The 63613-nt window shown below is 43.2% G+C and overlaps 1 protein-coding gene across 1 annotated transcript; it reads right to left on the bottom strand.

Annotated features, from left to right (window-relative positions):
• Positions 1-7666: 7666 nt before the first annotated feature.
• asph (aspartate beta-hydroxylase) lies at positions 7667-42628 on the bottom strand. The gene is made up of 11 exons (XM_056293102.1): positions 42432-42628; positions 40699-40860; positions 36762-36830; positions 20871-20957; positions 19272-19352; positions 18354-18451; positions 18063-18179; positions 16483-17290; positions 15165-15212; positions 14484-14528; positions 7667-11328 (listed from the first exon to the last, which is right to left on the bottom strand). The coding sequence occupies exons 1-11, from the start codon at positions 42514-42516 to the stop codon at positions 11321-11323; spliced, it is 1608 nt and encodes a 535-aa protein (XP_056149077.1). The 5' UTR covers positions 42517-42628; the 3' UTR covers positions 7667-11320.
• Between the last annotated feature and the right edge of the window lie 20985 nt (positions 42629-63613).

The raw sequence follows: 63613 nt of genomic DNA, 5'->3' as shown, positions 1-63613 counted from the left end.
GAGACAATCCATAGAGAGAAGAGGTGAGGGGCGGCAAATTAGAGAAGAGATGTGAAGTGAGGAGGAGGAGGAAGGGCGGTGAGAAAAGGAGGGGGAGGGGTTCAATTCCCTGTATATTACTGTGGACAGAGGCAAAGGCAGCAATACTACCAAAGTGAGAGATTCGATTTCTGTTGGAGCCAACCCCAAAAAAACAAAAACACTTAAAGGAGAAATCCGTGATTTCCCTGCTCCGTCCCTCCCTCTGTCAGCCCAGCAGCAAATAGTTGTATGACAAACGACATCGAACTACACGGGAACACTGTTGTACTGTAATATGGATTGTAGAACTGGTAGATTAACTGCCCAACAGAAGCATCACCACGTTTCCTTGTCCTTGTTTCAGTAGGAAGGTGTTTGCTGCTGCACCAGTGTTCGTCCTACCCGCGTGATTTTTTTCGTACCCGTTTTCCGGGAACTCTGCCTCTGATTGGCTAGTACTCGTTGCCTCCGTTGATTAGGTTGGTTAGGGTGGGGTTAGGGATAGGGTTAGCCAATCAGAGATAGAGTAGGGGCGGGTCTTCCCGGAATCCAGGTGAACGCTCTCTCAACGAGTACTAGCCAATCAGAGGCAGAGTTCCCGGAAAACGGGTACGAAAAAAAATCACGCGTCCTACCCGGTCAAACGTTTCCACAGCGGTGTATGGAGAGTGTCTCCAACCATGGTGAAAGCGCATGTTAGCATTATGTCACCTGACTCCACGGTCCAGACGCATGAAATAACTAATCCCGAATGTCACCTTTAAGGTAGTGTGAGGGTAGCTAAAAAGTGACGTTACATCATTTCACGAATCCTTCTGTTTTCTATAAAATCTAATATCGTACGAGCAGCCGCGACGTTTCTGCTCCATCTCGTAGCACGCCTTGTGTGAGACCCCTGAGGCTGCCTCGTGCGCCGCAGATCTGGTCCAGGGTAAGACCGACAGAACCCGGTGTCGGAGCGGCCTTTACTCGCACACTTGATTCATGAAGGAGCAAGGCCGGTCGTTTGTTGAGCTAACTGGTGGACGTTTTTTACGAATGAGCAGAAAGTCCGGGGTCAGAAATTGTGATTCTCCCCCCCCCCCTCCCCACATTGCGGAGAGATAAGCAACCGAGGCCGCAGGAGGTCAGCAGGGTGAGGAGTTGACAGCTTGTAGACTTCAGACTCTGGACTGGTGCTGCACAGGCCGTCTGTCTGCTCTGCAGCTTTTGTTTCCTATGAAGGGAACAGTTGTTTGATGATCTCACCATGGCTACAGTCTGCCTTTGTCTCTTTCCCTGTGCCGTAACTTTACACTCCTGTGTGTGTGTGTGTGTGTGTGTGTGTGTGTGTGTGTGTGTGTGTGTGTGTGTGTGTGTGTGTGTGTGTGTGTGTGTGTGTGTGTGTGTGTGTGTGTGTCCGTTACTGTAGACGTGTATATGTGTGAGTTCCCTTGGGCCACGTGATAATCACTCAGTTATGAAACGTGCTGACTGATGACTCTGACCAATAACAGAGAGAGAGAGAGAGAGAGAGAGAGAGAGAGAGAGAGAGAGAGAGAGAGAGAGAGAGAGGAGGGGAAAGAGATAGAGAGAGGGGGGGAGGCGGAGCGAGAAAGAGAGGGGGGAAGAGAGAGAGCGCGAGAGAGGGTGTATGGGGGTGCAGGTGCATCAAAGGTTAGTCGGTTTGGTACCCTGGATGATGTTGTTTTGGCATCAGCGTGTTACGGTTGGGGTTTCAGGTAGACCCATAGTGGTGCTGTAATGCTGATGTAACCTATTTCTATTCATAGTTGCTGTGCCTTACTTGTTAATTAATCCCACATGATGGCTGACTCTCACCCCTTCCGAAAAGGTTTCCACGTATCGTTAGGGACTGATGGAGAATCGCGTCTCCCTCCAGCACGACCCATTCCAAGCGTATTTGATTCTTTGAAACACCAGTTAGCCAATAAACTATCATTAGTAAGGCTGGAGGGAAAGATGGATTTATGGCGATTTTAACGTTACAGCGTCTCCCCCTGAATTGTAATCCACAATAAGCAGATGCTGTGAAGGGGTTTGATGTGACGATTTCTATATGTCTGACTGTTTGAAGGTTTACCACGAGCTGCATACGCCTTTTTTAAGCGTTTGCAACACACCTTTTTTTTGTTGCTTTATACTACAGTTTTCACATTTTACTTCAGGTAAGAGGGTGGAGTCTTAAAAAAATCTTAGTATTGAATCGCAACATTTATAATATCATGACACCTGAGAAATCACAATATGTATAAAAACAGCGCCAAAACGCTGTAATATTGAATCAGTGAGTGTCTGGCTGATTCCCAGCCCTAATAACTGGCATACTGGCAGTTTATAACGATCCATCCAATAATCCAATTAGGATGGATGAAATTTGGGCAAACAAAATTGGATACAGACGTGAAGTAGGACTGTAATCGGAATTCATCATTTTAATGAAACGCACGTTCAGCGCGGGGCGCTCCGTGCCAAGCTGAGAATGAGGCAGTGTTACACTGACACCTAGTGACGGTATTGGGAAGTGCATATAAGAGCGCGCGTCACGAGGAGCGCTGGTCCATTTCCGTTCATCACCTTTACATCTTAAAACGCTTTAACTTCTATTGTTTCATTAACCGTCAACTTCTGATACCTGCTAACATTTAAAAATGACCCGTTCAGTTTGTCAAAGTATGTGTGTTTTTTTTAAATGTGTCACTTTTTTTTTCTTTTTTAAAGATGATCTGAAATCCCAGTTCATGTGGGGCTTTATTGTTGCTATATTGTTTAGAAGTCTCACTTGAAAACCTACAGAAAGACGATTTTATTATTTTTAAAAAAAAATTATTATTCTTTTAGTTGGAATGCCCTAATATAATTTTCCAAGCTCCTTCTCTTCGAATTGTCAAACTTAATTAAATTGCACAGCAACTGCTCCAATATAGTATATAAAAACCAAAACGGAGCAAAAAAAAAAAAAAAGAAAGGAAAAAAAGGTGAAATTATCAGTCTCTGAAATGTAAATGTAAATCTAAACGGTTGCCATTCACATCATTTGCAATCTTCACTTCCCTTTGCGACCACCTGGGCATCTCCAGACGTCACATGGAGACCCAGGTTTTCACATTTTCTAAAAGGAAATGCTATTTGATTTATTTTCCCTTATATTCTAAACACCCCCCGCCCCTTTGTATCTGTATTTGGGTGGGGGACAACTCAATAACATGTCAATGAGCCCCCTGACCGTTTGCAAGATTGGCCATCAAACTCCAAATATACACAGGGCTCATTTGACAACGCTGAATGTGAGCAACAGGAGCCGTTTTTGCACTGTTATTTTACAGGTTTATATAACCACCCTCGCTGCGGGGGGAGAGATAAGAGCGCAAACAGTTCACAACAGCCACCGCCACACGTTCCCTCTTTGTGCTGCCTTCTAAAGGATGATACAATCATGAAATTAAGTCTTTCTTCATGCTGTCAGCGCTCCACGGGGCCACCTCATAATACAGACTCCACTTTGGCACTCATGAAAACCCAATGAATTATGCAGCAGGGCAAATTAATCAGTCTATTAGCCCTGCTGATCCCAGCCTTCAGGACTCATAACAAAGGATATGGAATACAAAAACAACCTGTGTGAATACTTGGGGATGTAAGCGCCGTCTGATCAGAACACGGCCAATTACTCACAGCGATGGTAATTAAGAGCAACGAGTCCATTAATCTGCATTTGCTCTCTCTCCCTCTCTCCTTTGTCCCCCCCTTGCTCACATTACCCTCGCTCTTATCTTTCTAGATGGCTAAAGATAGCCCAGCCTGGGATTTCCCTCTCTCTTTCTCTGATGGGCCCACTGACGGATTCGGGGGGGGGCGGCACTGGTACCCCCATGTTCAAAAAATGGCTGCAAAAGTGCCCTCTTGGATGACACTATGGTGGATAAAACATGATAAAGTGCCCGCTAGGGTACACCAATGTGCAAGACAACGTGATATAGTGTCCTCTAGGGGTGCCCTTCCAGTGGGAAAAACGTGATAAAGCGCCTTCTAGGGTGCCCTTCCAGTGAAGAAAACGCGATAAAGTGTCCTCTAGGGGGCCACTCCAGTGGACAAACTGTGATATAGCGCCCTTTAGGGTGCCATTCTTGTGGAATTGCCCTAGACTGCCCTTCCAGTGGAGAAAACACTGTAAAATGCCCTGTAGGCTAAACTCAAGGTGTTCTACTCATCCTATGCTCTTCAAACCAACAATGTGCAAGCTATGCTAGGGTTAAAGTCAACGATGTGGCCATGGTTTCCCCCTACCCTGATCAAGCTCCTCAAAATTTATATATGCCACATTGCCAGTGACAACTGCTTCAGTAGAGCGGTCATTTTCTAAACTGAAACTGATCAATACCCAGCTCAGGGACAGATGTGGGGGAGGCAGGCTCTCAGATCCTCTGCTGCTATCCATTGAGAGGGACACCCCAGTTGACCCAAATGGGGGTCATTGATATATACAAACACATGGCCAAGAGAAGATTTCTACCCTGATTCCACCCCCCCTGACTATCCCCCTACCCTGGCTAAGCTCCTCAATATACAGCCCATTCTCACTGACATCATCACGTGTGTGTCTTGGTGAAATAAATGGTTAAATAGTGAATGTTCCCCATGGGTTTTACATAATAAAACAAGCTTAATCTTAACCAGGGTTTGTAGCTGTTTCACCATCACGACTTTGTGCGCGCTGGTGGCCCACCGCATACAACTGGTGCCCTTTTTATTTGTTTCGCCCCTGGCCCTCAAACAGCCTAGGTCCGCCACTGCAACTCACCCATTCTGTACCTGTCCTACAGTGTCTCTTCTTCTTTCTCTCTCCATCCCTTCCTCCCTATCTGTCTGTCCGTTAAAACTGTGGTGATAAAAACCCTTTTTACCTTTCATGAGTATCTTGCCAACGGAAAAGGTTAAACTGGCAGTTTGCTTATAACCTCCTAAACAGATGTCGCTGTGGTGCACAGAAAATTACTCACACCGTTACCATGCTGAGGGGCTGAGCAGCAGCTTTTATTTCAAAAACACCGAGTGGACTCTTGCAGCATGCCTACTTGCTAACGTCACCTGCAGGTATAGTAACAAAATTACCTGTTTAAAGATCAAACTATTTGTGAAAATAAATCAAGTTTGGAGGAGGTGGATATAAAATGATGTTTCGGAGAGCGCAGCAGAGGTGTGCACGCGCTCTTTTCTCTATCAAATAATCTCCTTTGACGTGGGAGATAAAGGCTTGGGCTAAGATCCTTTTTTTAACCCCCCCCCTTTTCTCGCCAATTGTATCCAGCCAATTACCCCACTTTTCCGAGCCGTCCTGTTCGCTGCTCCACCCCCTCTGCCGATCCGGGGAGGACTGTAGACTACCACGTGCCTCCTCCGACACATGTGGAGTCTCCAGCCGCTTCTTCTCACCTGACAGTGAGGAGTTTCACCAGGGGGACGTAGCGCGTGGGAGGATCACGCTATTCCCTCCAGTTCCCCCCTCGAACAGGTGCCCTGACCGACTAGAGGAGGCGCTAGTGCAGTGACCAGGACACATACCCACATCCGGCTTCCCACCCGCAGACACGGCCAATTGTGTCTGCAGGGACGCCCAACCAAGCTGGAGGTAACACGGGGATTCGAACCGGCGATCCCCGTGTTGGCAGGCAACGGAATAGACCGGACGCCCCCTGGACTAAGACTCTTGTGCAATGATCACTACTTACTAAAGACCCTTCAATGCCTAAGGACCCATACAGAAATGCCTGCAAAGCCCCTGATGAGCTTTAGAGATGAGAAGACTAACAGACTCTCAGTACTGAACAATGGACGATACTGCTAAAGTCTACAATGATGCCATCGTCACAAAATTGGCGCAGCTTATAGCCATACTTAACTCTGTTTTAACAATTTTTCATTTTCATATCAATAAAACATGAGTGCAGTGCATATGCCCTGTCGACCCTAGACATTATCATGTCTGCAGGCGCTACTGTGAAGGCCTGCTGTGCATACAGCCAGTAGTTTGAGAAAGAAAACAAAAAACAAGGTTTGAGTGATTTCTGAGAAAAGCATGTACAAAACACATGTTGTCAGAAGCGTGGAGGAGACATGGGAGGTCTGTATGGAGGAGAGAAAATGTTATTCTGAGTGTCTTCTCACACAACTACCAGTTTGTAACACAATCTCCTATGAACCACTGTAGTTCCTAACAGTTCATGCAGAACTGTTCATAGTAGAAACGTTGTGAACTTCTACTCGTCGTCACTGATGAAGTTTGATCAATTTTAAAAACTTAATTGTACATGGTTTAGAATGATCAATTCGCTCAGAGACCGGGACACAAATCAGAGCTTATCCCCCCCCCCTCAATTGTACTTGGCCAAATTGACCCACTCCTCCGAGGCGGCCCGGTCGCTGCTCCACCCCCTCTGCCGAGCCGGCCCGGGGAGGGCTGCAGACTACCACATGCCTCCTCCGATACACGTGGAGTCGCCAGCCGCTTCTTTTCACCTGACAGTGAGAGTTTCACCAGGGGGACGTAGCGCGTGGGAGGATCACGCCATTCCCCGAGCCCCCCCCCGAACAGGTGCCCTGACCGACCAGAGGAGGCACTGGTGCAATGACCAGGACGCATACCCACATCCGGCTTCCCACCCGCAGACACGGCCAGTTGTGTCTGTAGGGACGCCCGACCAAGCCGGAGGTAACACGGGGATTCGAACCGGCGATCCCCGTGTTGGCAGAAATCGGAGCTTATGATTTGAGGTTAAATCCGTGCTCGTGGAGCAGTGGAGAGATGGAGCAGGCAGGGTGGTCAGCCTCTCCAAACTGTGCTGGTTGGACGAGGAGTTTGTCTCTTGGCCCTTCGGTTCACATCTTTCTCTCTCACGGGATTTCAATCAATCAATCAAGTTGCATTTCATATGGCGCTTTTCTAGCTGATTTAACAGAAAAACAAACAACACTAAAACTAAAAGCACAGGTTTACTGTGGTCCTCTCAGAAAACAGCCCGAGTCATGGCGGTGTTGTTCCAAACCTTTATTGCAGCTCCCAGAACAGAACATTTACGGAGAACTGTGACGGTCCACATGTCCTCTACAGAGTCCATTTCATCATCATCATCCTCATTTCACAATAATTTAATCACTCGTCCGTTTCTACAGGATTACTTGGTCTGTAGACTTGGTTTCACGATACGTTGTCACTATTTTGAGGCAATGGTGATGGACAGCTTAAGACGTTTCTCATGATCAACAGCATTTTCGTTTTCCTACTTGATACCCACCAGTTTCTGCCTAATTAGACTTTGTTCCAATTAGTGCCGGATTTCGGATCTTACCCGCCATCACTTCCTTTGCCTGGAAATAACAACGTTGCACGTGTATGACAAACCCATTACAGCATGTAAACGTCTTCCGTTCAACGATGAACCTCGGTAATAAAAAAAAAAAAAATAAAATAAAAAAGGAAAACCTGTTTCGTCAGTTTGTTGTACTGTGGTTGTTCGAAATCCATTGCTTTTCCTGAATTTGCCCCTCACCCACTAAAACCCTGCCCATCAAGCACAGCATATGGCTTTATTAAACATCAGCTGTTTTCAGATTTAAAAAAAATTAACCCCCCCCCGCCCGCCACACACACACACACACACACACACGCACGCACGCACACAATTCTTTCTAAAAATCCAAAGATCTCTTGGTAAAGGTCATCTGTAGAATCAACGAAAGCCCTCAAAGTTCACATTGAATGACAAAAGTGGGAGTAGAAAAGACGTGTTAAGTGTTTTAGAAAAATACAGACATCCTTCTGATACTGCACATCACCGGAACGTGTCGACGCCGCGACGGCCAGCTGCTGGACCGAGACCGAGGTCAGTTCTCGTTAGTGGTTTGCCTTCGCTTCGGCCATTTGCATCCCGGAAGGAAGTCCCGCCTTCTGCCTCCCTCGGGAGGGACGCAAAATGGCCGCGGTAGCTGGGGGGAGAGGGGGGGGGGCTACGCCGCCGAGCGAAGGTGAAGGAACGGGGGAGGTTTTGGATTCTCCGCAGCATTCAAAAACTGACCGACCCTCGTTTTCGATAAAGGTTTACAGCATCCGAAAATACAGGGAGATCGCCGAGAATCCGCTACGTCCATCCTGAGCTAACTGCATTTCAACCAACACTAAATGCTAAATTAAACTGCAGGCGAATTGCTGTGTTTTGTGTCCCCTTAAAAATACCCTTGTGTTGCAATTGACCCCTGCAGTATCGCGTCTATCTTGTAGTCAACGGAGCTACGCTATACAGGGAGGAACATCCACTTTCCCCAAAAAACCATCTTGGTGCCAAGATCATCTTCTTTTTTTTTGCCTCATGCAAACGAAAGCACATGAACCGTCTTTAAAGCCGCTAGAGAAATCTGCAGCACAATCGTTTTCCTATGGGACAGCTTTCTTATACACGTGGCTTAGGGGGGGGGGGGTGATATTATCGATACTTAACATCGTATTGATAATATCGATACGACATTATCACGATACTTAAGTCACGATGCAATCCCCCCCAATGCAATAGGCTGAGTGTTGCAATACATATTGTTGCGATTTATTTCCTTTTTTCATCTGCAAATTATGCCCCTCAAAAGAAAACTTTGTTAACATCTAGTTTATCCAATAAGTTTTCAGTCTGTTCATCTCACTTCAATCTGTTTTATTGCAGCAAAATGGGATTGTCAAGACAGACAGACTGACCAACACTGTCATAAAAACCTGTCATATTATTCATATAATAAAAGGTCTGCGTATCAATACAATATTGCCAGGCAAATTATCATGATACTATGCTTTATTGATTTCCCCCCTCCTCTAATGTGGCTGTGCATGTGAGGGAAAACCTATTCTGGCAGCCACATCCTGTAGAAACATTCTGTAGTTTGCACCAACAGAAATCCAGGTCAAGATGATGTTTTGCACCAACATGTTTGCTTGGGGGGATGCAGGTGTTCTGCTACCATAGAGAGGTTAAAAACAAAAAATACACACATACATAACAGATAAAGTATCTCCACAGAGAGGAAACACAGACTAAAGCGTTTCCTTCAGAGAGAGAAAAAAACACGCCCATGTCTCTCTTATTTTGCAGAGGGGGCAAGGTGGGACAGCTACGCCTCTGACAATAAAACAAAAAACATCAACACTAAAAGAGTCAAAGTGAAAAGTCAGTTCAAGATGTAGTTGTGATTTTTGTTTAAAAAAAAAGAAAGTTATTATTGCGGTTCCCTTTTGTTCAGGCAGCTAAAGGGACAGCTGGTTATGGTGGGACTTCCACCGAAACACAACATCTGATCTGTTTAAACCCAGTGTGACCCACAGACTGCTGGGTCCGCCATCTTAGAACCAGGACAATATAAGATCACATGCGGTTCACACGGGGTTGAAGAGCGGATTAACTGCTCATATAAAACATTCGCCTTCGATCGGAAGGCGTCCGCCAGCCGGTTGGGGCTTGCTTTTTACTGACAAGAAGTATTGCTGCTAAGGTTGAAAGGTGGGCTTTAAAAACTAGTTGGAAAAGTAGTGCCCCGTCAGTGTAGTCTCATTTACATCACAGTACAAGTTTAGAAAAATTACACGACTTCCAAAAGCTCAAGTAAAATGTGTAGAGGTGAAACTTGACAATAGAAACTTTGAATGAGCTCCATCTTATGTAGTTTTACGTGGTCCCGATCAGCGTTATTAGAAATATAAACAAGGAAAAAAAATTATAATGGAAAATCTAGTTTTCTACACAACACGCAAATAGAGGTTTCTGGAAAAGAACAGAGAGGTTCTATAGAACTATGTCAGATGAGAGAGAGATAGAGAGAGGTATTAGTTTGAAATAACACATTCAAGAAAAAGATAAACAGGTTGTGTTTCCAAAGGTTCAAAAACTGACTTCTACCACTCACAGTGGGGATTGTTTAGCAGGAGAGATATGTCAACGTACAAACACACTCTTCTCTGGGTACATACAGATTAAAACAAACAAATGACATATGCCATGTTTAAGAACACACATGCACACATGCACGCGCGCACACGCACACACATGCACACACACACACACACACACACACACACACACACACACACACACACACACACACACACACACACACACACGCATACATTGCATTCACATGCTAGCATATGGCTCATCCTGGTGTTACTGAGTGGTAAATAGCTGTATGAGCGAGGGGGTGGAGAGAAGTAGACACAACTCTGATTAACATCCTCGACACTCGGACCAGAACCCAGCAGAACAGGGCAAGGGGTTGTGAGCGCATCTCACCACCTTATCAGTGTGTTGTCTGTATTCAACACAGCAGTTGTGGTCTGACAATTTCTCTTGTATGATGACTTCATACTTAGAGCCTATATCTCATCTCATAACTTGCCACAAAAAAGTTATTTCATCGTCTAGTCGATTTTGAAAACCTCAGCAGTGGGTGGAACCATTTCTTGAGTTCTGTCAATTTCTGCTTTTGTAATCAAAGCCCAAGTCAAGTTCTGATTCTAGGTCCATACTTGACATAATGTTATGTCAACCTGCAAAGTAACATTATAGACCAGGGTGGACAAAGACGGAACAAATTAATCTCTTTGTATCTCAAAGAACTGTTACTGAACTACCCAATAACTTTTCCATGTATAGACATATAGCATGGCAACAAAATAAATTTCCATTCTGTAAGCAACCAATGACGTCGCTTACCGGAGGCTTTAAAAAAGAAGAGATTCCCAGAACTGCCTCATTTTGAATCTCTTTCAGATAAAAGATTCTGAAATTGACCATAGTAGTACGGCACCTAGAATAGCCATGGCCTGTATATCGGTTTACAGACAAAAAAGAAGTAGACCACCAAAACAAAATGCACAGGAAAAGAATGCGAATGAATATTAATTTTCAAAACAACTAAAAAGAAATCAAATAAAAAAGAGCTAACAAATAATGGACAATCTAAAAGTGTTGAGAGGGGAAAAAAGGGTATATCATTAGTCAAAAAGCAGATTTAAGCTAACAGAGTAAAAGAAGCTATTTTACAGACAGAGCAAGTGGGAACACGGACAGAGAGGGAGGGAGAGAGAGAGAAAGAGAGAGACCGAGAGAGAGAGAGAGGGAGAGAGAGAGAGAGGGAGAGAGATGAGTCATCACAATGACTCCATCGTTTCTCTGGAGGTGAAGAGATGCGTTGCTCTGTGCACGCTGAGAGGGCAATGATGCAACGCCAGCGGGTCCTTGCTCCGTCGCCGCATGGACCGCAGACTCTACGTTTCTGTGCAAAAAGACAAGAAACAGGACACTGATTACACCGGTACATCATCCACAGATCAGGCTTTATGTAAAGGATACCAAAAAGGGCATACATTTTACGTGGGCATTTCCTTTTGGGGTTCAGGTGATTCATGGTCCAAGTCCTTGAAAATAGAGCCCCAGTAAAGTCCCCCCCCCCCTAAATAACTTTTCCATCTAGTAGAGACATGCAGTCTGGCAATACAATTAATTTTGCAGTCAATAACAGTAATTATCAATTATTAATGCTATTGGATATTTCATTGAGAGGGATAGATCAGAGTTAGAGGGAAATTAATATTGTTTTTGGGCTTCACGACAGATAGTCATCACTGAACAGTGTGATCAGGTTACATAACCCCAACTGGCGGAGGCCTTTCATTTTTAGTGACAGCCATTTTATGAGTTTTGCTTTCTAAATGAACCACTAGAGGGCGCTGACCAACCCTCCATTACATTCAGGATGAGCTTGTGTTTGTAAACCGTTCACCCATACGCTGGCATTTCCATGGATTTTATAGAGCCGATCGTAGGGTGGGCCACGGCCGGAACACCAGGAAGGCACATGTACCAAAAGCAATGAAAGGAGGCTCAATCGTATTTTCGACAGGGGACATGCCTCTAAAGCGTGACGTAAACTTCAAACCCATGTAAGGGATTCCGGATTAAATCCCGTTTCAGTCCCATGTAAACTTCCATGGTAGCGTAAAATAATTGCTTTCAACTACGTCTGGTACTAAAAAAGACTCTTCGTTTTTGAGGATTGTCGTCGTGTGCATTTATTATTATTTATAGACTGGATGAGGTAGCTTTTTTTTTTTTTAATCGGTTCCGAGGCCGCATAAAGTAGTCGCTAGCATCAAAGCGCGTTCGACCCTACCCCCCCCCCGACCATACTTCCGGTGACGCAACATCCGCTCCTTGGTTAATAAAATGATTCTTCAAAATTAATTGACTTTAAAATGTGTAATAACATATTCATGCCATTTCTACTTATATTGCGCGATATAATTTCACGGCAGAATTTCTGGCAAACAGAATTAAAAAAAAAAGTCATATACGCCATGAATGAAAATGAAAGGGGACTGGATATAATCTAGGAGCCCCGACAGCAGCCTTTTCGAGGTCCATTTAAAAATAGCGGCGAAAACAAAAGTCTACATTTACACTGCAACCTCAAATGAGTTGTTTTTACCCACTCGTGCATTTTATTCAGCTAATCAGAACCTTTCGTTGTCTGTCAAATTAAGCCTAAAATCGAAAAGGCCAGAAAAACATCCAGAACTGTATCTAGACAGTTGATTTTGGCTTTCACGACTACCCACAATGCGTACATTGCCCTGACCAAACTATGTCAGAGGTTTTGGTACTACTTTTAATGTTGGGAAGTACTATCATGAAGAGAAAAAAAAAAACAAAAAAAAAAAACAAAAAACAGCACTCGGTAGGAATTCTGACTGCTAGAAAACCCCACACAATAAAATAACATCTTTACATGAAGTTTTATCCCGCTCTACCAGTGGGATGGGGTAACAGACAAACGAACTCAGCCATTTGTGCTTTGCTCTGTATTATTGAAGGCACACTTGACTTATGCCACATCCTTTAGCCCACACATTACAAACCAAACGACTTCAAGAATACCCTTTTTGTTTTTTCAAGCAGGACACAAATATTTTTCTCATTTTTATCTTAGTGTATGATAGTATGTAATAATGGTCCACCAGGTATAAATATAGATGTTGTGTGGTAGGAACGTGTTAAGATAGTCAAGAGGTCAGGCAGCTGCCAGCAGTTTCAAAGGTTTGTACGCCTCGTAAGAGGCGGCTGTTATGGCTGACGGCATGTTGGAAAGAATATAGCTGAATTCACTAGGGAACTGAAACGTATTTGCCACAGATCCCAAGATATTATGGTTGCATAAATTTTTACAAACACAAGCAAATTGCCCCTGTTTATACAGACTTAACGAGACTGAATGGATGAAAACAAGAAGCTGTTACTCTGTTGCTGTGTAAATGTCAAAGTGCTGCTTACAAAAAGTGCCATATTGAGTTAGCTATGGGACAATGCAAAATGCTGTACTGTAGTGATGAAATATTATGTAATATATATGGCAAATGCAGCTTTTTTCAAGAAGTTGGAAGTCAAAGGAGGTTCATCGTATGATTTATACTGGCTCAGATAAACAGTACGACTTTGAATGCCAACATTTCACAAAAGACTAGTAACGGCATTGTCGGTGTATATGCTTAACAGGATCGTGTGCGGTGAGATATCTTGAATTAAAACAGAAGGCCAGCTGTCTTAACTTTGTAATAGTCCAGGTGACATGTGAAAATGATGTTCACTTTTTCATAAAAGCATGAAACTTGGTACACTTGCACAGTTTGGGGCCCTGAACATTTTCAGAAATGGAGCCATCACAAAAACACCTTGTGGTGGCCATTTTACTTTCCGCCATAACCAAATTATGTATTTTGCATCTTATCTCCTGAACGAAACATGGTAACACAGAAAAGGTGACGTCTACACCGTTGATGGTCAATAATTACAATGATACTGTATACAACATCATAAACAGTTCAGGTGAATAGTTAATGGTGAATTCTGTGACGTTGTGAGAAGGAACTCAGTATCCGAGAACCTAGGCTGGACTTATTATTATCATATCTGTTGCATGCATGTTGTGTAGAGTTTTAAAAGCTTAATAATTTTGTTCATTAACCCTGACAATACAGTGACTGTAAGGAGTAGTACAATATGCAATATGACCTTAGCAACTTAGCTTAAAAAGAATGGGTCAGACACAAAGATTTACTTCAAAATGATGTTGTCTCTCCCAGGTTTCCAAGCTGGAACAATGGTATAAATCCAGCTTCCTGCTAAGCAATGCTAGAAAAACGAAGGAGCTTTTTCTAAACCATGCAGACCCACCCCCACTGCTTACACGTTGTGACCAATCTGTGGAAATTGTCAGTATCTAGGAACACACATGGAGGACAAATTGAGTTTCACGGGCCCCAAACTGTACAAGTGTAACAAGTTTAATGCTTTCATGAAAAAGTGAACATGTCATCTCAAATATGGCACATATCACCTGGACTATAAGCCATTATTAACACTGAAAATGCTTACCTGTGGGCTCATCCTGAATCTGTTCCTCTGCCTCGTCAAATTCTGCTGTCGACAACGACACGTACACAGAAATAAAATAAACACAATCAGCATAAAAACCCAATATTTTCAATGAATTCCATCACAACCCTATTACTATATTAAACTTGAAACGAAAGACACAATTAGAGAGATTAGAAATTAATTACAGTTATATACCAGGCCGATTTGGTTTAGTTTACCCTATGAACCGAGGAACTGTAAGGATGAACTGAGAACGTAGTTGAACCTTCAGACAGTGTGAGTGAAATCAGTCTCATCCTGAACTCGGATCATTAAAACATTTGTCATGTGGGGACCTTATCCTGCACTCTACTTAGTAACCAACCATTGGGTAGTTTAGTGGAGGCCTCAGGAGTGTGAAAATAGTGAGTTTGTATCGGATTTTCTTAAAATGTGTTTAGCAAATTAGGTCCTTATGATAAAAAAAAAACCCAAAATGTTGATTTGGATTAGATTTAACCAAATCTGGTGCAGGCTTATCTTGTTACTGGTGAACAAAAACACCCAAAATGTGTGTTTATGAATGTCTATGTAAACATGTGTGTGTGTGTGTGTGTGTGTGTGTGTGTGTGTGTGTGTGTGTGTGTGTGTGTGTGTGTGTGTGTGTGTGTGTGTGTGTGTGTGTGTGTGTGTACCCACCTGCTTCTGATGCTGCCTCTACCTCTGTGGCTACTTCTTCCGTCTCCACTATGAATTTAGGAAAAACAAACCACAGGTCAGTTGGAACAGCTGGCGTGTTGCGGTGCACACAGACTGATGGACATAAACACAGCCAGTCCATCCAGAGACGCGGTCTGCTGGGATGAATACTAAATTAAACCCTGTGCCATGTATGTCTCAAACATCACTATTTTTTTTTTTGGATAATATTCATCACTCACTCAATCTTAGTTTTCCCCTTATAATAAAAATCATAACACTTTACAAGCAGCCATGAACAGTGATTATTAAAAGAGCAGTACGGCATTAATAAGCTGATAAAACGCACTTGTTAACATTAGCAGAGGGCTTTAAATTATTGATAACCACCTTATCAATATGACTTGGGATGTTGCATCTACTGTCTTCTTCCTTTTTTAAAGAAAAGCTAAACTTAACCTCTTCCTGGTAACAGTCGCTATTTGCCCTCTCCTCAAATATTTAGGACTTTGTGCCTAAATTTAACCACCTGGTTCAGAAATGTCAGGGTTGAATTCTCATTTGATTCTGTTTTTAAGTATTCTGGTGTTTTTCTTAAAATTTTATTAAAAATTATTAAAAATAAGTTATTCATATTTTAAGCCACCTGCTAATGTTAGTGTAAGCGCTTATAATTTTGCTATTACTCATTTATTAAGCACTATTTACTACTTATAAAGCACAACAGTAGTAGTAGTAATAATGGTAATCACTTGTTTTTTGCATTTATTGATGCTAGTTCCTCTGTAACGGAAAAACTGACAGTTTTTGAATGTGATACAAACTGTTTTTCCTACCATGAACTTTACCCAGGTGCTGTGTATCTATCAGTGCTGTGTTATGAGAGGCTTGTAAAGTCCTTCTTACCCACTCTGAGAAACTATATCTAGCAATGAAACGATTAGATAAGAGCAAAAGCTGACCTGTTTTGAGAAGATTTATTTTATTTTGAGATACTTTATTGATCCCTGTGGGGAAATTACGCTCTGCATTTAACCCATCCTAGCTGTGTAGCTAGGAGCAGTGGGCAGCCACCGTGCACCAACTCCAGTTCGTCTTGCCATGCCTCGGTCAGGGGCACAGGCAGGAGTACTAACCCTAACATGCATGTCTTTTTTGAAGAACTAAAGAAAATGACTTCTTAGCAAATATTTTTTCAGCATCTTGGCAACTGTAGTGACATATTTATCTGTTCTCATCCTAAACACTAGAAAGAGGAGTTTACAACTTAAAGGCAAGATTGGTGTCTTCTTTTACCAAGTCCCTTTTTACTCCTTACCCTCTGTTGCTGACTCAGCTTCCTCCTCCACATCCTCTTCTAAAGGAGCATACTCCTCAACAACCTCCTCCTCTGTCGTGGGCTCCTCAAATGCCTCCTCTACTACCTCTTCAAATGGCTCTTCAACAGCCTCCTCCTCTGCAGGCAGTTCCTCCTCTGCAGGCAATTCCTCCTCTACAGGCTCCTCTACAATCTCCTCCTCTGTCACAGTCTGCTCAGCCTCCTCCTCTGCTACTGGTTCCTCCACAGCCTCCTCCTCTGCTACCGGTTCCTCCACAGCCTCCTCCTCTGCTACCGGTTCCTCCACAGCCTCCTCCTCTGCTACCGGTTCCTCCACAGCCTCTTCCTCTGCTACCGGCTCCTCCACAGCCTCTTCCTCTGCTACCGGCTCCTCCACAGCCTCTTCCTCTGCTACCGGCTCCTCCACAGCCTCTTCCTCTACTACCGGCTCCTCCACAGCCTCTTCCTCAGCTACCGGCTCCTCCACAGTCTCCTCTACTGCAGCTGGCTCCTCCACAATCTCCTCCACTGCTACCGGCTCTTCCATGGCCTCCTCCACCGCAGCTGGCTCCTCTACTGCAGCCAGCTCCTCCATGTCCTCTTCTACGGCTACTGGCTCCTCCATCGCTACCGGCTCCTCCATGGCCTCCTCCTCTGCTACCGGCTCCTCGACAGCCTCCTCCTCTGCTACTGGCTCTTCTACAGCCCACTCCTCTGATACTGGCTCCTCCACAACCTCCTCTTCTAATACTGGCTCCTCCACAGCCTCCTCGACCTCTTCTTCTGCTACTGGCTCCTCCTTAAGGGCCTGAAACAATCAATGTTGGAGGCACCAAGTTCATGAGAGAAGATATGGCCACTGCACACTTCCTTTGCCATTAAAGCTGCCATGGACAGGTTTACCTTATTGTGTAAAAGTGATTATAACTTAATGTTCCAGGTAAGTATTTTTTATCATTCTCAGGAGAGTCCCTTCTCACATCAACCACTTAAATTAGCAACTACAAAAATACTGTTAATGGTGTGTTTATTCACAGATAAGATTATAGCCTTAAATACCAAAAAGATGCAAATACACTTGAGTATTGTGATACTACCTTTCACAATATTGTATCTGCTTTCAAAACACTGCATTGATTCTTTAGATGACACACAAGTCGTGGCAACTAAGTTGTTGTTGCTGCACTACCTCACCATGTAGTTTACATCTCTGACCACTAGGTGGCATGTGAAGTATTGCACCAGGGCTGAACAGAACCAAAACAGCCACAGACGTGCCACACTAGCTATGACTCTGATTTTATGCATACTTAGTCATTTTCTTTGACAATTCTCTAAAATTTTGACACAGTATTGTAATATATCGCAGTGATTATAGTTGAATAATATATTGAATCATGACACTTGTGATGTAATATGAATCGTATTGCCAAAACGTACATTAGTTTGCAAGTAAATCTTCAGGGCTGTAACTTTGAAATGATAAACATTAAATGCTAAAAACAAACTACAAAAACAGGTGAGGACAGTGAAGAAATAATAAGAAGCCATGTAACTGCAAAATACCCAGAACCACACACCTCTTCAATGGCGTCTACCTCAGCAGGAACCTCAGACTCGACTTCTTCCTCCTCTGCAACAGGGGCCGTCTCCTCCTCTAGCACCTCTGGCTCTTCCTCAAACACCTCGTCATACTCCTGAAGAGGTTAGAAATAAATATGAGAAGGGGAGGGAGCTCTTTCACCTTTGACCTCATGTCCAGTATTGAGTGGCTTTTCTTTCTAATCTGGTCATTTCATAGCTGTGATGTTGAATTAGAAGTCTTGAATGTGAACATATTAGTTCTTGAAGCATAAATCAAGTCTCTTCACCTCCTCTGGTTCAGGTTCTGGCTCAGGCTCAGGTTCTGGCTCAGCCTTGGTTTCGGCCTCAACTGCGACCTCTTCAGGCTCCAATTCTGGTTCGGGTTCTAGAGAGATACAGAGTTAGACACCAACTCCAAGTCTACATTGGTTATGTTGTGGTTGCATGTCTATGTAGGTAGATTTAGCAGCACACCTGTATGCACAAAATTACAATACATGAACAGATACTAGCCAACATGGCGATACACATTTTTTTCATATGAAATACTAATGTCCCTTAAAATAATGACCAGACTGCGAGGACCTAGCAACTGTATGTCTACAGACATGTCTGCTATCCTCGTGACAACTCTATCATATTTAGTCATAATGAAATATATTGATGAAAATTCACTGTGTATATCCTATTGAATACAGATTTTACAGTACATATTGGGAGGAAACTGAAAAAATGCTGCCATACCAGTTGTTTGAAAGCCTATGTAATGACATTCAGCTATGCCTGTATATGTACGTATCAAAAAACAGTTTTGAAATGTAAGACGATATTTTAGTGGTGCATGAGATGTAGCTGAGATGCATTGATTAGAATGAAAGCATTTCTGTTTTAAGACTGACAGCTGAAAGACTTAAAAGCAGCTTGATACAGGGGTAACATGAAACTTAGACCTACAAGACGCCGCTTGTGTCTTGTGTGTGTTGGATCAGTTGTTTAAAATTTGACACGAGAGCCAGGTCTTAACATGGCATTCAGTGAACAACTGGAGGATGCAACTTGACTAGGTTTTGACCTGCAATAAATATCCAAGTCTGTTGACATTTTGGACACCATAAGGCTTTTTCCAGACCTTGATGAGATCACGAGTCCCACTGTACAAAGACAAATACAAACACAGATGAACTTTAACACACAGACACACTTACCAGGTGGGGGTGCAGCAGCCTCCTCTGCTAGAGTGGCTTCAATCACTTCCTCAACAACCACTGGGTCAGGCTCAATAATAGCTAAAGAGAGGGGGACAGGAAGTGGTTTGATAAAATGATGAATTATTATGACCCCTAGTTTTACTGTGGTGTGAAGGAGGCTTTATATCCATGATTATGCAGATGCATGTGTACGCTGTTTGCATCTAAAATCAAGACAAAAATGTTTCCATCTAATGGCCACAATGAGTAATGGATCCTAAAGTTACGAGCCAACCAAGTTGGCTTGAAGCGCAAAAGTGCTCCCCAATACTGGCTTCTAGCCCAACTGTAGTAGAGACCGCAATCTTAAAAGGAGCCACAGAAAACGAGCTAATAGGTCTCCCAATATTTGTCTAGTGACTGATATCTCCCGGTGTGCATAATGTGTGTTATTAGGCTATGTGGTTACCCCACATCAATCACATTTCATGGTGAAACATGTCACGGTGAATTCTTACACCAGCAGATATGCATTCTTCACGGAAAATTACTTGAGATCGTCCAAGTCCTCAAGGAAAACTAGTATTCATACAATACCGGGTGTGTCATACACTCTAAATAGGATGTTATCTTTGAAACTGATTTGTACTTAATTGCTCTTCTTGGTATATTTGGGGGAAAAAATCATTTATTCTGCACATATGTATGTATGACCTTCTGCAAATGGGTGAATAGAGGACTAACAATGTTGACATGTACTGATCGTGGTTCTCTGTGTAGACGACATTGCACAGGAGTAATGATATACATTTTACACGTCCCATATAAATGCAGTCAAAATTTTATCTTATCCAAACATTTTGACCTATGTGTCAAATAATGTACATTTCCATACTTATTTTGCATTTGTGATATATTTTCAAGGCATACACTATATTTTCCATCTTCATTTTTGTCTTTCACAGGTATCCTGCAAACACACCCCTTTTGTATGTGCTTTTAGGAATCCCCCCCATTTATACATATAATTCCACTTAAAAATGCTCTAGTGTTTGATTCTTTATGTTTAATACCCAGCATCCTCTCTTCTTACGACACCCCTTTGCTGTATGCCATTTCCCACTGCTGCAGTGAACCTATTTTATCACAGGATTAGGTTTAGCTAGTTATCCGATTCAAAAATAAAAGCAGCTAGTATGATACTGCAGCGTAGGAGGACTGGGAAGCCATTCTTTGCATGCACCTCTTCGGAGACTTGTGGTTCGCTGGCAAAAAATAATGAAAATAATAATGCAGGAAAACAGGAAATCGCTGGTGTGTGCTATCGTTACTTTAAAGCTGATCATAGGAGGTGTAGCTGGCATACAGCTGATGGCGAAGATACTGAGGTACATCTTGAGGCCCCAACAGTCCCACCATACATCTGTGATCTATGAGTGTGTGGGTAAACCTCATTACAGTAAACTAATTCCTATTGCATCACTGGGGAGGGCCTAAAGGCTATGTGAGTATTATGTTTATTTTTGGTGTGTCTGTGTGTGTGTGTGTGTGTGTGTGTGTGTGTGTGTGTGTGTGTGTGTGTGTGTGTGTGTGTGTGTGTGTGTGTGTGTGTGTTACCTTCTTCTACAGGGCCGGGAGCTTCCAGGGGTGTGGCGGCCTCTTCCTCTTTGGTGAGGGGGACAACTGTCAATTTCTCTTTCAGTCCTACATGGGACGCGCACATGTTTGTTGTAATGACATTGTAGAATAACAAAGAAACAATAACACTACCTCGGTGTGAACAAAGCACCATGGGACCGAACCTTGGGACCATTATGCTGGCTAGTAAACACACAGCGTATAGAACTACCCATCAATACGTATACTGTGTATACTGTTCTATACTAGTACTGCACTATCATTAGTATTATATTAGTATCATCCCCCCCCCTTTTCTCCCCAACTGTATCCGGCCAATTACCCCACTCCTCTGAGCTGTCCCGGTCACTGCTCCATCTTCTCCGTCAATCCAGGGAGGGCTGCAGACTACCACGTGCCTCCTCTGATACATGTGGAGTTGCCAGCCACTTCTTTTCACCTGACAGTGAGGAGTTTCACCAGGGGGACGTAGCACGTGGGAGGATCACGCTATTCCCTCCAGTTCCCCCTCTCCCTGAGCAGGTGTCCCGACCTACCAGAGGAGGCGCTAGTGCAGCGACCAGGACACATACCCACATCTGGCTTCCCATCTGCAGACACGGCCAATTGTGTCTGTTGGGACACCCGACCAAGCCAGACGTAACACGGGGATTCGAACCAGAGATCCCCGTGTTGGTGGGCAACGGAATAGATTGTCACGCCACCCGGATGCCCATTATATTAATGTCTTAATCTGTATAGCTTATTTTTGTACTGTATGCCCTACAATGCATAACCCCACCGTTGCTTTGCATGTGTGCTTTTTAATTTTTTTTGCCTGCATTGTGTCATTTGCTAATTGTACTACTGCACATGCCTTTGCAATTGCCCCTCGGGGACAAATAAAGTGATTTGAATTGAACTAAACAGAATTAAGCGACACACTTTGGCAATACTAGCAAACTCCTGTATACATAACACAAGCTAAAGTTTAAGGAGCTGTAGTATTCTGAGCAGGTGGAGTGTTGATGAGAAACTGAAACAGAGGAGTTTTGGGAGTGCTGTGTGCAACAGGAACGTGACCATGAAGGTGTGTGAAAACTCAGCGTTTCAAATTTGACTATCTTCATCACATATGTAAACACATTTTCACATTGATGACAAAAGACCTAAACAAACAACTACAAAACAAAAGAAAAAAAGCCTTGGGTTTCCTTTTGCTGCTGACTCTTCCAGGCATTTTGGTTTCATATCATTGAATTAAAAATGGTTTTGAAAATGGACAAAAAACCTGAAGTTTTAAACCTTTTGTTTAATCCTCGTTTTTTTTTGACGCCCCAGTGATGTGTTGCACAGTCTGTGACAGGACAGACAAACAGTATAGAGACGAGGAATGAAGGACAGACTGGTGGGGTAGACAACTGAATGGAGAACAGATACCAGTTTGATTTTCTTTTAATAACCGCCCCCCCCCAAAAAAATCCCTTTCTGTCTGTTTGAGCTGCATGTGGTGTGGATATTTACATGCATATTGCAGGAGGGCACTGGTTCATGTAAAGTCACACACAGAGAAGGTTAAGAGTATTTATTTGACCTGACAAAGATCTGCGTAGGATCAAAACGTTGTCTGCGTAATAACCTAAATGAACTGCATGTGGTGACACACTTATCAGGACAAATGGGTTTGAATGCAAATGTCCCGCACAATATGGAAATATAAAACCAAGCTCACATATTAATAACAGTCCCAGAGACAGGTACTACCTCACACACTGAAATGGGGAGCCTACACGGATATAGAAACTTTATTGATAAAGAAGAAAACAACACACAACTTACGATGCTGAACCCAGTTTGTTTGGTTTCCCCACAGACATAATGTGAATGCCATCTGTCCTAAATGTCAGGACAGATCTACTTAAAACCACCAAGTCTGGGTGAAGCATTAATAAGAGCTGTGGGGCAACTGACTATAACCTTGCCAAGTCTGATTACCGATATCAAAAATTCATAAAATCTGAAATAAACCAACCTTTATCCCCTCTCTAACCCCTCTTCCTGCTCCTTCTTTTTTCTCTTCAACCCTGGCCTCTCCTCTCCTCCAGTCGCTCCCTTCCATGTTGAACATTTTTAGAGGACAAATTCAGTTAACTCTTAGCTAACTAGTTAACTCTTAGCTAACTCTTACTTTTATTCATTTTATTTTATTACTTTATCCCTGTGGGGAAATTCGTCCTCTGCATTTAACCCATCCTAGCTGTGTAGCTAGGAGCTTAGCTAACTAGTTAACTTTTAGCTAACTCTTAGCTAACTAAGTTAACTCTTAGCTAACTAAGTTAACTCTTGGCTAACTAAGTTAACTCTTGGCTAACTAAGTTAACTCTTAGCCAACCTGGGTACATTTACATTTGTTTCAAATGTTGATTAATGTACATTGCCCCTTCCCAAATAAATGTTTAAATGTAAATGTAAAAAGTTTTGTGTGAAAGCAGAGGATGGCCACAGTGCTAAGGGATTTTTATACATTAGCTGAATGTGGCCATCTCTTTTAGAGTATGTCCACGTTAACACATGAATTTGAAAATGCATCTTTTTCTCTCCGTTCTGGCCTTCCATCCACACTAAGCCGGTGTTTATCGACCACCAAAAATAAATGTATCTGAAATTTATCCATGGTGAATAAATGTGAAAATGCCATTAGTGTACATGGCAGAAACAGGGCTTAAAAAAACTGATGGATGAGGGTCATATGATCAGCACATACCCAATAGAAGAGACCTCGGCAGTTTTTCTATCGTTGCGGCATTTCGATGTGGATGGTGAACTAGTCGAAAACAATCAGAAAAACAATACTGTGGATGGAAAACCTTACCAGTTTTCATCATGAAAACGTTTTCAAATTTCTCCACCTTAGCATGGACGTACTCTCAGTCTCTATTAGAAAGGCTTTCCAGCTCATAGCTTGGTGTGGTTCACTACACACCTCTCTTTAAAGAGGACTCCTATCTGATCTTTTATTTCACTGGTTTGACCCTGTGACCTCATTTCCTTCCCGCTTTGCCTTTTTTACCCCTTTCTTTGGTTGATTCTTTCTCTTTCCCTTTCCCCTCTTCCTCCGCTTTCTTTCCCTCCCCCTCTTTCTCTTTCTTCTCTTCTTTCCCTCCCTCTTTCTTTGACTTCTTCCCTCCCCCCTCCCTCTCATCCTCCTTCTCCTCTTCCCTTTTCTCGTCTCGTTTGTCCTTCTCCCGGCTCGGTTGCCCCAGGGCTTTCTCCATCTCCTCTCTCTCTATTTTCTCCTCTTCCCCCTTCAGCCTGGCGGAGACTCTCTCCCTGGCTCTGGCTGCCAGCTCCTCCTTCCTCAGGCCCAACAACATCTCCTCCTCCTCCTTGGCAATGATCTGCCTGACCTCAGCCAGTGCCAGCTTGGCTATCTTCTTGGCCTCCACGCGTTCATGGATGATGGCCAGCTGCTGCTTCAGAGCTTCCCGCAGCTTCCAGCCCACATCTTTGGTCAGAGGGTTTTCTGGGTTGGACGTACGATAACACCGCTTGGTTTTAGACTAGTTTTAAACTGGCAGAGTTAAGTAGTAAACAGCAAGAGGGCCATGCTGAATTCGAAAAGCAAGTCTGTTACTGTTGTCAGTGGCTTATTAAACTGTAGTCCAAATATTTTCATTGGCACATCTGTAGAGCAGTTCAGCACTGCATTATCAAGTTTGAAATCAGATGAAGGGCCGTGCTATTCTGGGCTTTAACCAGAGCACAGCCTTGGTACACAGCCGAGATGGTTGATGTTAAGTTAGACAGGTAAGACAGGTCTAGACAGGCCATTCACAGACCAGCCTAAGCCAGTTAGGAACAAGTTGTTTGGACCAGTTTCTATAGCGGTGAGTCATGCTACTATGGGCATCGAGCTGCAATTGAAGGTAAACTATAGCAGCTCACCACAACAACCACAACAGGGGCAGTACAGACTGAATTACCCCCCCCCCCATTAAGGAAAGCTAACCTCTTAATTAGGGCTGTGCGATATGCCGACATATCGTATGATGGTAGAAAAATGTATTGGTTCATATTATGCGCTATCGTTTATTTCATTATGTCACAGATCACACTCTTTATGGCAAAAATTTCCGTCATTTGGAGTCCGTCCATCTTTTGCGCAGATTACATCAATAAATGACTCGTTGGCTTTTTACTCGCAAAGCTTTTATTGCACTTACAGTAACGTAACTAGTGTAGGTGTCAACTCTCCAACTCTGTCCGTCTCTCCTCCGCTCTGCTTAGCTCCGTGTGTGGCGGCCTGAGTCCCGCCCGCGGTGAAACATGGAGCAGAGGAGAGGACACGAGACAGCAAAACGCAATAGAGACTATGTTGATTGTTATTTGCCTAATTTATGTGCACTCGTTTCATTTCAGCTCAGTGCAAGTTTCTACTGCGTTTTGCTATCATTTAGGGTCGCGCTACTCCCCTCTGCTCTCTGTGGCTCAGCGAGGGCGGTGCTCCCCCCATCCCCCCACACACAGTGTGTGAGCATGTTGTTTTGGGGGGGGGGGGGGATTGACCAGAAACTATCTATTCATTGAATTTACAGAAAATGTGCTATGTCGGGATATAAAATTTTAGTCATATCGCACAGCCCTACTCTGAATATACACACACGCACACGCCTTAAAAGGGAAACGATCACAATTTTCAACACTATCTCCGTCTCTGTGTAGCTGTTGTGGGGATAACCATCCATTAGAAGCCATTGGTTATCTGTGTGCCTTTGAAATGCAGCCAAAATTGTGTGGAAAAGCGTCAATCCATTAATGTGAAAATGTCTTCCTGGTTTGATGATGGCTGCATTGTATAAGAAGAATATCAACACTACATGCAGCGGTATAAGAAAATATGAACAACAATGTGACAAACAGATATATTATGGAGTTATTCAGTTTCTCATAAAATGTAGCCCATCGGCAAACAGGAAGTAAGCTTTCTTGTTTATGTGAGAGAGAGAGAGACAGACAGATAATATTGAAAATCATGATCGTTTTCCATTAATAGATGCACGAGAAGCAGTAAAGCAGTACCAAAGCAGGGAAGACGTGCTTGTACTCCTGTTCTGGAAAAGCTGTTTAATAAGACCAAAATGATTAGCCCTATGGTACCCAACCATATGCCATGGAAAACCATATGAATACAAGTTCTTTACGTCCAAAGACTACACCATCGAGTTTCACTAATAAGTACATCTTCAACCAGACAGGGCAGATGTTATTAGGGAAATAAGATGGTGTTCTAATAATTATAATAATAAGATAGGAATGAAAACCAATATAAACATGGCTCCCCATGGCACATGAGGGAGTACCACTGACTTGGCTCTAAAAGGAGAATGTATGTTATAAAAAGCAGCCGTCTTCAACCACGTGCCATTGTGGTCAAGTTAATACACGTTCTCTTTTCCACCAAATACAACTGATTTCACCAATTACCATACTTTTAATGAGGTTTGGGGAACTAATGAGAGACGTCAGCAGGTGAAGTGATGGATTGACAACCTGTTTGAGGATGTCTGACTTGACCGCACATTCAACCAACTGATGGTATATATAGCTATTGCGGGAAGACATTTCTCGGTCTATGAGGACGCAGCCTTTTCAGACAAGGTGAATAAGCATGCAAACCATGTTTCAGTCCACAGTCTCCGCTTCCCCTGCATCTCTCAATAGACAGATTGCAGGGTTACGTGGGTGCAGGTGTGCCTTGGTCTTGCTGGGCTCTCACCACCATCTCTCAATCACCGGTCCTCTGGCTACACGTCTGCGTTAGGTGCCGTCACATACACAGCCATGGTTATTCAAATGGACAGTACACTTAACAAAAGATCACGCAAACCAAACCCAGTTCCCGCGTTCCATGCTATTAGGATGCATACGATAAAAGGCACAACAGATCCAAAAAGCATGACTTACTGCCAAGCATTTTATCCTCTCTTCAAACCAGTCTCATTCAGGGTATTAATAACCCAGTCCCATTAGTTTGCACAACACAGTAAACCACTAAAAATCACAACGGGTCTATCTAACCGACATGGATTAACTCGCCATACATGAAAACTTTTTCAAGTATTCGCTGGTCAGGTTTGATCCATGTCAGTTAGATAAAGCTCTTCGATCACATCACGCTCAGGTTAAATTCTACGAGTCGAGTCCACAGTGTAGCACAGCAGCGCTCCATGCGTTACGCTGGGAGGACGATACCTTTCTTAGCTCCTCTCCTGGTCACATCTGGTTTCTCATCTGATATCACAGACAAAACAAAACACAGTTACAACACTGGGATTGGAATGGCAAAAGTGGTATTGCCATGCTACTGCGCTTAGTATCCATCCATCCATTTATACATTTGTGTAGCTATCATCATCCGTTCCAATAAGAGTCCACGGGGTCATTACACCTGATGCACAGGGCAAAGCTGCTGAAGCAGCTTAATACACTACTTATCCCATCTGAGTAAGACCCACGAAGCTAGCTCCAGCCTGAAGCCAAAAGGACAACCATCAAAGCTGCTTGCAAAACTGACCACAACTCCACAAGAAATCTCTGTGCAAGCTTGAACACGGATGTCCATAGTTTAGTAATTGTTGTGTCCGGAGTAAGATTAAATTCAGCAATGGATAGTTTCTCTGAATTTGAAGCTTTTGCTCAGCTTTTTTTTTTCTTCTGTGTTGATCACCGCAGAAGAAATGTTTTGTCTGCTAAATCTCTCCTCCAGCCAAGACATGCGAAGCAACTTCTCGTAATGTTAAAAATAGCTCCAAATACAGACAAACTGTAGGACAGCAAAAATTGAGCTTCCCCCCTACCCCCCAACAAATGCATGGCTATTTTGAAGTAGCTGATTTGTTCTCTGTCAGGTAAACATTTGATTTAATTCATTTAGGGATGCAAAATGGCACAAGGTAAAGCCACTTAGAGCTCACAGCTAACACAGCAAAGCCAGCAGCCCACCTAGACCAAGACATGCTGCTCTCATCTCTGCCAGGTACCTGGTACCTCTGGTCCCCATCTTCTGTCTCTCTCTCCTCCTGAATCTAGGGACCGGGCGCTCTGAGTGGACTATGCATACATACAACAGTATACTGAACAGTCAGTGTCAGCCATCTTATCTTGAAAAAAAAAGTAATTAATTTGAGGATTTATCCAGAGTTGTAATGTGAAATGGCTGATTTAAGGTGATGAGAAGCTTTTCTTGGGGATGCAAAATCAATTTCCAGCACGACAAGTCACATAACCTCACTAGCCTTGCTAAAAGAAAAAGCAGGGCTACCTTGAAAGGTGCTTTGGTTTCACATAGGAATTCAACCGAATTTCAATCAGTTGCATCAAACTATGTCCACCATTAATGACTTTTAAATAGAAAAAACCCCACCATCAATGGAACAGTACCTAATATTAGCTGGCTTTCCCTCAAAAGAGAGATCACTGAACCCAACTTTTATCAAGAATGGACCTTTTCCTGTCCATCTATGCCGCTGCAAATTAACCTGATACAGGCACATTTAGACCTGGATACAACCATAGATTTTGACTGGAATGTCGGGTTTCAATCCAGATACAGTTTAGAAACTGAGAAGCGGCAGCAATAAACGTCCAATGCTCTCCACTCCCCCAATAGCTGCTATTGCTGAGGTATGCAGGGCATTCAGCACAACCACGTGTAAGCTAGATTAGCATGACATTCATTACCCCAGTATGAAAGAAAGAAAGAAAAACATTTTATTTTGTCATTGTACAGGTTACAATGAAATTTGTTCTCTGCATTTAACCCATCCTATTGTATAGGAGCAGTGGGCAGCTGCAGCGCCCAGGGACCAACTCCAGTTCTTCTTTCCATTGCCTTGCTCAGGGGCACAGGCAGGAGTATTAACCCTAACATGCATGTCTTTTTGATGGTGGGAGGAAACTGGGGCACCCGGAGGAAACCCACGCAGACACGGGGAGAACATGCAAACTCCACACAGAAAGGACCTGGGACGGCCTGGGGTTCGAACCCAGGACCTTCTTGCCGTGAGGCAACAGTGCTAACCACTGGGCCACTGTGCCCCCCCTATCTTATACTTTCTTCATGCTGTACAACCTGTTCATCTGATGCTTGTATCACACATACACCCCCCCCCCCCACCACACACGCATGCACCAAAAGGCATACTGGGTTGAAGACATGAGATGGAAATGGTTGGTGGACCAAAAAAAAAAAAAAAAAAAAAAACTAGTGCCATGTTTCGCTTTTAATTTTAGCTCATATTATTTTCATCTTTTTTTTCCATTTGCCTTTTTTTGCTGCATTTCTATTGTAACACAGCGTTCTAGTTTATTTGAATCCATAATTGCAAACGTCGAGACCCAACTCGATTTTAAAGTCATTATTGAAGTTATCAGTTTCAGAATGACTATCAAACATGCATCTAGCTAATTAATGACAAACCCTCTGACAATAAGTCTTCTGCTGTCCACCTGACCTCCCTAGCATCTACGATTCGAAAGGATCTTATACTTGATGCGTGTGTGTGTGTATGACCTTATAGAAAGGAATAGAAAGCAACAGAAACCCCTCTGCCTAAAAATTACACTTTATGGATTATGGCTCTATACTGGGACAGACAAGATCAGACATATCCCGAGCGGTTTCATCTCTACTAACCGTGAGAAGATCATATCAGAGTCACCAAGTGTTAAAAATCGGCTCATTTGAGCGTGTGTAAACACAACTGCACGTTCAGTGGCCAATACAGATGATGTACCGTGCTTGATAGAACGCTATACTGGAGGCTCAGTGACTTAAAACAGACATCTGTTCATTTCACAATGACCTGGGAGAGAGTGAAGGTGAAAAACAGAGAGACAGAGTGGTCTCACCAGTCTAACCAGTCCACCTGCGACAGATTCCAGTCAGTATTGAGCACTTTTACCCCCGCCGATATTCCCACTTGGGATAGATTAAAAGCCAAAGTGAAATTGGAATTTGCTCCACCTTAAAAGCAGGCCCAACCAGTTCGTAGTGTCAGTTATGTGCGGTCCTTGTCTCCATCTAAAGCCATTAAACTCAATTTTCTGCTCAAACAACCCGAGCACGATCACACACACGCACACAAAGACACCATGAACACACTTTCTCAAGTCCTGTTGTACGCCAGCTGACTTACACACAGCTCCTTTTCTAAACTAGTGGAGACTCTCCTCAATTCATCTTCTCTGCCGTGATCTGGTTTCTGTCTGGCACTGGTACAAATTACTGTCCAGTCTAAGTGTTTTATATCAGGATCAGTATGATAGGTGTCCCGCTCTGGGCAGCTTAGATTTGAATGCAGTCCCTCCAAGGGCTCCCTGGCACTGAGCCAACCTACACAGGGGAACTGTTAGGGTGCCGTCTCAGCAGTCTGGGGCATTTCATAGCCCTATGATCATTCACTCGATGATCAATGGCACAACCCCCCCCCTTCCCCCCAGTTGTACTTGGCCAATTACTCCACTCTTCCAGCCCATCCCGGTCGCTGCTCCACCCCCTCTGCCGATCCGGGGAGGGCTGCAGACTACCACATGCCTCCTCCGACACATGTGGAGTCGCCAGCCACTTCTGCCAGGTGAGGAGTTTCACCAGGGGGGATGTAGCGCGTGGGAGGATCACACTATTCCCCCCAGTTCTCTCTCCCCCCTGAACAGGCGCCCTGACCGACCAGAAGAGGCGCTAGGCAGCGACCAGGACACATACCCACATCCAGCTTCCCACCTGCAGACATGGCCAATTGTGTCTATAGGGACGCCTGACCAAGCTGGAGGTAACAGGTATTCAAACCGGCGATCCCCGTGTTGGTAGGCAACAGAATAGACCGCTGCATTACCCGGACAGCCCAGAGCTTCATTGTCTTGTTTCAGGACACCTCTGAAAGGGACGGACCAAGCCCTCAGATTTATTAAACAGTTGCCTGTAATAATTCTGACAATAACCACAAAGAAATCGATTTTTTTTTTGTGTTGTTGTCATTAGTAGTCAGCTACGACTGGAAATTGTTTGTGGCAGATCTAGCACCCAATCAAGTTACAGCCTGTGTATCTAAGACATCATTAGAGAATAAGAGATTAATTCGTTATGGTTGACGACTGGGTAAGAGATGGTCAATTTTATTCTGTTTCAAGGCTGGGTGAAGAGGGTGGAGAAATTACGATAGAATAAAAAGTAAAACGTTCAGCTGAGGAAAAGTATATAAAAAAAACAACTGGAAGTACAGAATTCTGGTTTTCCATCTTAAGATAGAATGAACCAACTCATTAAAATAAAACCAAAGTACATCTTAACTATGACTAAAGAGCATCTGAAGGTATGTTAATGTTAATTCAACTATGAATTAAAGATGAACTCAAGAGGCATCAGCTTGACAGTTTGAAAAAAAAAGTACAAGTGCACGTTGCCAATGCTTCTCGCTTAAGGTGTAAATATGTTCTCTAGCTTGCAGCAAAAGAAGAAAACGGAGAGGAGGGAAAACTGGTCCAGTGGTCTTTGCATGACATCGTTCATTGTGTCGTCGGCTCCAGCCAACAGCTTTGTGCAGAGAAAAATCTATTATTCAAATCTAGAAGAGAAGTACTCCTGAGTTAAATGTCCCCATTTTATCAAAGCGAAAGAATATTTCCAAAACCCCTTCAAGATTTGGTTGATTTCGCCTGAGGATTGGGGATTCCACTTCCTGTTTCCTTACTCAAGAAGGAATCATGTTTTGTTTTTGTTTTTTTTAGCATGCTAGGCTATGGAACAATAAGAAGTGACGCTGTGTTAATTTGCTCCTGGCTAATATCTCCATTAACAGTGTTTTTCAAGCACTATGATGCATCCCAAAAGGGGGATACGGGACCTATAAAATGGCTCCATAATTTCTGAAAAGGAGAGGGGAAAAAAAACCATTCAAATCTAATAGCTAGGTCATATGCAAAACCCTGGTTACATGCCAGGAAACTGAGTAAACATGGTAGGCACTAGCCAACCAGAGGTGGCATTAAAATATTAAGGTTTGTTAAAGTTGCCTGCACATTAGCTTAAGGTATTGATATACGTTCTTATTTTTTTAAAAGTGGGTTCTTGTAAAAAAGTTGAAAAACCAGTGCATTAGTGGATTATTGGGCTGTTGCATTGGACAGACACTAGCAGACTGGAGTCTATTGGTTATGGAGCCCTACAATGACAATCCTTTGCCCCTGAGTTCCATCATCTTTTTCTCTTCTCCTCCTGACTCCCTCTTCCTCATCCTCATCCTCCTCCTCCCGCTCCTTGATGGCTCCTGAAGTACTGTGCTCCTCCTCCAGGGGCTCCAGTGGGTTAATTAGACCATACAGGAAAGTGAAGAAGCCGTTTAGCCAATCAGAGCTGCCCTCCTCCACCTCCGCTAACCAATCCAGAACCTCGGATTCACCCTGACCACCGCCCTCACTGGTCAGGCCTACGCAAGCAAGAGGGAGGGATGGAGCATGAATGGAGAAGAGGGGAGGAGAATATATGCTAACAAAAATAAAAAGGGGGGGCGTAATGAGGAACCAGGTCATGGGAGAAAGAAGGAATGATAAATCAAAGAGAAACGTTTGATGAAGGATTGAAAAGGTGGTAAAGAGCAGAGGGGAGGGGAAAAAAGGGAAAGAAACGAGAGGAAAAGGTAGAGAAGTTTTAAACGAAGGTTAAGAGGCAAGGGAACTACTAAAGTTCTAGACCAAGCAGTTAAGAGTTAAAGGCAGGCAGAGATAGTGAGAGTAAGACAATAAAAAGAGAGAAGACAGAGAGTCGTAGTTCAATCCAGATGTTTAGCAAGTTTACAGCAAACTTTTGAAAGTTGTTTCCATTGAATGGTTTTAGTTATTAGGCACGCTTCCTGAGTGCAGTTCAACATTCATGAGAAAGTCAGGACTGAGAAGAATTTGAGAATTTTGAAAAGTCTATTCCCACCGTGAAAGATGATCTGCATAATTTTTGGCCACTAGTAGCGCTACTGAGCAGAGTAGGCTCCTGTTGCACAACCAACACACTACTTCTCTCCCAGCCACTGCAGCGAAATCTGGATGTAAACACTGGAGCCTTCTAAATCTCAAAAATAAAGAACTTCTGAACATCTTTGAAAATAACGACTTAACATAGTCAAGATGATCTTTTTTTTGTTGTTGTTTTGAATCCCCCCCCTTTTTTTTCTCCCCATATGTATCTGGCCAATTACCCCAATCTTCCGAGCCACCCCAGTCGCTGCTCCACCCCCTCCGCTGATCCGGGGAGGGCTGCAGACTACCACATAACTCCTCCGATACATGTGGAGTCGCCAGCCGCTTCTTTTCACCTGACAGTGAAGAGTTTCACCAGGGGGACTTAGCAAGTGGGAGGATTACACCATTACCCCTAGTTCCCCTACCTGCTGAACAGACGCCCCGATCGACCAGACGAGGCGCTAGTGCAGCGACCAGGACACATACCCACACCTGGCTTCCCACCCACAGACACGGCCAATTGTGCCTATAGGGACTCCCAACCAAGCCTGAGGTAACACGGAGATTCGAACTGACGATCCCCATGTTGGTAGGCAACGGAATAGACCGCCATGCTACCCGGACGCCCAAGTCAAGGGGCTCTAACAACATACCGCGTGTCTGCATGAGTGAAATTAGGAATGGAAACAAACCTGTGTTTGTTTGAAAAAGTCCACAGTTTAGCTTTAATGGAATTATCCAGTTATCACATTAACTTTTCCACCTTAAGCGAGCACATTTCATTGGCAGGAGTCTTTCTTTTTTCTTTCAAATTTGGTACTTCCACTAGCTTTTCTAATTTGCAACTTCAAAATTTGCATAAACAGTCTGATGGAAGCCTAGTTAGATGCAAGAGAGGGAAAAGCACAGAGCTGCAGACCAACAGACAAGAGATGAAAATGACAGAATCAGAAAGACGGAGTGTGGAAGTGACAGATAACAGCCTCGACAAGAAACATGCACAGGGAGACTCACTAAGGGAGTGCAGAGCTCAGAATGAGCCGTACTATCAGTTCCCAAACAGCAAATTAACATTTCAATTTCATCAAGTCAAACTTCTGTCATGTTGAAAACACAGCAGGGAAACAAGGAGGCAGGGGTAGGTTGTCTCAAAGACACAGACAGAAGACTGACAGATGAATATAGATGGAAAGACAGACAGGCTGAAAGATGACTACACCTCTTGAGAGAGAGAGAGAGAGAGAGAGAGAGAGAGAAGCCTCAGTTTAAGACTGAATTTCCCTTTGTTTAGTTTTGGTGGAGCCTGGATTAACTGGGGCACTGCAGCACAACATTACTATTTTGGAAGAAGAAACTGAGTAAAAAGGCCGACTAGAAACAGTTTGATGTAAAATTTGTTTTCAATTTGCATTTGCCATCAAGAGAATAACCTTGACTGAAAAGAACTGGACCAAAATAGGCTTTTGGTTTAGGACCTTACACCATGTCAACACTGTCACACCAGTAAAAGACCATCTTAAAATGTGTGTTTCATGGTTGAGAGCTATTAAAGGCAGAGAACTCTTTCCATTTCCAAAATACAAATTGGCTCATCTCAGATTATTCCAAGTGATGTGCAAAACCTCTGGCAACTCAGTTCTCCAAAACTCGGGTCCCTCTGTTGGCACTTAGCCATTTGCACCGTACGGCTGAGATAAAAGTCAAATGTACCACTCATGTGACACAACCAACCTCGGACAAAGACTAAAAAAACAAAAGAAGAAGAAGAAGAAGAAAGATCCTGATCATGTATCCGAACCATGCAACATGCAAAACACCTCACAAAAGGACAACGGGTGCTGGGAAATTTACAGCCTCCGAGAGGGAAAACCCCACCTCTTAAGGTCGGAAAGTTCCCGTTTGTTGCAAATACTTTACGAGAAACACAGAGAGAGATGCCCCAAAAACTCTACAGTTGAAAAATAATACATCAGTGATATGACTGAACACACACACACACACACACACACACACACGCGCAACATACACCCATTAGAGCAGAGCATGGTAGTAACCGCAAAAAAAGACCTACGACCCCAGTTACCTGCATTGGGAACACAAGTTGTTTTGGGGTGAATGAAGTAGATTCTGAGTTTGCAGGCATAAAATACACACACTTCTCTTTTAATATGTAATATTAATATGTCCATGCATTTTCAATAACGATTTATAATTTTCCACACAATTTAATGTGTGCAGGTTAAGAGCACTTGATTTAAATCTCAAGATTGATTTTAGCCAATGTCAGTAACCTGATTTGAGTCATATAGTTTATTTGGCCTGATATTTAGCTGAATACAGTATTATGCAATTAAATCAGGCCTTTTGCTAAACCTTGTTGGTTTTCCCTCTTTTTCTCCCCAATTGTATCTGGCCACCCCCTCTGCTGACCCGGGGAGAGCTGCAGACTACCACATGTCTCCTCCGACATATGTTAAATCGCCAGCCACTTCGTTTCACCTGACAGTGAGGAGTTTCGTCAGGAGGACGTAGCGCGTGGGAGGATCACGATATTCCCCCCAGTTCCCCCTCCCCCCCAAACAGGTGCCCCAACCGACCAGAGGAGGTGCTAGTGCACTGCACTACTGTGACCAGGACACATACCCACATCTGGCTTTCCACCCAAAGACACGGCCAGTTGTGTCTGTAAGGACGCCCGACCAAGCCGGAGGTAACGTGAGGATTCAAACCATGCTAACTAAACCTTGTTTACTTCAGTCTGAGGACATCAAGAAACTGCCAACTCGCGATATAAGCCATCGCTGTTGGCAAGAAACCAAGTTAAGGATATCCAGAGTCATTATTATTATTATCATTAGAGTATATCATGATCATAAATGTGAAAATATATTGACTTCAGCAATGTTATTGACTTTGCATCTGTCCATCATCTGCAATGAGATGTATTGGTTTAAAATTTAGAGCAGGTGAAAAAGGCACTTTGCTTTCAGGCTTCAAATGAAACTCGAGTTGCAAGATTTACATGGTGTGAACAAATATTTATAAAACATGTCCGCAAACTGACATTATCGGAACAAAGTACAATAACACCACAAGACACCAACTACATGGCTACATAAATTAAGAGACTAATCAAATATAGCAGTCAAAATGAGGTTGAGTGCAATCTGCCTTCTGACTGACATCATGATAAATGATCCCGCCTCTGGCCCTAAAGCCCCCGTTACCACAAAAAACAAAAACAAACAAAAAAAACAAAACATTCCCATCCTTGAATAATAGTTTTGTTCACATACCCAATAGGTTTTAACAGCATTACTGCAAAGATATTTTAACTTGTTTGTGGGTAAAGACCCAAATTGGGTTTCTCACTCTGGGGCACATTTAATGTACAACAACACTTTTATCTCATGGGGACCGTGAAAAACAACTGACACCATCAGCGAGCAACGCAAACCAATGAAGTCTGTCATGTTCTGAGGTTTTTGGGGAGCTCAACTCTGCTTTGTTCATTTTGCAGCGAGTTGAAATTATAATTTCTCTCTGGCTGATGTCAGCAATACAAGAGTCAGTCATGCAAAAGAAACCCAAATTAAAGCTTTTTTGTTTTTTAATAAACACACAGGAGACACATAGTGTATCAGTGGCCGGCAGAATCCAACAAATTCGGGTGTTTTAGTTTTTCGATCTTATTGCTCACATGACCAAAGTGTTTCATGACACTGGGGGAAAACCACATTGCAGACTCTGCAACACAGGAAATATCGTTTTTTAAGCAAAATTTTTTTTTCATTTTTAATTCCGACTAGTAAATTTCTCTTCCTTCTGTAGGCCACTGACAAAAGAAGAGACATTATTAGTGGTAAAAATTGGATAACTTGCCTAGCAGGACTTTAGCATCTTCAACATCAAAATCGCCATCGCCATCTGTGTCGTATGCCACCAGTTTACCTACGGCAGGGTAACAGGTACAGATAAATAGAGTTTTAACAATGACCACTTCAAATGACTTTTAAAATACTGTAGTCTCACTAATGCAAAACTTTAGTTTTGTGGTTTCAAGGAACACTCAAAGGCTTGGCGTGATGGGGCATACAGACAGACTCTGTGGGATGAGATGGGAAATGACAGTGTTGTAAGGCTCCAGTAAAGTACTCATGAACAATACAGTTTATGTACTATAACAAGTGTCACTAAAGGGGGCATTAGGATACCTTGACATACTGAATTTTTAGTCAGTTGATCTGAATTTGGCACAACAACGGCAATATAACCCAAGCGTGTGCATTTAGGGGAAGGAAGACTGATCAACATTGTCATCCGACATGGGGATATTGAGCAACCTAATTAAATGTTAGATAATTTTCATCTTTGTATTTTTAAATTTATTTCTTTTCATTCCACATTCTACACGCCAAGTTCCTCCTTCATCTTCTGCTCTTCTTTTTGTGGCAGACGAAGCATTTCCTGTGCGGGTGCCATTACCATTGAATAGCTGGCTGCAAGCACCGATGAAAACAAGGAACGATTACAGAACGCCAATACATCGAATGGCTGTGGCTATGACGATGCCAGTGGAAAACATATCAAATACGGCATTTTTAAATGTGAAAAAATTACGGATAACCAAGTTTAATTAAGTACAGGGAGAATTTTGTTTCCTGTTCTCAATGATTTGCAAGGGGGGGGACCAAAATTCAAAATGTTAAGATATCCCATTGATGAGTATCTAGTGGATGGAGCTGGTTTGTTATCCTTGTATCCAAGGATGTGAAATGGCTGTCGGACAAATGTTTATCTTAAGGGTACCAGGCACACTGACCATTAAGTGACACTATGGGACAAGGCTATAGCTGGTGAACTACTCTTCTCCGTGTTCCCGTCACAACACTGCATCTGCATTAAGTCTGGTCGTTATTTGTCTTTATAGACAGGCCTACATAATAGCTTTTACATTGCTGCTCTATATAATGCAAAATAATTGACAGCTTGTTGGCACTGACAGCACTCCTAAACTAATTTTCTCAGTTACAGTTGGTTCTGCAGCTAATTTACAATGCCGTTTTCAGTGTAATTCATATCTCATATCAATAACATTCACCACTGCTGTCACGTGTGCCTGGCCAAAACTGGCTAAAACTCAAAATGTATAAAGACATGTTTGACATAGGGTCATATGGGAGTGTAATGACAGGTAACCTGAAGAAATCAGGGACAGTAAGACTTTTTAAATGTGGTTGATAACAAAAGTTCAGAGGAGAATGCAAAACAGTGTTGTGAAATGGGATAAACATCTCTGAATAACAGCGTGGTGCCGGAAGATAAAACACACTTCTTAGTAAGGACGGATGAGGAAGAAGGGATATTCTCACTCGCTTTTATGTCAAGAGAAAATACTCATACTTTTTATCCCCATTAATCTTCTGCTTGTATACGCTTAAAAATACATTTGGGATCATTTAGACAAGCTATAAAACATTTCATATGGTCCTGGTGAGAATAAATGGATTCTATCACTGTTTGAGTCAACACTTTCCATATGTACGGTGTTCTCATTTAGCTTTTGTTTTTGCCAGTAAAGTGGAAAAACATGTGACGCTCCCATATCTAGCTTAGGGGGGCTGTTTAGTGTAGTATATTGGCTTTTTTTTGAGGGGGTGGGTGGGGAATGTCACCAGGGGGATGTAGCGCGTAGGATGATCATGCTATTCCCCCCAGTTCCCCCGACCGACCAGAGGAGGCACTAGTGCAGTGTCCAGGACACATACCCACATCCGGCCCCCCATCCGCAGACACGGCCAATTGTGTTTGTAGGGACGCCCTACCAAGCCGGAGGAAACACGGGGATTCGAACTGGCGATCCCCGTGTTGGTAGGTAACGAACTAGACCGCTACGCTATCCGGACACTTGCAGTATGCTGGTTTCTGACTAGCATCACCCTCTTTGCTAGGCTAAACTACATAAGATTTACTTTCAGTGCAGGTTTTAATATCTCATTTTAGCATGACTGTCATAAGAAAAAAAAAATCGAGCGCTTTTAACCATTTGAAGTTGTGAATGGGGGGCCTTTCTATCAAATCCCTGCAGCATGTTAACAGACACCTATTAAATCTAATATGCGGGTCCTTGCTCTTAGGTGTTCCCTTGAAACCCGGTTGCACCTGCTGCACAAAAATCAAACCACAGTCATGAGATGAGACACCATTCAAACAAGAGCCCTGGATTTAAAAAGAAAAAAAGGTTAAGACTGGTAATGCCTGCTTTTTCCATTCTCAAGTGGTGACTGTACAACTAATTGTGTAGCTGAACAACCACAGAGAAATAGGCATATCGTATGTAAGCAACTGAGGCCGACTGGACTGGCTTACACGGAGCCAGCCATCAAAAAACAATGAGCACTGTGTTAAAAGGAGATGCAAAAAGCATGTGTGTAGCCTGCTACCAAAATGGCAACAAAAAAAAAAAAACACTGACCAGAAATAACTTACTTTCCCCCAGACTACACAGTGCTTTTTGTCCCAACTGTCAGCCCATATTGCTGTAATATCTGTGTTTACACAGCCTAATTATTTTAAATTCAGGGCTCGATGAGGGGCGGCTGAAGGGGCACATCCATCAAACACAACAAGGATGACGGCAACAGTGAAGGGTCTACTTATGGTGGTGTTTGAGAAATATGTTCCTCAAGGCCTTTACCTTGCAAAGCCTCGGACAGGTTAATTTGCAAGTCCTTAGCCTTGTCTGCATGCAGCATTGAGAAATTGAGAGAAATCACAAGACACATATTAACAAATCAATAAAGAAAACAGATCAACGTTGCACATCTCACTAGTACAACTAAATGAATAAACCATCTCAAATTCATCATTCATCAGGAGTGTTGGGTTAATAGAGGTGTCGGTTAGTTAGACTGGACATATCGTGGTCCATAAAGGAGTCGCGAGTCGACAAAAGTCACATGCACTGGACATGCAAGACAGATAAGATACTGAGGTGGTAAACTGGGTTAATAAGAAACTAAGCTGAAGTAAATGACACTAATAAAAATGGTAATTTGACAAAAATCCTTGACCGCAATATCATTACCTGGTTATCAAGCAAATCTAGCAAAATGCATTATTTAGTAAGTTATAGATTACATACATCTATGGGTTATTAAGCGTTTTGTGAGGGTCAGAAACACAATATGCGGAGACAAGTGGCCATCTCATTTCTATATGGGCTAGTCACTAGGATGAGAACTAGGACGCACAGATAGATGAAATGCATTCTCTGACTGAAATAATAATAACTTTGTTAAGCACCCTCACTTGATGTTAATAATCTGTTAAAAGCCATCATGGTGTTTTCCATTGCACCTGATATAAAAAGGCTCTTTATCTCTACCTCTAAATACTGGGCTCAAATCAAAATGTAACACAAGTAGAAAGAACAGAGAGCCAAATTGTGTGGGGACAGTCCTCGGGGCATTTAAACACTGTGGAGTAAAGCTGGCATTACGTCGCACATAAAGGTTATAGTCTGCTGAGGCTGATCCTGAACTGGGGCTTAGTTCAAACCCAGGAAAAGATGATATTTGTGTGTGTTTTGATGCCATCTTTTGAGTTGCTTTTTTAGTTCCCTTGAAGAATTAGCCACATGTGTGTAATGTGCCTTTCTGCTTACTGACATTATTAGTACAGTGGAGTATTTGTCTGGGCTCATCCATGCCTGGTCATATGTGGCTGCAAACCTATTCATGTATGGTATATATACACACACATTTCAATCTCAAAAACTTTAGGTGTATTCATGAGTGAGTATGTATTCTCCACTCACCGAGGACTCCCTGGTAGTCGACAAGGTCGAAATAGACCACGGCTACAGACGTCCAAACCCCCAGCAGGGCCAAGACCATGAACCAGGTGAAGAAGCTGCTGCCACTGGAGCCAGACTCTGCCTTCTTTCCATTCTTACTGGCCATCTGGGACTTGGCACCATCTGTTAGAAACAAAGGTAGGAACTGTTATTTGGTTTATACTGTTGTGTATATTCCATCTGTGCCAATATTATATCAAGTGAAAGAATATCATTAGTCCAATGGTGCACATTTAATTGCATTATTCCAAGTGTTTGTACAGTTATGTTGTACCAAAGGTGCTATACACACAAATGATATTCAGCACCAGCATTTCAGACCAAACCAACCCCCTCGCGTTCTTGGCTATTATTTAATTCGGTTTGGTTCAGTTGGAATATTGATTTTTTATTTATTTTAGAGTTATTTTATTAACGTTAGCAAAATATTCAGCTTGGTAAGGAGCCATTTCTTTGATCTGCCGAGTGACCTTAATCCGTGTAACATAAATACTAGCCTGCTAGCTACCTTGCTAATGCTAACATGCACTAATTAGCACACGTGGCCGGACCGGCTTCCAAAACAAAGAACAGAGAAACTCTGATTACATCAGACACACAAAGGGAGTGTGGCTTCATTCTCTGCTCAGGACGCCATTACTCCACTATCTGTTTACACAGAATATAGTTTGTTGCTGCTATATTGATGTTCGAAATCTCGTATATTGCCGCACCTTTAATAGTGCCAACCAGATACGAGCAGGTAGTAAGTGTCTGACAGTTATACCAGATTTCAAGGCTTTATTAGCACGTTACAAAAAAAAAATCTTTCTTAAACTGCCACTTCAAAAAAAAAAAGAAAAAAAAAGTCTGCCACTCTTTCCCAGTGTACTCTCCCTTGTTTTAGAAAACTTCAAAAAAACCCAGCTGCGCTAACTGGACTTTGTTAAAAGCAGTAAAGTGTGCCACGCCCGTGCCTGTGATCTGAGTAAACCATCCATCTTTCTCTTCCTGTGTCTTACTTGGCTCCGGGGAGGCAAGGCCGGTGGTGGAAAAAGACAGAAAATAAACAACGCTGAAAAGAGCGATGGGTGAAGGTTTATTCCGGGCACTGTGACACTTCTCAGTGCATTGTGGGGAGAAATAGTGGAAGAGAAAATGAACAGGTGCTGGACTAGTCCCCTGCATGGTGCTAGGTCATACACACACACACACACACACACACAAGTTGAACCTGCAGCAGATATAAGAATATGAAGCTCGCGTTAATCATATTCTCATGTTTCACTCAGAGCGTAAATGCCGACTTTCATTTAAAACATCATGGGTAAAGTTCACAGCGTCACAGTGAAGTCTCACACTGCATGTTAGCTACTGAGAACCAACAATAGTAAGTTCACAAGGGTTATCCCCACGATCCATCCCCGCCAGTAAAAAAACAAACAAACTAGATCTCTTGTTCCAAGGCCATACAGCTAAGGCATCACCCTCACAAACTGTTGCATTATGCCAGCCAGTTTCAACAACAACCACTGAAAATGAATTACCGGTGTGCTGAAAACTGGCAAAAAAAAATTCAATTAAAAAAGAAAAACTGGAACCAGAGAAGTCTTTGATTGGAACCAAACAACCCACTCCAATATGGTGACGTCTTCCATGATGACCATTTGTCCACAGGAAACCTTTCTAAAAAAAACAAAAAGCAGTGTCCTCACCTTGGGCCTCTGCGGTAATCACGGTTGGGATCAGCGTAGCAGCAGGAGAGGCGGTGGATTCGACCACAGTCACCGGATCACCCATTCCCACTGACTGTACATTCAAAAGAACACCCGGCTTACTGACTGACTGACCTGCTGGTTGACTGACCACAAGGACACTGGCCGTCCCAGCTGAAGGAGGGCCCCCCCCACGTCCTTTACATCTGTCTGTCTCTCGCTGGTATGCCCACCCATCTGTCAGTCACCCTTTCTCTGCCTCCCTCTGTTTCTCACTTTGTCTCTCTCTTTCTCTGTCTGCCTGATATGGCCTTGGAAGTCCATTAAAACTATTTATAGTACCGCCAGGCCAGCTGGCCCTGACAGCAAGAGAGTCCAGGGCCCCAAGGTAATACCACAATAACAACAGTTCAGTTTCGAGAGAACTGCCCCCGTCCCTCTGCCTCGTCTACGAGACTTGTCCCGTTTCCTGTGGCATGGCTCCTCTCTTAGAGGCGAAATAAACTCGGGTGACTTATTGGTTAACTTCACAATGGGAAATGCAGCAGAAAACCAGGAGGACAAATTCGTTTCTACTCTTCCATGCTACGAAGCCGCAGTTCAATGCATCTCATGTGCTACATCGCTACCTCTATCTCAGTTATGTCAGCCATTTTGACAATCCCCTCTTTGGCCCGAGGGATTCGCAGCTCCAACGAGAGCCAGTAAGAGAGACGGCAAGAGGGAAAAAAAACAAGGCAGTGTGAAAGTTTACAGGCTTTGTCAAGTCTCACTTTCTTGCACCCTTGTTATTCTCTCTGTCTCTGCCGCACACACTGGTTTAAACTCATTCCATAAAATTTGCACTTGCAGAATATTCTGGTTTTTTTTAAGCATGCCCTGAGAACATCTACAGCTGTTCGGGGAAATCACATTGAAATCACCTTGCGGGTGAAACTATTAAAAATACTTTTGACTGCATCTCCCTCACATGATGCTGCAGCCTTCCTGTGACAATAGCTGGGCACTGAATGGGTTTTCCTTCTTCGAAATAGGACATATCCTCGTTTCTTCTGGATCACCACTTGATGAGAAGAAAGTTTTAATGAGACAAGGACTGCCGTTTTGAAATCACAAGCAGGGTGTGATTTAGCATAGAAAAGACAGGCGCAGGTTTCTGATCAGTTAAAAAATTAAAAAAAGTGCAGGCACCAAGGTTGTACTGCATTACAGGTACAGTTTTTCCACTTCCAGCATAGCCCAGGGGTGTCCTCGGGTATCCGTCATTAAACAATCCCTTTATTGTGGCATGTGTCTGACACAACACGAAAAACGGGTATACTGACACATTCGTGGTTTGTTATCATTTGTACTGGAATTCAAGCAGGATGAACAGAGACAACTGCACTGCAAGCAGTCTTTAGAGACACTGGGAATTTCACCGGATCTACAGCAGCCCCTTTCAGGTCTTATATGAACGAACTGGACCAATCCAGTTTTAAAATGCTGCAAATCTCATCAAGAAGTGACATCAACCTCAGTTCAGTAACAAAGAAAGTACAACTATGGTGCATCATCAGTATTTGCAAAACCAAATCCACCGCCTTGGTATTTCTAATTCCTACCGCTACTGTTAAAGTACGCAGTAAAAAGCCTAATGCTTCTTAGCTCTTCCTCTCCTGAACCATCTCTAGAGAACACCAGAGTCAAATGTTATCATGCAATGACCACAAACAAATGCAAACATACAACAGCAATATTTTGCTGCTATAAAGACTTTGCAGAGCACTGAGTCAATGCAGAGAAGCAAGCTGTTTCGAGCGTCTCACACACAAGGCCTGGAAAAAAAAATTGTTGGAATCCGTGTAGCACACTCCCAACAGGGCCACAAAATAATGGAAAACACATACCGTTTCTTTCAGATGTACGGTGCATGCTCCCCAGGTGGTACACAAACAGACACGTCTATAGCAAAGCTAAAACTCTTTCAAAACCTTTACTTTCAGACACTCAGTACATATTGTTCAGAGAAGCTTTAGTTAGTCTTATGTAAGGGCTGATGTGAAACGCCTCCTGCTGTGCCAGACTCAGATTCACTACTCTCCCCTCTGGCTTTTAACACACACACACACACACACACACATCTCTCAAGGTCTTATAAACGTCACAACCTCCAGTCAAATTTTTTTTTAGATTATTCAAAACAAAACAAGATTAAGGTGAAGACACGCTGCTGAACTTGATTTGAATTGCTTTTGGGTTCTTACGTTTACATATTACCCTGAATGCCTGAGCTCTGCCGAATGCAGCCAATACCAAAGTCTCATAGCTCACTGTGGAAACTATTTGCCAGAGGCTACAAGGGCTAGAAGATTATCCACCATTTGGTATTCCCATTCAACGAGGGAAGAAAAAAAAAGAGTTTACTGTGCAACTTTCAAAAATAAACTTTGCTTTGAAAACTGTATGATGCAACACCAAGGCTACACCCAACCCCCCATAACACCACAACTCAGCACTTCCATGCAAGGCCAAGTTAGGAAGAAAAAAACCCCAACAAAAAACAAAACAAACAAACACGCAAAATCAAACAAACAAAACAGGAAAAGCAGTCTCGGTGCAGAACAGACGAGGATATTACCCCTTCAGATTTGTGGACTTCCACAAGTGAGGAAGAGGAGGAAGCACAGGAGGAAACAGAGAGGAAGAGGAGGCCTGGTGAAGTAAAACAACACAGTGTAGAGAAAGAAAGAAAAATAAAGTTACAAAAACTTTGAGACAACAATCAATAGACATTATATTTTGCACAAAGATCAAAAATAGGTTTGAAAGATAAAAAGTTCCTGGTTTTAGTTTTATGACAAAAATTCATCTGAATGACAAAAAACCTACACAGCGACATCTAGTGACAACAAGAAAGAAGTGCAAAAAACGACATAGTAAAGAATAATAACGCAAATAAAAAAATGTGATAGCTTAACAGACACCTTGTCAAAAACTAATTGCCACCAGTTGTTATCTTATCTACGGTTATTAACTCAATCAAAATACATGATCAATACATCTTTAGACTAAAGGACAATCTGTGTGAAAGTCTTGAGTCCTAATCCCATCACACGGAACGGGTCTTAGTTATTTGACATCATATCTGAAAACTTCTCACATGACAGTCGCCATTTACAGTCTCATTCCATGCTCAACCATCTTGGCCAAAATAAATACACGATAGGCCAACATCAGGTGTTTGATCGAGTTATCTAAATCAAATAAATACAAGGTATCCATCCAGGCAAACACGTCCTTGTTTGCCTTTTCACTCCACAAAGAGGTGAGACACGTTTGTCTTCCCCTTCTCTTCTATGAACTTATACCAAGTATCTGAAGAGACAACACAGACTTGTTTCTTAATGTTTGACTTTCACCAGTTTGATGAGATGCGCTATGCTACTGTTGAGACAGTGCACACATAGTGATTATATTATATTGATGAATAGATAACAACAAATAGTAATCCAACAATCCTTTATGCTATAATCCATGGTGGTTATTCACACAGAAACCTAATTTCAAAAAGTGATTAACAATGCCACAAATAGTTAACCATAGAGGACATCAATTGGGCAACACTGTCCACCAATGACTTAACCTACATTTTACAAGGTTGGGTGTGTAAATACAGGTATGTCGGGTGCTTACGCCAAACAACATTTGTCAAGTTAAACCTGTGACACCTCCAGCAGACTCACAGGTGAACGATCAGTCTGCTAAAGCTTGTTTCCTCAAAGGCCCTTTTTAATCAATGAAGGCATGACAACAATCACTATTAGGCCTGTTACAATTGAACACAATCGGCTTGTGTTCTATTGTAACATGTGTCTGAAATTCAGATTTGACTGGAAATGTAAAGTGCTTTGAGTGGCTGTTGCAGCTAGAAAAGCGCTATATAAAATGCAACTTGATTAACTTGATATTAGTACAAAGCACTGAAATAATCATATGAAAATTGTTGTTTGAATCATCAAACTTTTGATTTTAGTGCAAGACCCACGTGTGCAAGAGAACAAGCCAAAGGCACCTAAGTTTAAAACACATTCAGCATGTTGTTGATTCCCCATCAACAACACGCATAGCCACTTTGTGGGCGGGGCTTAGTGAGAAACAAAAAAAAAGCTGAACATTTTGTTCCCTGCATCTTTACAACATTCAAAAGTATATTCAGTCATAGTAAAAAAGTATATTCACTGGAACCGAAGACAGAACGCAGCTCTGTAGCGTTTCTTCCAACCATCTTTTTTTAATCGTCTTTTTATTTCTTAATCTGCTGTCTGTTCTAATTTAATCCGCTTTAAATTCATTTTCACTTTCATTCATTCGTTCCGTGTTCTTATTTCGTTATCAAACCTCCTGTAACCCAGGCCCTTCTCATGACGTAAAGCACATTGCGTTTGGATTGACTGATCCAACGTGTTTTTGTTCGTTTTTAACCAAGCTTCAAAACCATGCATCAGTTCAATCATTAACACCAACTAGTCAAGGTAGCATATAAAGTTTGTGGCTTTTTCCAATTTCCTGCACTCCCCACTCTCACCATCCCGCTGGAAAGCACGAAAGTCAAGTTTGAATCATCGATAAGTGACATTCAACAGATCGGAAAGGTCGTCTAAATTTCCTCACAGACGTTATATGGCCGTGAGGTCGAAATGAAACGACGTGTGTGTGTGTGTGTGGAGGGGGCAGTAAAGTGAGTCCGATATAATAGTGTTCCCATGACTGATAGAGACAGATAAATTGTTCAGAGTACCCGATGCCTCTTTACCCCCACATATCTCAACTCTCAACTCCATCCACAGCCACGTGTCCACGTGTGATGGGCTGAGTTGGAAAATGTTCAGCACTTGGAGCCTATACCACACACATCTACATAGCCTATAGTACAAACCAACACGGTACTTTGTCGTTTTGTCGTAAAAAAACAAAAAACTAAACTAAACTATCGACGACTTCACAAATTGGCCTACAAGATATTCAATGCTCGAAGTCTGCGGGTCATATAGACCACAGGGAGCGTATGAAAGAAGCCAAAAATATCGTTTCGTTGAACCTTGAAGCACATCCACACAACTAATAAGGCTTACGAAACTATACTTGACTTTATTCGTGGTTATCTTACTTAGTCCATAATTGTTTATTGGTGGACTGATGTGTGCCACCAAAACCAATTATAAAAGCACATAATCTACATATCACCCCGGCGCAGACTGAGGTTGGGGGGGGGGGTAAAAGGGCTCCACATGGGTGCAGCGGTGCACCCCAACAGCCACGTATACCCCCACCCAGGGCCACTTTATCTCCTGACACGTGAGCATTTGAAAAAAATGACGAGGGGGGTGTGGTGCCACATTTTGAATCCCTAAATGAATTTATGTCCCAGTTATCCGCGGCGTAGCTAGAACGCGAAGCATTATTTCTTTGATCGGTTTTAGATTAGATGTCACTTTACAAGTTTCGGATTATCAACACGGGTTCACATTCCTAGCGGCATACCGAAAGCTAGCGAGTCGGATCTGGGGGGGGGGGGTGCTTGTGCGTTCGGTGTGCGGGTAAAACCTATATTGAGAACGTACAAAGAGCAATTTAAACAACCAACATGTCGGGTTTACATTTCCTTACGTGAAATGATAATTGCATAATTGAAGCGAATACATGCGCCTTCCCGCGATTCCATGGTTATCTGGGATACATATTCTTTTGGGGATACGAAATTTACCAGCACAGTGGCACGATAGGGCTTTTGTGTATCTGCGTAAGCGTTAAATGCTGACCACAGATGCAGACCTACATGCAAGTTAGCTTGCAGGCTAAGCCCTGGGCCTACATCAGATAACCCTCCTCGGTTAAAGCTGATAACAGCTCATAATAGTAGGAGCTTTTCGTGCGAATTGGCTGCGGAGGCGTGCTCCGGGCTATAGACGCCAGGGCAACCTGGACGCAAGGAAAACAACTCGCGTATCCATCCAATGCAAGTGCTTAAATTTGCGAAACTGTTACGTAATGTTTCAACGAATGACAGATACAGACAAAACGCTGTCTCGACGTCGTTTGTAATTGCATACACACATACGTCTTTAACTGTTAAATATCCGAAACCGTGGAAGCAGCTGTGAATCCAATCAATGTTAATTAGAAATCCACGACTTGACAGAAAATGCAGCCTATAAGTAACACCAATCGAGTCCGGGTAACTTTAAATGGTGCAACGCTCCAAATGCACCGTGCAGATAACCAACACACGTCCATAATCTAAGCCAGTCGGCTGTACCGCGGGCCCTAAACGAAATAGTGGCAGCTTGACGCCCGATTAACTTTGAAAGGCCTCGCTGCACAGTGAAAACTGGAGGTTGCAATGCATCATCTCTACCCCTGCAATGTAGGGCATAATAAGAAAACAACGCACCTTTGGTTTTGGAGTGTTGTTTTATGTTTTTCCTTGGAGCCATGGCGAGATGCTTAACTTCCAGACTGATGCGTCTTGAAAAGGGACTCAATTGACTTGGAGCCTGAATTTCTACCAGTGTAGGGCGGTCCGGTAAATCAAAATCGCTTCTCTTGCCACATTAAACTCAGGACCATAGTAACCGTGTCCACTTTCTGACTGAGAGCTCATCGCACCAATAGGCAAATTGGCACGCTAAAATGGGCGGGAAACGGAGTGCTCAGACCTATGGGCTTCGAGAAGTGGGTGGCTTATTCAATCGTGTGGACGGCCTATGTTTTAGACCCGCCCCCTCTGTCAGCTTTGGAACGTGGCAAGATGGTAGATTCCCTAGTATCGCGTTATCTCACTGTCGCTGTGCCGTTAAGTCGGGAAACTCGTCAACACCTTCACTAATAGGTTGATTTTATTTAAATACGTTTTAAATCACCACAAGAGCACCGACGAGGATTGTAAAACTACTCCTACCAATTCAAATAGACGAAACATACTAAGTTAATCATCAACTTTTGAGAAGAGAAAGGGCTGGGAGATTTTGGACTTTGTATCTTTGACCTGAGAGCGAAAACTTGGCATCGCGAGATGTGGGCAGTGTTTTCCTCGGTTGATTACAAGCTTGTTTGTATTACATAATCTGTTAATCCTCCCAGCTGCTATGCCGTTTTGAGAAATATAGTGTAGATACTCCGCTCACTTTTCAGTGACTACGATCATTGAGCGACGTCCCACTGACGATGGGCTCTAGCTACTGCGCTCTCTCTCTCTCTCAAATAACACGTACACTCTCCTCAGTGATGAGCACTCCTTGCGCCTGCGCATTGGACCGTGTAGTGACGGGTCAATGACGACGCATCAAGCCTGTTCGTCAACATTGTGCCGCCGTAGACGTCAAAGCAAATTAACAGCAAAAATAATTAGATCCAGATAAACCCACTGTTGATAGGAAGCCATCTAACATTTAGCGATTAAAGTTGTAACAGTGCTTCTCCAAATATTAATGTCATATATCCATTATCCGAACCGCTTATCTTGCTCTCAGGGTCGCGGGAGCCTATCCCAGCAGTCATTGGGCGGCAGGCGGGGAGACACCCTGGACAGGCCGCAGCTCTCTCTCTCTCTCTCTCTCTCTCTCTCTCTCTCTCTCTCTCTCTCTCTCTCTCTCTCTCTCTCTCTCTCTCTCTCTCTCTCTCTCTCTCTCTCTCTCTCTCTCACACACACACACACACACCTAGGGACAATTATGGCTGATCCACCTGACCTACATGTCTTTGGACTGTGGGAGGAAACCGGAGCCCCCGGAGGAAACCCACGCAGACACGGGGAGAACATGCAAACTCCACACAGAGTAGGAACCCCAAGGATGGAGTACCCCGAGGCTCGAACCCAGGACCTTCTTGCTGCGAGGCCACCGTGCTCACCACTGCGCCACCGTGCCGCCTTAATGTCACATATAATATCCTATATTAGTATAGTGTATAAGTAATAAAACAGTTAAGTATAGGTGGTAGTAGTGGGGGGGGGGGGGCATTGTGCACTTTAATGGTGAGGTGAGGGTATAAATAAATCTCTGGTGTCATGAGCTGTGAATTACCATCAAACTGCATAGTAGATAAGAAATGTAGTGCCTCAGGTCACATCAACGTCACTTTCCTGTTTTTTAATTTATTCCTAACAGAAATTTCCTGAACGTGGCCCTTACCTATAGCCCTCGAGCTGTGTGTTGAGCCCAGGAGAAGATGTCAAGCAAACGCTTTAAATCTCAATTAGTTCATAGAGGAAATCACAAAGAGGAATCTCATGACTGAATCAGACTGGGGTACTATCACTGTAGGGCGCTTTGAGTGGCAGTTGCAGCTAGAAAAGCGCTTTATAACATGCAACTTGATTGATTGATTGTAAAATGTGTCACTTAAATGATGAAATTTTGCCAGGAATAAGACAAGAGTTCTCTTTTGTGAATGCAATCATTTGAAATAGTGTGTAGTTTAATCTTGCAAATATGAACGACAACATAATTTGTCTACGTTTACTGACAAGTCCTACATTGTGTGGACCGAAATTGTAATTCAACTCTTGTGCTCTGAAGTGTCAGCTTTAATAATAATAATAATAATAATAATAATAAATCGTGCTTTTCTAACACTCAAGGTCGCTTTACAGTAAGTGGGGTGAAACAAGACAACAGATAAACTTAACACAGACCTACGGGGTTGGATGGGAAGGGGGGCTACGAGAGGGCGAAGCGGCAGCCGCACACGACGCCCGACTTAAACAGAGACAAAAGGGCAAGAAAACCACAAAACAGCAGCACCGTGCACGTTGATTTTCTGCAGGGGTTTACTCCCGTAGCCTATTCCTCTCCTTTACCTCGAGATCGGGTCAAAGGGTAGACGAATTTCACCAAGCCAGTTTCACAGATTTCTCACTTGGCGTTGGAATGCGAAAGCAGTCTGCTGTGGGGAAACCTTTAAACAAGAAGCCTGAGGTGGGTTATGAAATGAGCAATAAAGATGGGAGCTCACGCTTCTGGGTGCGGCACCGTTCCTCCAATAGAAACCACTCGTTTCACACGTTAACCCTGCGGCTTCTCCGTGTTTAGCAACCTGCCAATTCTGAAAATGCCTTCTATCAAGATAGCAAGGGACTAGATAAGAAAAATATCCAAAGCTGTTGTTTTACTCAAAATTAAAAGCTCTTACTCTAAAGAGGTCCTTGTCTTTCTGTCTTTGGATTCTTTTTCACAGGGCCTGCATCTCACGTAGGCCTCACTGAAGCCTCTGAGAAGAAAAGACATTTCACCGACCCTCACAACTTCCCAAATAAGAACCCCGATACTGAGCGATACTTAAAAGGTCAGCTCGACCAGGGATTTGACTCTCTTTTTTGGGGGGGGGGGGGTCTCTTGACATTAACCTGATGCACCAGCTGCCTCACAAGGTAGTAAATGTGACATGAGACGGGATGCAACTTCACCGGGAGCAGACACATTTTGTCACATTTTGGGGAGGAATCTATAAATCTTTTTCCACATCCACCCAAACAGCCAACCTTTCCCCTCCATCCCCCCCCCACCCTGCCTCCCTTTCAACACACACACACACACACACACACACACACACACACACACACACACACACACACACACACACACACACACACACACACACACACACACACACACACACACACTCTCTTGCATGCAGCGCTTGTCTGTGAGTGGCAGAACAGTGACCATTTGGCTTTGTCCTTATGGAAACACACCCCGCGCCCACAGACAACACAGCCCGGGGCTGAGCGCGCATGTGAGTGAATGTGGTGGAGGAACGACAGTTGTTCTCACATACTGTATACGTATGGTTGAGTGACTGAGATGACAAGACAAACAAAAGACTCTGAAATGACCTAATCCCCCCTAGATGTGTGATGTGTGTGTGTGTGTGTGCGTGCGTGCGCGCGCGCGCGTGTGTGTGCGTGTTTGACGGAGTGCGAGAATTGATGTAATCACCTGGTCTGAATGTTGTGTAAATGCGGTGTCTCTTGTCTATCTGTACCGTCTCACTCTGAAGTAAGTTATAAAACTCCTGCACACACGCCGACACGCCTCACTGTGTCGCCATCTACAGGTTGTTTTGGGGATCGTTTCTGGTGACTGACCGCATGTGCAGAAATCCCTCTATTCCCGTTGATTCAATAGTAGTACATTATGCTGGTATATCGGGAGGATCTCTGTTGGTACGCGAGCTCTTCTGAGACTATCAGGTCCTGAAAACTGTCCCTCTTCTTTTCCTCTTATTATAACGATGTAGAATATAAAAAAAGCCGTACATTAAAATTTTAATATTTTCAAAACCAAGTTTTCACATTTTCCTGATTCAGTATAGGTAAATGACCATTGAAAATGCGTTGAAAAAAAACACGAAGGCCCAGAAGAAACTAAGAAGTTATAGGAACAGATGGTTAAAAACCATAGTATAGAAAACACCATGAGACTTACATTACAGCAGAACAAGATAAGTAGGTGTTTTAAAGATTGCTTTTCAGTTTTACTTTTTTAAAATCATTTTGAGGTGCAAGCTAAAGAACACCACAGTGCTACTTTTCATGTATGTCTTCAAAATGCAGCCGTAGCAAAGACTCTGTAGCATAGGAAATTTTTTTTACCCCCACTCCCCCCACCCCAATTGTATCCGGCCAATTACCCCACTCTTCCGAGCTGTCCCGGTCACTGCTCCACCCCCTTCTGCCGATCTGGGGGGGTGGGTTGCAGACTACCACGCCTCTTCCATACATGTGGAGTCGCCAGCCGCTTATTTTCACCGGACGGTGAGAAGTTTCGCCAGCAGGACGTAGCGCGTGGGAGGATCACGCTATTTCCACCCCCCCCAGGGGCCCCGACCGACCAGAGGAGGCGCTAGTGCAGCGACCAGTTCACATACCCACATCCGGCTTCCCATCCACAGACACGGCCAATTGTGTCTGTTGGGACGCCCGACCAAGCCGGCGGTAACACTGGGATTCGAACCGCGATCCCCGTGTTGGTAGGTAACGGAATAGACCGCCAGTGGCGCCCCCAGAAAATTTTCATAGGGGTGGTGTTGAGATATGACACCGGTGTATTTGTATGACTATGTGTTACTGTGTACTATTATTTTGTTTACGACTTTGTCCACAAGTGGGCGGTGTTGCGCTTGCATGCGCGGATTGAGTACGTCACTGAGACGCTGTTCATTTTCTTCTTCTCCCAAAACGACCGAATAAACGGAGGCTGCATTTTCCCTCCAGCAGAAGTTCGGTAGTCAGTACGATTCTTTATAACGGTTTAATAATCCACTTCATCTGCGCAGAGATAGACATAAAGTATTAGTCTAGTCTTCTAACAGGTGGCCAAATGGGGCCACTGAAAATCTTGGGGTGGCACACCAAAACCAAAAGCCATGACTGAATTTCAGGAATTCTATGATGCTGTTGTGGTATACTGTATAGGCTAGTTGAAAACTGTCAATATGAGAATTAAGAAAAATATACTGTAACGTGCATGGATAAGTAGACACGTTGGTCCTTGACTAACGGGTCGGACCCTTTAGTCGACTGGTTAACGTTGTCGCTTGCGGTGCAGGAGATAAGGGTTCGCGTCCCGGCTGTGGCGACGGTATCTCGGACTGCCCCCCGAATTCGCTACATTGGTGTCAGAAGTGGGATGGAGCGACTGTAACAGGTCTGACCCTTTAGCCGAGCGGTTAGTGATGTCGCCTTGTGGTGCAGTACAGCCCGTATCGAATCCCGCACCGGGCAAGAAAATAACCGGTTATACTAGTTCTCGTTGTATACTAGTTCTCTATGTAGTTCTCGGATGTATACTAGTTCTCGGTTGTATACTAGTTCTCGTTGTATACTAGTTCTCGTTGTATACTAGTTATCGGATGTATACTAGTTCTCTATGTAGTTCTCGGATGTATACTAGTTCTCGGTTGTATACTAGTTCTCGGATGTATACTAGTTCTCGGATGTATACTAGTTCTCGGTTGTATACTAGTTCTCGGATGTATACTAGTTCTCGGTTGTATACTAGTTCTCGGATGTATACTAGTTCTCGGATGTATACTAGTTCTCGGTTGTATACTAGTTCTCGGATGTATACTAGTTCTCGGTTGTATACTAGTTCTCGGATGTATACTAGTTCTCGGATGTATACTAGTTCTCGTTGTATACTAGTTCTCGGAAGTTCTCTATGTGCTCTGTTGATGTCAAGTGTTCACTGTTTAGAGCTTATGCAACACCTCTGTATACAGCTCATCCCTGGTCTTCCTACAGGAAGAGAAGTCTGCAGAGGCTCAGAGGAGCTTACAATGATGCCATGAGGTTGTTGCTTCATGTCCCCAGATGGCATAGTGCCAGTCAGTTGTTTGTGTCCTCAGATGTGCCTACATGTGATGTACTTTTAAGACAGCTAATGTATAATTTTATGTGTCGCCTGGATGTGTTGGAGAACAGCATCATAGAGGCTCTAACCAGCCCTATGAAAAGCTGCTATCGGTTCACATCCAGACTACAAAAGCACTGGCGAGACAGCCTGTATCTGTTATGAACTGACTGTGTTGTACGGTGTGTGTGGACGCCTCACATGTTGTGTGTGTGTGTGTGTGTGTGTGTGTGTTCGTGCGCATGTGTGTGGATTGTAGCGATGTCATGTAGGCCTAAATGTGCTTTTCTCTCTCTCTCTCTCTCTCTCTCTTTTATTGTATTGTTGCTTTTATGCCATGGATCAGCTGTGTGTCAGAAATAAAGATTATTATTATTATTATACTAGCTAGTAGCGTTAGCATACCAACTGACGTCACAGACACGCCCAGGCAGCCTGGAACAGCGGCATCTCGTGGTTACTCATCATATGGGAAGCTTCGTTAGTGAGATTTATTAGCAACTTCAGTAACTCAGGACAAAATTGATTTCTAGCATAGCCACATTTAGGCGTTTTTATAGTGGTCATTCTTACTTGTTGTCAGTGAAATAGCTTGCACTGTCCTCTTGAGGACAAGGATAACATCGTACAGTGTTTGCTATGCCAGAGGATGGTCAGGTTAATATTCAGATAAAAAAAAAAACCTCATCATAGATTTTAAGAAAGCAAATTGTGTATCAATTAAAAATCTTTCATTCTGATCTTTACTCTAAAGCTAAATGTTCATCTTTTTGTACGAAATGTTTTACAATATGAATTATAGAAGGTCAATACAATTCAAAGTGAATTGACTCCATTCCTGGATAATGCTTAAGTAACACATGAATAAATGTGTTTTAGTTGGTTTTAAGTTGCAACTGGTAGGGCTAAATCAATTTAATGGTAACTTAATACATTTTTCTGTTGGTAGAAGTCAGTCATCTCCGGGGATTAGTGGCAATTAACCATCAGAGCCTGGCCAGGCTGGCCCAACATCTGCCACATCTGCAGAAGAAGCCACACCAATGCTCAAATGTGCAATGCTGGATGGGAAATACTTCCAAATAGTGAAGCAGATCCGAAATGGAAAGATAGAGGCTGAGTGTCAGCTGTGCACCAACAAAAAGGCCATAATATGTGGCTCGCTTGCAGCAACATCAAATTTTAAAACCCACTTGAAACGAAGGCACCCTCACAAAATAAAGGAATTTGAAGACCACAAAAATGAATTTGCCATTGGGAAGAAAAAAAGAAAAGAAAAGAAAAGAAAAGGGGATAAAAACAGGACCTCATACAAATAAACTACTCTCTTCGAACGTGTTCCAGTGGCACAAAATAAAATGGACTCTCTCACATCCTTTGTCACTAAAGGCATGTACCCGGTGGCCACTCTTGAGCATAAAGAATTTATAGACTTTGCGAAGGTGCTAAAGTTATGTCCAGGAGGACACTTGGGAGAAGAATCGATGAAGACTTTAATAATAAAACAGCAAATTTGAAGAAGAGACTTAAGTGCATACAACATGTTTGCACCACTGCAGATATCTGGTGGGGAATAGCGTGATCCTCCCACGCGCTACATCCCCCTGGCGAAACTCCTCACTGTCAGGTGAAAAGAAGCAGCTGGCGACTCCACGTGTATCGGAGGAGGCATGTGGTAGTCTGCGGCCCTCCCCGAATTGGCAGAGGGGGTGGAGCAGCGATCGGGGCGGGGTGATTGGACAGGTACAATTGGCGGGGGGAGAGACAATTTAACTCTCTCCAGGCTGAATCATTCATCCATGGCATAGTGTTCAGCCCTATGGAATGCTTCTGGCAGACCAAAATATGCAGAAATACTGACTTGACCAACCAGCAACTGAAGACACCCTGCATTTATAAGTGGACTTCTCCTGACGACTGTTTGAGTCAGCTGACGTCTTCGGGAGAAGGTTCCTGAGAGCATACCTGCCTTGCAACTCCCTCCGTTCAAAGAGGTAGAGCTTGATTTCCCTTGAGGAATACTGCAGAGTCCTCAAGCCCTTTGCCATCGCAATTGACCGCCTTCAAGCTCAGACTTCATGTACAATGGTGAGCTCATACCTACCCTCTTAGCTGTTCAGGCTAAACTACATGACCTGTAAACTTCAAACCTGCGGCACTGCTCACACATCTTGCAAGTTGGCTTTGAGAAAAGGTTCAGTAGCTTCTTACAGCTGAAGACTGATGTCAATGAAGCCATCCTGGATACAGCAACCAACCCGTTTTTCAAGGTGAGTTGGTTGCCTCCCAACTAGCTGCAGAGAAGAAGAGGATCCATCACCTGTTTCTGCGCTCAGCTGAAGAGCTTGGCCTTGTGTCAGAAAGCGAGACTGCCTCATCAAACACCACTGAAGAGAACGAAGACGATTTCTTCATCTTCTCTGACCAGGGTAATCATCAAAAACGAATAATCAATTAAAAAATAAACGAGTAGTTAGTTTGATGTCACGTTTTTAAATATTTTTGTGATACTGAAAATCCTCGAATTGAATGTAAATTCATAACAACCTTGTTTTCCTGTTTACCTCTACTGTTTCCAATCCCAACAACAGGGTCAGAGAGCCAGCTGGGCAGACAGATGCTGCCCAGCCGCAGCAAAGCAGAGTTGGAGACCCTTCACTTTCTGGAGGATCCCAGAAAAGACCTTTCCTCGCTGGATTCATATCCACTGATCAAGCTACTCTTTGTGAGATTCCACACCACTTTGCCATCATCGGCAGCAGTTGGATGTCTCTTCTCCTTTACGGGCATGGTTTACCACCCTCACAGGAGGAGATCAACAGCTGAACTGATGGAGAAATTAGTTGTGCCGAAAAACAACGAAAACGGAAATGGAAAGACTGCAGTGTTAGGGGGTACACAAAGGAGTATCTTTTTAGGTTGTTGACATGGGGGGGGGGGGGGTTGCTTCTCTTTCGTGCTGTAACATACACTGCTGTAATGGTACTGTTATTGGTCTTTTGCACTCATTCAGTTGGTCGCTTGTAAGGTTGGAGACCTCAGAAATGTACTTACTCCACTGCACTTGTGTTTATTACTCTTGAAAAAGGCATCTGCTAAATGCCCAGTCTTACTGTCTTCTGACTGTGGCCTAACTGTTCAGTTCTCCCAGCTGCATTTCAATTGGCTGGTCACTCAGTCAGTCAATGGTCGCTTTGACTGACAGAAACCACCCAGCCTCCCACCTCCAAGATATCCTGATTGGCCACTTCAAATCTATGATGTGGGGAAATTAGCAGAGCTCATCTTTTCAATGGAGGGGGGTTAAGGTAAGACCCATATTGAGGCTACTGAATGCCTAAAATGTGATACCAGTATAGAATGCGTTTTTGTCTTTTCAAATGACAAATTACTTGTATTTTAATTGAATACATTTTCTCATACCAGTATTTTATTTTATTTTATACATTTGATGAGCAAGTATTTGTAATTTGTAACGAGATACTTTTTGATGTATTTGTGATGGGCACTTGCAGTTTGTGTCCCCCCTTTCTCCCCAGTTGTGTCCGGCCAATTACCCCACTCTTCCGAGCCGCCCCGGTCACTGCTCCACCCCCTCTGCCGAGCCGGGGAGGGCTGCAGACTACCACACGCCTCCTCCGATACATGTGGAGTCGCCAGCCGCTTCCTTTCACCTGACAGCGAGGAGTTTCACCAGGGGGACATGGCACGTGGGAGGATCACGCTATTCCCCCCAGTTACCCTTCCCTCCGAACAGGCGCCCCGACCGACCAGAGGAGGCGCTAGTGCAGCGACCAGGACATCCGGCTTCTCACCCGCAGAAACGGCCAATTTTGCCCGACCAAGTTGGAGGTAACACGGGGATTCGAACCAGCGATCCCCGTGTTGTTAAGCAACGACATAGACCGCCACGCCACCCCGGACGCCCAGTACTGCAACATTTTAGCAATAAATGAAAAACTGTTCATCATAATACAACAATACACTACAATACGACATGCCAAACCACACACACACACACACACACACACACACACACACACACACACACACACACACACACACACACTTCTACATCATAGCTGGCCTGCATGTCGGTTCTCCAATTTGAAACTCATTCCAGTTCATAAGCATCCAGAACTTCTGGATTATAGCTTATAGCACAAATAAGCCTATATATATATATATATATATATATATAGTAAGTTAGAGGAGTCAGTATAGTTTCAATTATAAGCCAAAGTGAAGCATTGTCTTTGAGTAAAATGCAGGTGTTGCATTGTTAAACAAGTGGAATAAAAGATAAGGCTTTTAGGTTTTGTAAGGGGAACAGATTTCGACACGTATCCATGCAGGAAAACCTACTTTCGTAAGGTCCTTATCAAACTTTGGTGGTATAACATGTAAGACAGAACTATTACTATAGTATATAGTTAAAGGTAGGCATATGGAAAATGAAGTACATTGTATATAACTATAACTATATGAATATAACCAAACTATGGTATATACATATACTAAGTTATAAAACTATATGTAGCTATACTAAGTTTTGAAGACAGCTAGTTACAAAGACCATTGCAAGGCGTGACCTGCTGCGATTGATCCACCAGGTGGCGCTAAAGTAGCGGGCTTGGTAAACCAGGCTGGCCTTCACAGCCACCTTTCACCCACTTAAAGCTGAAGGTTTGAATGACGACAAATAAGAAGAGAATTAAACTTACTGAACACGCTGTACTCTCGCCTGTAAAGGCACACTCGCTGGAAATAAAGCACAGGGAATCAAAGTGGCTGAATAAAGAAAAGGGAAGGACTCGAACTGTGTGTTTTTACAGGTTTTAATTTGCTGATTTTAAAGACATTAAACTCCCCAATCTGATTTTTTAAAAAATATTTTATCCTCTCATCAGAAAGAAAAACCTTCACACAGCATCTTTAATCAAAGTACCATTATCTCTGGGAAAGTGACGCTATTAACGATCATTAGTCATGTGAATCACAATTTCTCCATGAAAGTGAGTTATCAGACTCGTCTTAACAAACACAACTTTAAAAAAAAAAGCATCAATGCATTTAATAAAATGTAGCTATGAAAATAATACACAACTCTAGCCTTGTTGTTGTTGTTTTTCCAGTTTGGAACGAGGATATGGACAAACGAGATGGTCTAAGTGTCATAACAGGCCCTTTCACAGTCAGAGATTATATTACAACCGTAGACTCAATTCCCATGTACCTTTTCATCTGCTGTATTAGGGAAGTATAATTAAATATATGTTGTCTACTTTTACCCTCCGTCATACCTTTAACTATATATCACACCGAGTCCGTGATGCAGTAATAACGCAAACCATGTAGACGTCAAACTGGCACATAAACAGGTGAATGTGTAATCTTGATAAGATTTTCTTTTCCTTTCTTTACTTGAGTACATACATGCTGGGGTAAGAAGGTAAACAGATGCCTTGACACATGACCAGAGACAAGCAGTAAGTAGGTATTAAAGATGTTTAGATGAGTTGTGTTTTGGCCTAATACGGTCCAAAATACGCTGTTCTGTAAAAATCAATTCAACGTGTCATGACCAAAGTGCAGGTTAACGTTTCAATTTGCATAATTTTGCCATTTTTGCCAACAGACGGGGCCTATTTCAGAACTCTTCAAGAAGTACAAGTCTCATCTGTTTGGACACAGTGAGGGTATTTTCATAAAGTGGACGTTTTCCTCGCGTGATGCAAAAACACAAAGTTTTCCTGTCTGATTTTACATCGGAAGTATGTTGGAAAACTGGAGAGTAAAACTCCTCTGTGACTACACCCCATCGCCCCATCGTCTGCTTATAATGCCGAGTTGGTCTTTTTCTCTATTCAGACTGCTTCTCGTCACAAGCCGGAGGAGACTGGAAGTTTCCACCTGCTTGCTTGAAAGAGGAAGGAGAATTGTGGGGATGCAGGAAGTTGTTGATTAACCTTCAGCTTTCATCACATTACAGAATGCTTGCAACGTCCCCGGCAAACAACAGCCAACAAATTCACCAGCAAACTCCCTCCTGCTCACATTTGAACAAGTGCCAAGAGTGTGACTTGTCAGAAAAAGTAATCCACAGCATTTGCTCCACAGTACAAAGTGATTTTACCAATTAGATAAAAACAGACGTGCTCAAACATGCATTCAAACAAGTTAATTAAGAAGGCACAACAACAATAAAAAGGGACGAGACTTGAGTTCTTCCTACAAGAACAACCGTCCATCTATTCAGTCTCCAAGACCCCAGAGATGGTGGTGGTGGACCTCAGATGGACCAACATCTTCTAAGACTGGCGACTACAGGGGGGTGAACGTACAGATCTTACGCTCCAGTAGGTAGTTTGGGTTGCACATGGAAAACAAAGTGGACAGCCTACATCAGATCCTTTACCAGAGAGGTGAAAGCAGGACGTTTGTCCTCAGAGGACTCAGGACATATCTCATGGACGTGTGTAAGGAATGTGTGTAATTACAGCGGACATACGTTCCATCAGTCTGCGTTAGTGTGAACTCTTAAATCTACACTTCTGAATTGTGACTGGCGGCTACGCTAACGGAAAAAAAAGATTTAAAAACTTTTTTTGGGGTGTCCGTCCGGGTGGTGTAGCGGTCTATTCCGCTGCCTACCAACATCAAGTCGGCCCGCGTGCCATGGCCTGCAACCAAACCTGGTGCACAAGTCACACCGAACAAGGTCCCCAGGGGCTGTCGTTTGCGGCAGGAACAGAAAATGCAGGTTCTCAGCAAAGGATGCTCGGAGATATGAAAACTAAACACCGACTACTGACATGAAGGTGCGCTCTTCACGTTTGGTTGAGTCATAACAGACATTCACAGCCAGGTCTGCACGGAGGACGGATTACCTGAGCTCCCCCCAGGTCAACTTTGGAGAGGCTCGTTTTAAGGTTTTCAAGCCACTTGGACCAACTTTCAACATTTTGAGTCACAGATGTTTCCTCCATGTGACATAAGCTATCATCACCTACCATCAGCCACTACTGATTCTGCTTTTAACTGACCGCAGACATTTCACTCATATCTACAACTGACCAAGTGCTGATTGCATGGGGGGGGGGGGGTTATAAGGAACTAAACTGAAATGCAAAAACAAAAATTGTTGGTCAAGTCTGATGGCAAAATCTTTGCGGTGTGTCTTCGCTGTGTCATCCTGAGCACAGTTAATGCGTCTAATCATGATCTCTGTTACTGTAAACTACTTGCTCACCAGTGTGGCTTCTCTCAGTTGACGTCTTTTTAAGTTTTGTGTGCATGTATCAAAAATAGACAAAAGTCATACCAGAAAAACAGCAGCTGCGTTCAGCTTTTTGTGTACATACCATAAGTGGTGCAAAGTCCCGCACATGTGTAAACAATGCAAACATGTTGGGACAGAGTTCAACTTCCTTTTTTTCTTTTTTCTTCTTACTGGTAATGTTTCTGTTTGACATGATTTGGAATATCGGCAAAAATAAGAGCCACGTCACCAACAGCTGGCTTATGGTCATTTGTACCCCGGCACTTATTGCTGCATACAGGCTTCTGTGCTGTACTGGACAGCATGCAGCTGGAGAGACGGGAAAGGTGTGTGGTATACCAGATTTGAAGCCAAATAGGAGAATTTGTATGCTGAATCCATATCACTCTGCACATGAAGCCAACAGCGAGGAGGACTTATGTCTGCACTTTACAAGAACAAATATTGCACTATGGTAATGGCACGGTACACCGTAGATGAACAAATACGCCATCATGACCCGCAGTTGCTGAAACTATAAATTGGTACAAACACAAAGAATTGGCTTAAAAGTGCATAAAGCCCATGCTATTCAGTGGCATTAAGAAGCTGACAGCAGATCTGTGGATTGCTGCAGACTAGAAATCACCCGCTGCCCTGAAAGAGCAGCGAGACTGTTTACTGACCTACAAACACCGAACAAAGGTCTGAAAATGGGGTAGAGGGGTGGAAAAGGGAAGGCGGGGGACAGAGAAAAGAAGAAAACAGACTGGAAGAAAGCATTGAGCAGCCTTCATGGGTAGTCATTGGGCAACATGTTGTGATGTTACTCCAGCAACATGACTTTTTCTTGTCTTGTGACATCGACGCGACACGTCATTAAAGAACCAGCAGCCACCTTCAGCTGAACTGATGGAGCAGAGATGTCATGAAAAGCAAACGTAGCATAAAATAGCATTTTAAAACAAGTTTCAGGCCTGATTATGGTCACATTTTCAATTATTCTTACTTTTTTTTTTTGGGCATTTCATACCTTTATTAGGTAGTGAAAGTATAGAGGTGGACAGGAAATGTGAGCGAGAGAGAGAGAGAGAGAGAGAGAGAGAGAGAGAGAGAGAGAGAGAGAGAGAGAGAGAGAGAGAGAGAGAGAGAGAGAGAGAGAGAGAGAGAGAGAGAGAGAGAGAGAGAGAGAGAGAGAGAGAGAGAGAGAGAGAGAGAGAAGGAGAGAGGTATGACATGCAACAAAGGAACCTGCAACATTGCAACCAAGTGGCCGCCCAAGTGGCATGCACTGTAACCATTCGGCTCCGAAACGACACTGACTTTTATAATCTGATTTGGTCATTCGGGTACTCTTAGCCCAAATTAAATGATTTGAACATTCTGAAACCATTTCTCAATAGTTAAAGCTGCTATGAAGGGTTTTTCTGTCAGTCTGACCTTCATTTTGATAACTCTATATGACCTGACATCATCAAATGATCATTATCACCGGTGAGCAGATTAGATATTACTATATAATTGCTCCA

The sequence above is a fragment of the Lampris incognitus genome, chromosome 14 (genome assembly GCF_029633865.1).
Source record: "Lampris incognitus isolate fLamInc1 chromosome 14, fLamInc1.hap2, whole genome shotgun sequence".
Lineage (NCBI taxonomy): Eukaryota > Metazoa > Chordata > Actinopteri > Lampriformes > Lampridae > Lampris > Lampris incognitus.
Note: the sequence above shows the minus strand (reverse complement) of the source record. Positions and strands in the feature narration are given on the sequence as shown.

What these genes read in the sequence shown, in the direction of transcription:
- asph (XM_056293102.1), bottom strand. Translation starts at nt 42,516, where the DNA reads ATGGGTGATCCGGTGACTGTGGTCGAATCCACCGCCTCTCCTGCTGCT. An exon ending in GATTACCGCAGAGGCCCAAG is followed by an intron (nt 40,861 to 42,431) that starts GTGAGGACACTG and finishes TGTTTCTAACAG; the next exon opens with ATGGTGCCAAGTCCCAGATG. An exon ending in CGACTACCAGGGAGTCCTCG is followed by an intron (nt 36,831 to 40,698) that starts GTGAGTGGAGAA and finishes ACCCTGCCGTAG; the next exon opens with GTAAACTGGTGGCATACGAC.